Source organism: Lygodium microphyllum, chromosome 15 (genome assembly GCF_053477565.2).
Source record: "Lygodium microphyllum isolate KBCC chromosome 15, Lygodium_microphyllum_v1.1.10, whole genome shotgun sequence".
Classification (NCBI taxonomy): domain Eukaryota; kingdom Viridiplantae; phylum Streptophyta; class Polypodiopsida; order Schizaeales; family Lygodiaceae; genus Lygodium; species Lygodium microphyllum.
In genome coordinates this window covers 16,685,834-16,746,880 of record NC_141149.1, presented here as the reverse complement: position 1 = coordinate 16,746,880, position 61,047 = coordinate 16,685,834, and the positions used below count along the sequence as shown (strand labels likewise).

The following is a 61,047-nucleotide window of genomic DNA, read 5'->3' as shown; positions in this document are numbered from 1 at the left end:
CCCAAAATCACCCCATTTTTCAAAAAACCCCCCCAAGGTAGTGTTCACCGCAAAACCCCCGTGCTATCGTTGGAAAAATACACATGCTTTTGCCACACGCCATTCGAAAAAAGGTTCTTCAACCAAGCCATTATCATCGTGGTCTCACACCTCTCCATTTTTGGAAGGTGTTTTATTATTTTTCAAATGGAGGGGGGACTTTTGAAAACACAAACGGGAATAGGATTGAAAACGAGAAACTTGTTTTCTGTTGGAAAATGGTTTCAGGCTCAAAACTCCTGGTGAAGAGCTCCCGTGTCTTCCGAACACCATTGAGAAAGCGTTCTCTATGATTTCTTGAGGGCTGGAGAAGTTATGATATGGGGATGGTGAAGTGTTATGATGGAGGCATGCATCACACGCGTGCAAACTTTCTCTATGATTTCTTGAGGGCTGGAGAACTTACGATATGGGGATGGTGAAGCGGTATGATGGAGGCATGCATCACGCGTGTGAATAGGGGCCTAGGACGCGCTATATGTGGACAGTGGACTATTTCATTTTTTGTTTTCAAGGGACTATTTCGTTTGACCTTAGCCGACTATTATAAAGGCATGCATAACAATAATAATAATAATGATAATAGTTTGCCTAAATCGTGAAAAACTCAGTAAATATGACGTCTTCCTCTTCCGTGTGTCGTACCCCCGTCCTTCCCTCGTTTCTTTATCCTTCTCTTTGTTCTCTCTTGCGAGAGCTCTCTCCGGGTTTTTGACCCTTGCAGGTGTCTTTTTACCCGCATGTAGTCCTACGATAAAGAACCCTGGCAGTGGACCGTACCCGCAAGGCCTCCATAGCTCCTCAGGGCATGCTCATTGATGGATTTTTATGCAACCTCGCACCAGCTTCCTCCGTCCTCTCCGAGCTCAAGCGCCCTCCCTCCCGCTGGACAGAATGATCGCGGCCAGCCTTCGCAGCCGCACGGAGAAACCGGACTCGAAGGTATTTGCCCTTGACGATCGTTGTAAAGCTTTGCGTTTTCATGCATGAATGTGATGCTTCAAGCAATGCATTAGCTGCATTGTTTCGTATCCTCCGTAGATGCGTGGGTGAAACTGGACTTGCAGGTCCCCCTTCCTGTGATCATTGTTGAGTTTTGTTTGGTTTTCTATGCACGGCAGTCTTGCATAAAAATGCATCAGCTGTATTGTTCAGTGTCCTTCTTGCATACATCAGACAGACTTGAATTTGTAATCATCCAACAATTTTTCTAAGTTGAAGACTCGGCATGCAGGAAGCCTGCTCCGGATGAGGATTCAGAGTTCTCAGAAGCATGCTGTGGCAATAGGACCTTACCCTGTGCGACCAGGTCAGCCAGATTGTGCTTATTACTTGCGAAATGGCACTTGTGGCTTAGGTGCAAACTGCCACTTCAACCATCCTCCTCCTAAGCCGGTAAGGAGCTAGTTAACTGCAAGATGTACTCCTGCAGGCAAATGCTGGAACACAAAGTGGTTATAAAGGCTGTTTTGAATGTATCGAACAGGAAATGCTGGCATCTGCCCGTCAAAAAGAACCAGGAAGGCAAAAGGAGGATCTTCCTGAGAGGCCTGGTCAGTCTGAATGCCCGGTATGTCATACTTGATGTTACTGATCATGAAAGTAGCTGTCTTTTAATTAGGATTGCATTGCTGTACTACTCTGTCTTCCTACAGCATTTTTCATTGGATTCAAATACCTCATTCAAAAGAGTGAGTTAGCTACTTCACCTGCCAGTTGAGCCAACCAGCTGGGTATGTTTTTACTATAAAGAATCTGTTTCCACAAGCGATCAGATGTTCAAGAGGCTTATGGATTCTCTTCTGCATCTGTTTGATTTTCAGTCCCAATGTTACTCTTTAAGATGTTTCAGTCCACTTTCACAAATAGCTGTGTGTGACTTCTTGTTACAATCATCATCTTGCATGCCTGGCCAGCCAGTTTCAGAATAGCATGTAAGCATATACACCTGGTGAGAAGTTGCTCCCAGATGCAAACTGATGTAAGGAAAGTGTGCAGCAGTGGAAGCAAAGAGACACTGCTGTAATAGATTGCATGAACACAAAGATTAGAGAAGAACACTGCAAGCACACAAGAACTCAAAGAGAATATGATCAGGAAATGGAATCCATATACCAAGGCACGAGATCAGTACAAAGGCTCGGGCACCGAGTTAGAGTAGTATGCACCAGTTTCCCTCTCTCTGCCTGGAAGTTATCATGCCGAAGGATTAGTATTTGAGTCAGCAAGTGACAGTGGGAGAGGGGCAGCCTATAAATAGGCAATAAAGTGATGCTAGAAAATACCATTTGGCCAGCCATCAGAGCACCCAAAAATATGGGTCAGCCAGCCACAAAAATACCTGGCGTAAACCACTGAAATGCACATAAGTGTCCAAACTCACACATCCATGAGATGTACTCTACTAACACCTATCTCAAATCATGCTTGGTCACTATAATAAAATATGGGTTGATAATGCCTCATCATAGTAGATACAACAATGATGATTAGATAGGTCCATGGATACCCAAGCAATGGATGATCAAGCCACCACCAAGGTGACAGAAGTGGAGCAGCAATGGAAGCGTAAACAGATGTTGTAATAAATTGCTGAAACACAAGACAAATGAGAAAGGGAAAGAAAGAACACAATACAGATGAGAACTTAGATGTATGCTCGGGAAATGGAATCCATATATCAGACACGAGACTGTTGCATATAACAGTGAGTCATTGGCTGTGTGGTCATTGGTACCGGCTCCTCTCTCCATGGGACCTCTAGGCGGTGAACTAAATTGACTGAGGAGGAGAAGCCCAAAATATATATAGGCATGAATAAAGCCATAAAATATGTCAGGTCGGCCAGCATTTAATGCTGGCCGATTGACAGCAATAAATGCCCCAAAGCATAAAATGCTACACAATAAAAATGCCCAAAATATCTACCTAATGTGCTCAACCATAAAACATGCTTAGACTCACACATGAGCTGACATATTTGCTAACACCCTCTCTCAGATCATGGGTGATTTGATACAATACAATGATATAATGATAAATGACTCATTATAGTCCATACAACATAGAACCACCAAATAGAACCATGGATACCTAGGCAATGGGTGATCAAGCCACCACCAAGGTGCCTCAGAGAGAACTTGATGTCGATGTTGATCGTATCAACTCTTAAAAATAGAGAAGATCATAGCAACTCTCAATGTCTGTCAACAATGTCTCTAATGTAGCATACGTGACCATCCTGCCACCAATGCCGCAATGCATAAATGACTAGGGATCCCCCATCTTTGGCTAGACCGCCAAAGTGTCCCCTCATGTGAGCTCCAGACGAAAGCCACCGCTTTGTCTCAAGTAACTAGCCCATCATGAACCTGGATGTTAATCCTAGCTCCAGCATTTGAATATGCCAAACGTTGGTTGATGCGTCAGGGACGTCCCTCTTTGGATCTTGTGCATCTGTATAGAAATATAGATGAGGTACGGCTGTCCCATCTCACCACCCTCTCACACTCCCTCTTTGGCACTGGAGAGTTGTGAGGGATAACCTCATCACCACCACTAGAAAGCAGATGAGGAAGGGGCCACCAAGCTCTTTCCACAATCCAAAGAAGAGGAGCCCTTGTGCGCCTTGGACTTCACCTTGGCCGGAGGATGTGAGTCGGAATTTGAGGTAAATGATGACCCATTGGAGGAGTCCGCATCCTGCTTTGTCTTCTGCTCGGTTTTTTTCTTAGAAGCCGCTAACTCTTTGTAGTCCTTCCACAAATGGCCCTTCTTGCCACATTGGTAACATTGGGCCTTCAACTTTTTCGTCTTCGAATCCCTTTCTGAAGCTGCAAGAGCCTCACTTGAACCTCCATAATGTGACGGAAGCCATTCCTGTAGTTGCAAAGTCGCCTCATGCTCAAGCAGCATCAAGGACATATGAAGAAAATTGATAGGAGTCGTAGATGTCTGCGCTCGTAAAGCATTCGCCACTCCATCAAACTCCGGAGGAAGCTTGTGGAGTACCATACTAACAAGATGTGCCTCTGATAGGGCAGATTGCATAGTTCAAAGTTGGTCCTGGATATGGGTAACTTGAAGTAGGAATGATTGGATCGTATCTTTGGTTTCAAACTTCAGTTTTGCTGGAGTTGGCCATAGAGAGTAATGGCCCTCGTGGTGAAAGGAGCCTCGTACATCAATTGCAACTTCGACCATACGTCTGAAGCTATCTTGCAAGAGGTGACCGCCGGTAGTACTTCTTTGGAAATACACCGAAGTAAGGCCAAGTAAGCACGGGCATCATCTGAATCCCATGTAAGCACTACTTCCTTATGGTTGTCTTCATCAAAATCAGGTGGAACAGGAGAAGGCCATTGAGGATGTGCAATAGCTCTGCCAACCACGTACATAACCGCTTTTGGATAAACCGGGCCTTCATCACCGCACTCCAAGTGTAATAATTAGGTCCATGGAGCTTGTCATTAGTGGATGTGCACGGAGGAGCCATCTTTAGAGGATTTAGAAGAGGAGTAGAGAAAAGAAGGTATTTGGAGAGGGAACATAGCCAAAACATGAGCATAGATTGCAAAAAACAAGAGTTCACATATAGTATAACCCAAAATCTGACCAAAAGAAGACAAAAGTGTCAGAAGTGGAGCAGCGGTGGAAGCATAAACATGTGCTGAAATAAACTGCTGAAACACAAGACAAAAAGAGAAAAGAAAAGAACACGATACAGATGAGAACTCAGATGTATGCACGGAAAATGGAATCCATATATCTGAACACGAGACAGTCGCATACAACAGTGAGTCACTGGCTGCGTGGGCACTGGCACTGGCTCCTCTCTCCACAGAGTCTGCAGATGGTGAAAATGAAGTGACTGACTGAGGAGGAGCCACGGAGTATAAATAGGCTGAAAAAGTGGGGAGCAATAATGCTGGTCGGACAGCATTAAAGCTGGCCGACTAGTACATAAAAATGCCCCACTGGCATAAAATGCCACACTAGAAAAATACCTAATAAAAATGCCCAGCCCAGATCAAGCTCAGACTCACACATGAGCTGACAAATACTCTGCTAACACCCTCTCTCAGATCATGAGTGATCTGATACAATACAATAGTACAATGAAAAGGGATCAGAAACTATACAACATAGAACCACCAAGTAGAACCATGGATACCCAAGCAGTGGGTGATCAAGCCACCACCAAGGTGCCTCGGAGAGAACCTGATGTCGATGTCGATCGTACCAAACACCTGAAAATAGAGAAGATCATAGCATGTCTCTGTGTCCATCACCAATGTCTCGCAGTAGCATACAAGACCAGCCTGTCAAAAATGCCTCTGAACATAGGTGACCATGGAGTCCCTGCCTTTGGCCAGACCGCCAAAGTGTCCCCTCATATGAGCTCCAGACGAAAGCCTCCCGCTCTCTGTCAGATAACCAGCTCAGCATGAACCTGGATGTCAATCCCAGCTCCAGGATTTGATTCCGCCAGACTGAAGTCGATGCGTCAGGGACGTCCCTCTCTGGAACCTGTGCACCTGTATAAAAGTATAGATGAGGCGTGGCTGCCCCATCTGAACACCCGCTCACACTCCCTCTCTGGCACAAGAGAGTCGTGAGGGATGACCTCATCACCACCACTAGAAAGCAGCCGAGGAAGGGGCCACCAAGCCCTTCCCGCGATCCGAAGAAGAGGATCCCTTCCGCACCTTGGACTTCACCTTGGTCGGAGGATCAGAGTCGGAGTCTGATGAAGGAGAGGACTCATCGGTAGAGTCAACATCCCGCTTCGTCTTCTGCTCCTTCTTCCTGGAAGCCGCTAACTTCTTGCAGTCCTTCCGCAAATGTCCCTTCTTGCCACAGTGGTAACACTGGGCCTTCGACTTCTTCTTCCCAAAACCCCTCTCTGAAGCTATATAAGCCTCGCCTCCATAATGTGCCGGAAGCCGCCCCTGTAATCTCAAGGATGTCTCATGCTCAAGAAGCATCAAGGTCATATGTAACGTAGCATCAGTGGAAGTGCACGGAGGAGCCATATGGAGAGGATAAGAAGAGAAGTAGAGAAGAGATGGAATTTAGAGAGGAAACACAGCCAAAACACAAGCACAGACTACAGAAAATGAGAGTTCACATGCAATAGAACCCAAAATCTGATCAATAGAAGACAAAATCTGCTGCAGAAAGTCAAAAAATCAGTTAAAAACTGCCAAAAACAGAGAAAATGGCCTGAAGTAATAGTCACCCAGCCACGAGAGATGCTGAATCAGCAAAACGCAGACTGTAAACTGGAGAAAAACAGGTAGAAAACTGTCGCCAGCAGCTGTAGATGAAAAACGCAGGCAGCAGAGGGTGCGTAGGCAGCAGAGGGTGCGGAGGCAGCAGGCGATGGCAAAACTGCAAAAAACGCAGGCTGAAAACAGCCCCAAAACAGGTCGCCTGGCTGCGACAGCAGTCGTCTGATCAGCAGGGGTATAAAACAGTCCTGAAATCAGCAAGAAAACACAGCAGAAACACAAATCCTGAAAACTGATACCATGTCAGAAGTGGAGCAGCGGTGGAAGCATAAACATGTGCTGAAATAAACTGCTGAAACACAAGACAAAAAGAGAAAAGAAAAGAACACGATACAGATGAGAACTCAGATGTATGCACGGGAAATGGAATCCATATATCTGAACACGAGACAGTCGCATACAACAGTGAGTCACTGGCTGCGTGGGCATTGGCACTGGCTCCTCTCTCCACAGAGTCTGTAGATGGTGAAAATGAAGTGACTGACTGAGGAGGAGCCACTGAGTATAAATAGGCTGAAAAAGTGGGGAGCAATAATGCTGGTCGGACAGCATTAAAGCTGGCCGACTAGTGCATAAAAATGCCCCACTGGCATAAAATGCCACACTAGAAAAATACCTAAAATACCTAATAAAAATGCCCAGCCCAGATCAAGCTCAGACTCACACATGAGCTGACAAATACTCTGCTAACAAAAAGCTACTACAAAAAAGCAACAAATCAGTAAAAAACTGCCAAAAACAGCAAAAACGGACTGAAGGTATAGTCGCCCTCCTAGGAAGGAGTTAGGAACACCTAAATGCAGATTGAGTACTGCCATGCCACAAATAGGCTAAAAAATTGTCGCAGCAGCCTGAAAACTGAAAATGTAGGCAGTCGAGGGGCTGTAGACAGTAGGTGATGGCAAATTTGCAGAAAACGCAGGCAAAACAGGTCGCTAGTATGGAGCAGTAGTCACTCGATCAGCAAGGGTGAAAACAGTCCTGAAAGCAGCAAGAAAATACAACAGGAGTAATATCCTGAAATCTGATACCTTGATAGAAGTGGAGCAACATTGGAAGCGTAAATATATGCTGTAATAAAGTGCTGAAACACAAGACAAAAGAGAAAGGGAAAGAAAGAACACAATACAGATGAGAACTCAAATGTATGCTCGGGAAATGGAATCCATGTATCAGACATGAGACTGTTGCATACAATAGTGAGTCGCTAGCTGCGTGGGCACTAGCACCCGCTCCTCTCTCCACGGGACCTCTAGGTGGTGAACTAAACTGATTGAGGAGGAGGAGCCTTGAATAATGCCATAAAATATGTCAGGTCGGCCAGCATTTAATGCTGGCCGATTGGCAGCAATAAATGCCCCAAAGCATAAAATGCTACACAATAAAAATGCCCAAAATATCTACCTAATGTGCCCAACCATAAAACATACTCAGACTCACACATGAGCTGATATATCTGCTAACACAAGGTGCCTCAAAAAGACTGATATTGACATTGATCGCACAAATCCTTGATTGCAGAAAGTAACAATAATTGGAGCTCAATGCTCGTTACTAATGCTCTATAGTAGCATTCATGACCATGGATTCTTGGATTCTTGGATTCCCATCCTTCGGCCACATTGCCAAAGTATCCCCTCATATGATCTTATTACTTAGACTAGGAGCAAAAACATTCTATGTCGTGCAAAATAGCCAATCACGAACTTGGATGTTGATCCTAGCTCTAGGATTTCAAAACTTGCTAGACTTGAAAAATGTGCGTATGAAGCCACTCTTTGGGTCCATTGCACATGCATGTTGATGAAGCTAGGATGCCCTATCATTACCATTGCCACCCTCTCACACTCCCTCTTTAGCATTGGAGAGTCGTGAGGGATGCTAGCATGCAAGGGCTAGAAGGTAGAAGAGGCGGCCTTTATAGACTTTGTCTTCATGGTAGAAGAGGATCCCTTTGTAGTTATGGCCTTTGCCTTGGTTGGAGGGTGTGAGTTGGAGTTGGAAGACAATGAGGATGATGACTCATGGGAGGAGTTTTTACCCTTCTTCTTTTCCGTCTCCTTTCGTAATGACATTAGTTCTACATGAATGATCGTAATCGAATCATGACGTCTCAGACACCTTCTTTTCCGGAACCCATGATGTCTTATCGGACTTTTCCATCATTGGAGGCCCTAAGGAGGCATCATGGACTTGGCAAGGAAGACGACACTCCACCTTCACCTTCACGTTCACCTTCTTTGTTTTCTTCCATTCTAGATTTCAGTCTCATGACAGAGGAGGAGTTTGAAGAGTGCTTGCACATCATGTGTAGTCAAGCTTACACCCCTCCTACCAGCTTTGCTACACCATCTAGACCGATTGATGAGGTTGGCTACCTCTTCGAACTTGGAGGATATATGACATTTGGGACGATTGGTGACCCATCTTTTTTATCTTAGCTAGGCCCAGTGTTAGGTTTGTACAAACCCTTTGAGTAGAATCCAAACCTTCTCTTGTTTCTCCTTTTGGTGTGCAAGATCTAGATGATTGTTAGTATGTAAATTTTAATAGAGGGGGCTCTCGAAGAAGACATTCTTTATTAGGTATATCTACATCTTCTGTTTCATTTGAACATGTAAACCACTCTTTTCAAATCCCTCTTATCCCGCCCACTTATTATCCACACCTTGGTCTCCTCTCCTCTTCATTCCTTTCATTCCAAAACCTTGAATTGCACTCCACTTCGGCATCCAACACATTGGGAGTTGGATCCTCCATCTCTGCTCAAAGCACTTTCTCTTTCTCCACACCATCTTCTACCCTCACTCACTTCACTACCCTTTTGCACCATGGTATATCGTTAGGGGGAATGCCACCTCATACCCACAAGTGAGCACTTCGTTTCACCTTGGGATGACTGTGATGGGCATCCCCCACATTACTTGGACACTCACATCCCCATTCATTTGTTAGAAGTGAATGCAACAATGGAACCATAAACAAATATTTTTGAAGTGTTGAACACAAGGACAAAAGAGAAAAACACAAAAGAACATTGCAAAGAAGAGAACTCAAAAGGATGCTTGGGAAATGGAATCCATATACCAAACATGAGAACAATGCATATGAGAATGAGTCACTAACTTGTAGGCACTAGCACTAGCTCCCTCTCTCCACAAAACTTGTAGGTGATGATGTGTTTGAATAAGGGAGCCCGGTATAAATAGGAGAAAACAACGCCAAAATAGGAGGAGGTCGCCTATCATAAAATGCCCTAGATAAGCATCATAAATGCCCCCAAAATGCCTAGCCATGCTTAGCATACCTTAGACCCAAGCATGAGTTGTCTAGACTGTTGATATCCTCTCTCAGACCATGGGTGATTTGATACAAAATTCTAATCATAGTTCACACAAGAAAGAATCACCGGGCTAAAACCATGGATACCCAAGTAGTGGATGATCAAGCGACCACCAACATGCCTTGAAAAGAATTTGATGTTGATGTTGATTGTACTAGCTCTTGAAAACTAGAGAAGAGTCATAACAGAGTTCTATGTTTGTCAACAATGGCTCGCAGTAGTATACAAGACCATCTTGTTAAGAATTTTGTTGAACATGGATATCCATGGATTTCCTCACCTTTGGCCGAACCGCCAAAGTGTCCCCCTCACGTGAGCTCGGACTAGGAGCCTATCCTGCTTTCTATCACGTAACAATCCATTATCAATGTGGATGACAATCCCAGCTCTAGGATTTGAACTTGTCAAATTTTGGTCAATGCGTTAGGGAAGTTCCTCTTTGGAACTTGTGCACCTATATACCTATATAGATGAGGCTCAGTTGCCTCATCTCACTACCCTCTCACACTCTCTCTGGTACTAAAAGAGTCGCGAGGGATGATTGCATGTATTAGAGAGTCGTGAGGGATGACTGCATTATGTGGAAGCTCAAATCCTTCCCACGCAGTAAAGCATTAGCTGTAGCAGCAGTCTCTATGAGTTGAGACATGCTTGAGCATTCAAAAATTGGATAAATTGAGGATCCTTTGCCAATTCAGCAAAGAGATCTGTTGCTGTTCTCATTCGATTCTTGAACTGGTCAAAGGTTCACTTAGGACCTTTAAGGGGGAGGTTGTTGGGTATAAAGGCCCTTTACACTCTCCCGTGTATATATTACTTCACACACCTGAACTCACCCTAGTAAGTGTAGTGTACCGTACCCTAAGTATAAATAAATTCTTTTATTCTTTGTATACCACACTGGTACACACCTATTGGTCGACTCACTCTCACTCTCTCTCGCTGTTCACCACCTCGATTGATGTGCGTGCTCTCTCTGCTTCCGTTCGTCCTCATCATGCACTCACTCTCTCTCAATGTGCGAATCACAACATCGAGTGTCTCGATCCTCACGCACTCCACTGACAGCTATTGCGACTAAGTTGTTATCAAGGAATTACCACCCGTCCACAGCACGAAGGCTAGTTTCATGATTCCATTGCCAGGATACCACTCAATCCCTTGATTTGGTGGACTTGAGGCACTTGATTGCAAGCCAAAGCTTTGTGCTGGTGCTAATTTTCACTCTCAACTGAGAAATTACAACAATATGTCTTCATACAGTGAGATGGACTCAAGCAGTGATGATATCTCTCAGTATGAACATTCACATAAGAATGAAGGAAATGCAATGCGTGACCTTGGACAAGGCTCAAACCATGGACAGCAAGCTGAAAATGTTGCCATTGGGCAAGATGCACAGCCTTCAAGACATAAGGAGACTGATGACCAGCAAAGTGAAGAGGAATTTAATCCCACAAGTCTAATGCAATGCTCATGTTGAGCCTTTGCAAGACTTTTAGTGAGAATGTCTGCAGGGTTATCCTGTGATTTGATCTTAGTCAGGGTGACTAGACCATCATCCAAAACTTGTTTGATAAAATGATACTGACCATCAATATGTTTGGTACGTGCATGAAACATGGCATTCCTAGCTAGGCATACAACGCTCTAGCTATCACATCCAAGTAATAGGTGTTTTGGTGGGCAGCCCAAAATCCTTGACCAAACGACCAAGCCAAACTGCTTCTTTTGAAGCTTCAGTGGCTGAAATATATTCAGCCTTAGTGGTAGAGAGTGCTACTATCTTTTGCAATCTAGATCACCAAGAAACCACCCCACTAGTCAAGGTAAAGATGTACTTGCTAGTAGACTTACGAGTATCCAAGTCACTTGCCATATTTGCATCACAATACCCTTGCAGATCTAATGTACCCTTGCCATAGCAAATACATTTTCTTTGTGTGCCCTTAAGGTACCGTAAGATACATTTCACTGCTTCCCAATGTGCTTTGCCAAGATTTGACATAAACCTACTTACAACTCCCACTACATAAGCAATGTCAGGTCTAGTGGCAACCATAGCATACATGAGTGAGCCACAAGTTGAAGTATAAGGAACACCCTTCATAGAGCTAGCTGCCTTATCATCTTTTGGGCAATCTACCTTGCTAAGCTTAAGACAAGGTGGAAAAGGTACACCAAGAGGCTTAGCATCAGCCATAGAAAAATGATCAAGTACTTTGCTGATGTACTTTTCTTGTGAGAGAAATAAGAGTTGTTGTTCTCTTATCTTGTGTTACATGCATTCCCAAAATATGTTCAGCTGCACCCAAATTCTTCATGGAAAAGGCTGAATTCAGCTGTCTTTTCAATGCATTGATATGGCTTTTATGCTTACCAGTAACAAGCATATCATCCACATAAAGCACAAGTATAATAAGTCTTCCATCATCAGTCTTCTTAATATATAAGCAGTGATTTGCACTACTTCTTTTAAATCCACGTGAGAGCATGAAGGCATTAAACTTTTTATATGAGTGTCTAGGAGCCTATTTCAAACCATACAAGCTTCTCTTAAGCTTGCTCCTTTTCTTATATAACAAAACCTTCAGGTTGTTTCATGTATAGCTCTTCTTCCAGATCACCATGCAGTAATGCAAGTCTAACATCCATATGATCAAGTTCAAGATCCATAGATGCTACAATGGCAAATAACACTTGAAGAGTGGTCATTTTGGCAACAGGAAAAAACACTTCCTGAAAATCAATGCCCTCCTTTTGTGTATAGCCCTTAGCCACAAGTCTAGCTTTGTATTTGGGTTTGCCGTCCATGCATTTGATTTTGTAGACCCATTTGTTAGGAATGTCTTTCCTATCCTTGGGCAATGTAACCAAATCCCAAGTATCATTCTGATACAATGACTTCATTTCTTCCTGCATAGCTAGCTCCCACTTTTCCTTCAATTCACATGATAAAGCCTCTTTATATGTAAGAGGCTCAACTTTATCTATGAGCAAAATGCAGTCCAAAGAAGGATCAAATCTTTGTATAGGTCTTTTGACACGTGTAGACCTTCTTACCCAATGATTTGTGTTATCAGCTAATGGATCCACATCCAAGGGAATGTCAATGACCTCATTGTTTGGCTGCTGAACTGCATGTTCAAGTTGCTGTAATACAATTTCAGGCTGCTGTAATTCATTCTCAGCATGCTGATTTTGGTGCTCAAGCTGATGTTTAGCATCCCCTTTCTGCCCATTTTCATCAGGCTCAATAATAATAGGCTGATTGTCATAATCGGCATCGAAAGGAACTGAATTTTCAGTGGGTGATGGCTGCTTAAGTGATTGATCATACTGAAATTTAACTTTCTTTTTGTTTGAGTTATTAGATGTGACATTTTTCAACAGCTTTGACTCATTAAATACCACATTCCAGTTGCGTAGCACCTTTTTCATGCTTGGAACCCAAACTCTATAGCCCATTTCACCTTCATCTCCATAACCTATGAAGATGTCTGTATGAGATTTCATGTCAAGTTTGGTTTTGCTATATCAACAGGTACATGTACATAGCATTCGCAACCAAAGACCCTTAAGTGGTCATATGAAGCAGGTTTGCTAGACCAAACCTCTTCAGGGATGCCACTTTCAAGTGTATGGTGTGGAGATTGGTTGCAAATATGCACCGCGGTTTTAAGTGCCTTCTCCCAAAATGATTGCGAGAGATTAACTGTGGACAGCATGCACCAAAGCTTCTCATATAACATGCAATTCATTCGCTCAGCCACACCATTGGATGACAGATTATAAGGAGCTGTAAGCTCCCGTTTAATCCCATTGACATCACAAAACTTATTGAATTCTTTAGATACATACTCTCCCTCGTTATCTGTTCTTATACATTTTAATTTTAAACCCTTTTGAGTACTAACCAATGTATACAACTTTTTAAAGGCATCCAATGCCTTACTTTTATGCTTAAGTAAGTAAACCCATAGCTTTCTAGAATGGTCATCAATAAGAGACACAAAATAACAAAAACCACTGAGTTTTTATTGGCATGGTGCATACATCAAAATGGACTAAATCCAAGATACATGTCTTCCTAGAGGCTCCATGAGAGTATGGACTCTTTACATGTTTACCAAGAACACAGTCATCACAAAAGTTAAGCTTTGAGTTTTTCATATCTACTCTTCTAAGTGAAGAAAGTGCGTACAAACCCTTTTGGCTCATATGTCCAAGACGCTTGTGCCATAACTCCATGTGTGACTATACTTCAGCAATTGCAACAAACTTTTCAAGAAGTGCCTTGTAATAGAGATAATGTAGAGTCCCATTTTTGCCACCTCTAGTGACTAGCATAGACCCTTTTTGTATTTTCCATATTCCACCACCAAAAGTAGTGAAGTAACCTTTGCTGTCCAGTTGTCCAACAGAAAGCAAGCTCTTCTTGATGCCAAGTACATACCTAACATCATGGAGGATCAATTCCTAACCATTTTCAAGAGCCAGATGTATGGTGCCCATTCCTTCAATATCACATGCATGATTGTTACCAAGGTAGAATTTTCCAAGTTTACCTTGTGTATAAGAAGAAAAACACTCCAAAGATGGAGTTACATCAAATGCAGCACTGTTGTCAACAATCCACGATTGTGACAAACCATCATGAGCCGACAACAAAGCATCTATCACATCTGTTTTGGTGATATACATGTCCTGCACTGTCATAGCATGTGGATCTGAAAATGCAACCAGCAAATCAGCTTCTTTATTCTCTTCTATTTTCTTAATAACAACACTAGATACCACATTTACTTTTTTTTGTCTCTTTAGAGGTAGAGCTGCTATCCTTGTCATTCTTTTTGCCTTTTGCATTAGCCTGCTTCTTGCGTTTTTATTCCTTTTTAAAGTACCTATAATCAGGCTTTTTATGCCCTTTGCGACCACATTGATAACAAGTTACATCTTGCTGTTTTTCCTTGTTTTTGCTGCGATTTTTGTTCTTATTTGCAACATTAGATCTTTTTTCACTTCTTTCTCTGACGTTGTAGGCTGATCCTCTATTTTCCCCACTTTCCCTGCATCTAATCTCTTCATTGAGAATAGAACCACACACACCATCAAATGTTAAGTTAGGGTTATTGCTCAATGACACAACCAATGCTTCCCATGAATCAAGCAAGGTCATGAGCAAGAAGATAGCCCTCAAATTAGGATCAAAAGCTAGCAAGCCTGCATCCTATTAACTGACTCAAAATACCAGTGAAAGCATTCAAATGCTCTGAGGCAGGTTTGGACTCATCAAGCTTCAAGTTGACCAACTTTCGCATGAGATTGTACCTGATTGACAGGAGTTGTATTCTCATAAGTAGTCTTGAGTTTCTCCCAAACTACGTAGGCAGTATCAAGCCCTTTTATATCAACCAAGTGATCATCTGTGACGGCCATTTTAATGTAAGTAATGGCCTTTTTATTCATTTTAGCCCAATCCTCATGTGACAAGGCAACATGCTTATGTTTTGTTAAAGCATCATCACAATCCTTTAGAAAGAGTATACCTTGCATATGATCTTTCCAAAGATCAAAACCATTGCCATCGAATTTACGAATCTCAAAGAGATTCTTTGTGTCAGATGTAGATGCACTGTCAGCCATCTTCAGCAATACACAATTGCAATAAAGAGCTGAATGCTTTCAGCCAATAGCAAGGTTGCTGAATGTAACAGCGAGTACACTGTCTTGTACTTCCACGCTGTCCAAGAAGCAGATATTTAGCTGCAATTTCAGTCTCAAGTACTGATTACAGCATATACATGAATTAAATCTGATACATTTGTCAAAAGATGACGTACCGGCGAGATAGTAGGGTTTGCGGGGAGGAACACGAAGTGAACTCGGCAAACATGGAGAAGAGAAGAAAAGAGAGAAGAAACTCTAATGAATGGAATGATGAAGTTTTGAATCATTGAGTGAATATGATACAAGGGACCAAGGGTGTAGTAGCATAAGGAAGATGATGAAGACAGCCATGAACCACGAGCCGCAATGTCCTCTTGAAGGGGTGGGAGGGTAGTGGAGAGACAGGAGAGAAGAGGTGATGGATGGAATGAATCAGCCGTGAGGAATGAATGAGAGAGTGGCCTATAAATAGGTACATTCAATCTAGGATGGCAACCCTTTTTGGGGCTGCAAACCCTAAACGCAAACCCTAAGCGCAAAACGCAGAAACGCAAACTGTAGGTGAAGGGTTTCTCAACACCCCCTCTCAGGCCCAAAAAGGGGAACGAGAAGAGTGAGGCGGAGATGCAATGCTACATGTGGAAGAATGCTCATGCAGCTGGTGCCACTTGAATAGTATCCCCTCGTGGGGAAATTATTCACTTGCTCAAGCGCCCTAGTACAAAGATGATGAAAACATGCAATGCGTAGGAGGAATGTAGGACTTCGTATGGTGTCGAGAACCATAAGGATATGCCCGTACTTGATCTTGAGAGGTGGCTCCATGCTGACCAAGTGACCAGATGTAGAGGATCCCTAAGATCCAAGATTTCCATCGGAAAGGGAACCTGCAGTAAAGACCAATAGAGAGAGTGAACTGGAGAACCCGAAACACAACCTCGGGAGAGAAGCCACTTGATCCGTGCATCCATGTTGGAAGGAATACGAAGGTCTCGTCACCAAGTCGCGGCTGAACCTTTGAGGTCTCGATCTAGGTGGTACCTGAAGATCTTGGGTATCAGTAGAATAGATGATTGATCGAAGCTAGCCACCCCAAGAAAGTAGAGGATGGGTGAAGAACTTCATGTGGAGTAGGTTCCCCCTCTGTGGTGGGAGGTGGAGGGGCCCCCGTTGAAGTCAAAAGTAGATGCCCCCTCTGAGGGCAAAGAAATAATACCCCCCTCTAAATCCCCCTTTGAAGTAGATAGGGAATCCAAAAACTCATGGATCATGGACTCTGAAATGTCTAATGACGAAGGAAGTGCCGCCGGTCGTGTTGAAGAAGGTATCTGGGGTGCTGAAGAGCTCCGAGAGGTAGCCTCTTGAACTTGAGTAGTCGAGGGTGGGAAAGAGTAGGGCTCAAAATGAGCAAGAGGTGGGCAATAGTCGCTGTCTCTCAGTGGAGCGGACTTGGTAGCCGAAGAAGAGGAAGGAGTTGAGCAGCCTCTGTCTCTTGAAGGAGTAGACTGACGAGGAGACGGTATCAAACAATCACTCTCTCTCGATGGAGCGGAGTGCATATCCGTAGGTTGTGGTGTTAGCATTTGAGTCATCCCCATGACAGGTTGTGTTAGGGTTTCTGCATAGTTAGGGTTTGGTAGAACGGACAGATTACAAAGCCACGTCAGCAGATCAACAGATAGAGTACAGTGCCACATCAGCAGACTGCGCAGGTGCCACGTGGCAGCCTGCAGTGCAATCGAACAATCTTTTTGGCATTATTTTATTGCAGTCGGCTGCATTTAATGCAGCCGACTTGTTTATTTTGTGCCTTTTATTTCTGCTTTATATAGCAATCCTCCAGCACATTGTTGGCACATTATTCAGTGATTTCAAATTCTGATCTTGAGATCTTTTGGTTGAGACAAATTGTGCTCGGGCTGACGGAGATCGAGGTCATCAAGTCGGAGACATACGCATATATTTCCTCTGCCCTTGTGTATTTTTACACTCTTATACAGCATACTACACCGCAGATTTTTTGCATTTATACACTCTCCTTTTCTCTCTCTCTCTCTTCTCTCTGTGTTCACTCTCTCTCAGTCTTTGTTCCACGCTTCCGCATCGGTGCACTCTAACATGGTATCAAAGTAGTGAAGATGGACTGACTGAGGGCTGGACCTATCTGAAGAGGAGATTTCAGCGCGACACAAGGTTGCGTTTCCAGGATTCAAGGGCGAGCAGGAGGGTTGCGCATCGGATCAAGGCTGAAGCGAGCGTGGGCGTGCGAGAAAGAAGTCTAATCGGTGAATTTGCTGCAGGTTATTGCTGTTCTAAGGGGAGAAAGGCTGCGTTTAAGGCCTTCCATTGCAGATTTTACCTTTTCATCGCCTCAGGCGGGTGAAGAAGGTTTGGGCATTGGAGGAATCAGTCCTAGAAGGCTGCATTTTCATAGCCAGAGGGGGCTGCTTTTGCGTTTGTGCAGATATTGCAGGTTAACGTGTCTACAGAGACTGATTTGGAGTTCTAGGCGATCATGGACAGGAAGGTGCTTGTCGTACGGGTTCTTCCAACGGATTAAAAGCTTGATGGTGACGATTATTGCATCTGGCGAGTGATGATGTTGGCCATTTTAGAGTCTTATGATTTGGCAGAACTGGTGATGGAGGACATTAACAGGCCCTCGGTGAGGGATGAGTCCAAACTCTCTTCCAATGCTCGTGCAGAGTTGACCAAGGCTCAGTCTCATTGGGATAAATTGAATGTCAAGATTCGATCTTTTCTATTTCTGTCTTGCACCACAGCCGTGATAGCTCACATCGAGCACTTAACGGTGGCTCGTGAGATATGGCTGGAGCTCGACCAGATGTACAATCGGATGACCCTGATAAAGAGGGTTTCTTTGGAGGTGTAGATGTGGACTTTGTCCGTGAATAAGTCTTCTTCGCTTCGAGAACACATCAACAAGCTTTGGCAGCTTCAAATGCAAGTTTAAAATGCGGGGAAATCTATTTTCTCCGAAGACATGGCGATCACTTTACTATCCCAGTTGCCGCCACGATTCGGTACTTTTTATTCCGCTCTTATTGCTTCAGGGCGGGAGTCGACTCTTCGGTGGGAAGAGTTGGTTCCTATGGTCTTGGTCCAGGACGAATAATTGAAGGGACAAAATGCTTCCAAATCGGAGGCATTGGTTGGTCAAGCCTCTCAGAAGAAGGGGAAGGACCAAAAGAAGATGAAGGAGGACAACAAATCCAAGAAGAACAAGGAGAAGAAATCAACTTGCCATATTTGTGGAAAGACCGGTCACTGGAAGAAGGATTGTCCCGACAAAGACAAGAAGGATATCAATAAGAAGGACACGAAGGACTCTGGAGCGGTGGCTACACCCTCATCAGTTGCTTTTCTACACTTAGCAGTCATTGAGGACTCTACACCAAAGACTTTTGATGCTGCGATGACAACTCTCCAGGCTCGAGAGTGGATTGTGGACAGTGGTGCCTCATGGCACATGACTCCTTCCATTGGTGTTGCCCATTTGCGACCTTCGTGTGGGCATATTCTCATTGGAGACAACTCTTTTGTGTCTATTGTTGCGCGGGGTGAGATGCAACTTATTCCAGATGGCTGTGGTGGTACCCATACCTCTGAGGTGTTGCATGTGCCAGGATTGGGGTATCATTTATTTTCGGTTCATAAGATTTGTGCCCTTAGCCTCTTGGTAGAGTTTGACAATGATACTGTTCGAGTCCTTGGTTCTCTCTGCAGGGTACGAGGAGAATGGAGTCTACAAGCTCTTCTCTTCTTCTTACTTCTCAGACACAGTCCGAGCTATGGCATACTCGGTTTGGCCACCTGAACTACAAGTATCTTCAAAAGGCGTCGCAAGGGTCGTTTGTCTGAGGCTTGCCGGACAGAGTGGTGAGTTATCAGCCATGTGTCTCTTGCATTCGTGGGAAATTGCATCGGGATGCGATTCCCAAGTCCCTGAAGGGGAGCTTGTACTTCATGTTGATCGTAGATGACTACAACAGGATGACTTGGGCCTATTTCTTGACTTTGAAGTCGGAGGCATTCTCTGATTTCAAGGATTGGTTTCTCTTTGAGGAGAACCGTTTTGGCCGGTGACTGAAGACCTTGCGTTCAGACAAGGGAGGTGAATTTATGTCTAATGAGTTTGCTCGTTTTTGTGCAGATAGGGGCATTCACCAGGAGTTTGCTAACACCAACACTCCCCAAGAGAATGGCATTTTGGAGCGGAAGAACCGAAGTGTGATCGAGATGGCACGCACCATGATGGAGCATCGATAGACACCTCAGTTTTTGTGGGCTGAGGCAATGGCTACCGCAGTTCATATCCTTAATCAATCTCCCACTTCAGCTGTTGATAGGATGACACCTTTTGAGGCTTACTTCGGGACTAAGCTTGATGTCTCTTATTTCAGAATCTTTGGGTGTGACGCTTATGTGCACATTCCGAAGACGCAGCGTGATAAGTTCGAGGTGGCTTCTCGACGACAAGTTTTTGTTGGCTATAGCTCACAATCCCAAGGTTATCGTTTGTTTGATCTCGTTAAGTGGGATGTCTACACGAGTTGAGATGTGCGGTTCTTGGAAGTACCGGCTACAGAGGGGGGTGAGGAGCACCCCATCCTTGGAGATACAGGGGAGAGTTGGGTTCTCGAGACAATTTTTTTTAGAGCCAGAGCCTCTTGATGGTGATTTTTCTTCGGATTCAAAGTCTTCTCTTCCACCGGCCACCCCTGAGGAGCTTCCATCGGTGGATGTTCATGAGCCTTCAACAGATGGAGAGCAACGAGGAGAGGTTCGTCCTCCTCTGGGGCCCTTGAGAAGTGGGAACCGCAGGATGGACCGCGGAGGTCATGGAGGAACCGGACACATTCTTCGGAGCTTGTCTGCTCCAACTATTGTTTACTGACCCATGTTATGTAGGATCGAGAGCCCACTTCAGTGAAGGAGGCTTTGCAGTCTGATCATTGGTGGAAGGCCATGGAAGTCGAGTTGGAGGCTATTGAGAGGAATGACACTTGGTCTCTTGTGTCTCGTTCCTCTCACAAGAAGGTGATTGGTGTCAAGTGGGTCTTTAAGACCAAGTACCTTAGCGATGGTTCTTTGGACAAGCACAAGGCTCGGCTTGTTGCTAAAGGTTTTGCTCAACGCCCAGGCATTGATTTCCATGATACTTTTGCCCCCACTGCTCGTATGGCGACTATTCGAGCTGTTCTTGCCTTGGCTGGCCATAGTAGATAGCCTGTTTATCAGTTGGATGTGAAGTTGGCCTTTTTTAATGGTGACTTGCAGGAGGAGATCTATGTTGAGCAGCCTCCTGGCTTTGGATTCTCAGATGGGAAAGTTTACAGGTTGAAGAAGGCCTTGTATGGCCTCAAGCAGGCTCCGCGTGCATGGAACGAGAAGATTGACTCGTTTCTTCAGTCGAAGTTGGGATATCGGCACTCCAAGGCCGATCCACAGCTTTATGTGCACACTTCCAAGGTTGGTCGTGTGTTTGTGTTATATGTTGATGATTTGATTTTGACAGGGGATCATGTACAGAAGGTCCGAGAGACTAAGACCGCTTTACAATCAGACATTTGAGATGACGGATTTGGGGCTTCTTAATTTCTTCTTGGGTCACGAGATTTATTAGTCTTAAGAGGGGGATTTTCATCTCTCAGTAGAGGTACATTCAGGAGCTCTTGGTGACTTTTGAGATGGAGACTTGTCGGCCCATTACTACTCCTATGGATCCGAATTGGAAGGCCACTTCACACTCAGATTCTCTTGTGACGGATACTTCACGCTATCGTCAATTGATTGGATCCTTGATTTGGCTTCTCAACACCCGTGTTGATCTGTGTTTTGCTGTGGGTCTTTTGGCAGGGTTTATGACGGCACCCAAACAGGTGCATTGATAGGCTGCCTTGAGGATTCTTCGGTATTTGAGGGAGACATTTGACTTAGGGATTTCTTATCATGCAGGTACAGATGCTTCAGATCTGGTTCTTGTAGGTTGGAGTGACTCGGATTGGGTTGGCGATGTGGACCACCGACGGTCTACTACAGGCTACTGTTTTATCTTGGGTAGAGGTGCTATCTATTGGAGTAGCAAGAAGCAGCCCATGGTAGCCCTTTCTTCTACTGAGGCGGAGTATCGGGCCGTGTCTTCCACCACATGTGAGGTTCTGTGGCTTCGGAGATTGTTGGAGGAGCTTGGTTGCCCCCAGACTCATCCTACTCTTCTGCGGTGCGACAATGAGAGTTGCATTGCCTTGGTACAGAATCTTGTATTCCATGCCCGGACGAAGCACATTGAGATCCAGTATCACTTCATTCGGGAGAAGTTTTTGGATGGGACCATTGATGTGAAGTATTGCAAGACAGAGGATAATCTTGCAGATTTGTTTACGAAGGCGCTTTCCCAGGCTCTTCTTCGTCAGCATTCCAGACCCCTGAGTCTGATGCCTCGTCCAGGATCTGAGAAGGGGTGTCAGCATTTGAGTCATTCCTTGGACAGGCTGTGTTAGCATTTGAGTCATCCCTTGGACAGGCTATGTTAGGGTTTCTGCACAATTAGGGTTTGGTACAGTAGACAGATTACAGAGCCACGTCAGCAACAGACAGAGTACATTGCGACCTCAGCAGCCAGCCACGTTAGCAGACTGCGCAGGTGCCGCGTGGCAGCTTGCAATGCAGTTGGACAGTCTTTTTGGCATTATTTTATTGTAGTCGACTGCATTTAATGCAACCGACCTGTTTGTTTTATGCCTTTTATTTTTGCTTTATATAGCAGTCCTCGAGCACATTGTTGGCACATTATTTAGTAATTTCAGATTCTGATCTTGAGATCTGTTGGCTGAGACAGGCTCGGGCTGACGGAGATCGAGGCCATCAAGTCGGAGACATACGTAGATATTTCCTCTGCCCTCGTGTATTTCTGCACTCTTATACAACATACTACACCGAAGATTTTCTGCGTTTACACAGTCTCCTTTTCTCTCTCTCTCTCTTCTCTTTGTGTTCACTCTCTCTTAGTCTTTGTCCTACGCTTTCGCATCGTTGCACTCTGACACGTGGAAGCCATTGTACCTGAAAATAAGTGGGAGAAGATTGCCGTTGGCATTGCGACGATCTCCAGGAGGTCGTAGTGCCAATTGATCCTCCATGTGCTCGAAAGGACTTAGTGCGCATCGGATGCGTCTTATTGCCTTGAGCATAGTACTCTGATAGCCGATGCAAAACAATCTCTGTGGCCTAGAAAGGAGAGGTTGCACAAGGAGTGCTTGGTGGAAGACGCATATACTCGGGGGGGGGGGGGGTGGGGAGCAAGGGTCTAAGTCGGCAACTTGCAAGCATCGGTGGTGTGTTCGGTGATGCCACAATAGGAGCACTCAATAGTCTGGTCATCTATTGGTAAAGAAGCCATGGATACCAGTGTGCCTTGCCAAAGAAGGAAGAGGTGGGAGAGGTCAGCCACGAACCATGAACCGCAATATTCGTCTCAAGGGGTGTGAGGGCAATGCAAAGCACAAACCGCAATGTTCGCCTCAAGGGGTGGGAGAGTAGTGGAAGGGTTGAAAGTGAGCTGCGAGTGGGAGGAGGATGCGACCAATAGTAAGAGGTTGCAACCAATAGAAAAACGCAGGTGAGGAGAGAGAAGGACTAAAAACGCAGGCAACAAGAGAGAGAGACTAAAAACGCAGGTAGAACATCGTACAGGAGAGAGAAAGACTAAAAATGCAGGAAGGACAGCGTGCAGGAGAGGAAAAATGCAGCGATTGCAGCAGGAGAGAGAAAACTGTTAGGGCAGCAGCTGGGGCCTGCAAATGCCGCAGTTTGCTGACGTGGCAGGCTATATGACAGTAGTGCAGATGATCAGCAGTCAGTCGCTAGGCAGAAACAACAACAATCAGCGTGTGGAGGGCCTGGAAATAGGCGCTAAATTGTAGCGAATAGTGATGGACAGCAAGGGGTGAGATGTCCTCCACGAACGGGGTGTGGGCAACAAGCTGATAACACGTGAAACTTGCAAAAAGAGATTTTGATGCAGCCGAAGAAGAAGAGAAGTGGATGCCGAACCCACCACCGGTCTTTGCCTTCACTGGAGTGGAGGATCTTCGTTGCTAGGTGAGTAGATCTAGCTTTGATACCATGCCAAAAGATGACGTACCATCGAGGCAATAGGGTTTGCGGGGAGAAACACGGAGTGAACTCGGCAAACATGGAGAAGAGAAGAAAAGAGAGAACAAACTTTGATGAATGGAATAACGAAGTTTTGAATCATGGAGTGAATATGATACAAGGGACCAAGGGTGCCGTAGCACAAGGAAGATGATGAAGATAGTCACAAACCACGAACCGCAATGTCCTCCTGAAGGGGTGTGAGGGTAGTGGAGAGGTTGGAGAGAAGAGGTGACGGACTAAATGAATTAGCCGTGAGGAATGAATGAGAGAGGGGCCTATAAATAGGCATAGTCAATCTCGGATGGTGCCCCTTTTTGGGGCTGCAAACCCTAAGCGCAAAACGTAGAAACGCAAACTGTAGGTGAAGGGTTTCTCAACAACATTTGAATTAAAGACAGCTCCCACTTCAGTAATACATTATCATAATGCCCAAATGCTGTATTTACCACTCTTTCATTGCATAGTGAGTATTCAGCAATACATATACCAAGAGAAGCTGCCCTTTTTCAACATTTGAAGCATCAAAAGCTCAAAAAACTCCCACTCAGTAGTGAATCTGCTGCAAATTTCACTGTCCAGTCTCAAATCAACTCAAAATACATCACAATGTGGAAAGCCCCAAAATTTTTGCAGTGAATCTGGCCCAATTGCATCAATACATCTTCATAAGCATCAAGTGCGGGCAAATGTTGCAGAAGTTTCACGAATTCTGGAAGAGCCCCAAATTTTGGGGTCCAAGAGTGCACAAATTTCTATGAAATTGGCTCAACCAAGCAAAAATTTCACTTGTATCTGAAAATCCCCAAAATTTTTGAGGCTTGTGCACTCATTGTCTGCAATTTATGGTTCAAAGGTCACTAAAACATGTGTCTGGCACCGAATTTGGGTGCTTGCTTGTGTGAACACCCGGAAGAAAAGGAATATAACAAACTGAAAAATCTGATAATAAAAAAAAAAGGGGGCCGTTGACCTGCCAATCTTGCTTTGGCTTTTGTCAATCTGTCCAGCCCCTCGTCACATGCCAATTGTGCGACCTTCAGCCGTCGCATGGCCTGAAACTCCGTTGGTGCTTGTTGACGCTGCATGCGTCTGACGCACTGTGCTGGTTACATTGCGTGCTGGTCTTGGGCGCTGGTTGGCGCTGGTCCGTCTGACCTGTCATCTAGGTCTGTCCGTTCGCTTGTCGACTGCCCGGTTGCGTGCTACTATAGATTGCACCTGTTGACTGTGCCTGTTACCTGCTACAACCCACCAGTCTGTTACGCCTGTAGCAGACATTAACTCAGCTATTGCCTATTGGTCCCAATGATGACGATTGCACTGTTTGCAATGACTATTGTCTTGCACCCTCGTGCTCTGATACTAGTTTGATGAGGACGAGTGGAAGCAGAGAGAGCACACATATCAATTGAGGTGCTGAATAGTGCTAAACAATGTGAGTTAGTCAAACGATAGGTGTGTACCAGTGTGGTACACACAAAGAATAAAAGAATGTATGTATACTTAGGGTATGTTACACTTACACCTGCTAGGGTGAGTTCACGTGTGAAGTAATATATACACGGGAGAGCGCAAAGGGTCTTTACACCCAACAATGCACAGAGAGAGAGAGAGAGAGAGAGAGAGAGAGAGAGAGAGAGAGAGAGCACAACCGCCTTGGGGCTCCACGCTAAAGCCTAGCCTTTGTGCATCGTCTGTGCCTTCCATCATGTGCGCTTGAATTTTCGTCTCCAGTTTGATGCAACCCACGCTCGACGGCGATGTGCTCTTCGTCTCACCTCTTGCTTTTGTCGTTCCACCTCGACTTGCTCTTCCTGCACAGTCAGAACATGGTACCGTGGTTCCCTGTTTTGTGTGCATCTGCCTGTAAGGAGAGAGAGAGAGAGAGAGAGAGAGAGAGAGAGAGAGAGTATGCCTGTGTGTGTGTGAGTTGCAGCCTTCCACGAGCCCTCCCTCTGCATGCTTGTAATCTGCTCTGCGACCTGTGGTTCGTGTGGCGCCCTGATCTGCTCCTGCTAAACAGATGTTGCATATAGAGAAGGAACAGCTCTGCCCTGCCTCTGCATGGACAGCTTTCACGCACCTAGGCAGAAACAGACCTGGTGTCCGGGCAGTCTTCAGCGCACTCTCTAAGTGCCCTTATTCTGCTATGGCAAATTTGTAGGAATCTAATGGTATAGATATGGCCTTTCTTGATCAGCAGATTGGGCAAGGCAATGACAAAGTCTTGGCCGACTTGGATGGTGATTTGTTGGCTGATGAACTCGGGCCGTTGCTGGATAGTGAAGAGATGGGCAAATGTCGTAGGATGTTGGTCGAAGAACCGGTCTTTGGCCCAAATTTGCCTCAGCCGGAGGTTCATGTTTTGTGTTCACAACCTGATGGGTCCTTACAGTTCATGCTGGCCATTGCCAATCATCTTATGTCGGATTATGTCCATTGTAATGAGGATAAAGCTAATGCATTACCGGATGGGGATCAAGTAGTTGCAGTCATGGGAACCGACATGGTCTTACAACAGATAGCTGCTTTCCATGAGAGGGCAGTCATATTTTATTTTACCGGAAGGACCCCTTTGATCACTAGAATTCATGCTTGGCTACAGTCCATGCTTGTTAGTTTTGAACAAGGCTCAAAGGATGCTTTAGGCCGTATGTAGGTTCCCCTAGTTGAAGAGATTTATGATGGCCCGAAGTGGTTCTTTGAGGTTCTTTTTCGTTCTGCGGAAGTACGGGCTCTTATTAGGCAACACATTCCTTTGTTTATGGATGGGCAGCTAGTTCATGTGGTCCCTTGGAAGCCCATGGCTGAGTTTCAGGAGGTGCTGAGATAGGCATGCCCAATTTGAGTAGAGGTGGTGGATTTCCCTACGCATCTCTAGAGACTCCTCCCTCTAGTTTTGAGAACCCTTGGGGAGGTCTTAGTGGAACCTTGGCTGGCTTCCCGTAATCGGAATAGGGCATGTATGCTTTGAGATACAGGGAAACCTCGCTTGACAAAGATCTGTTTTGAGGTTCTAGGGTTACAAATGTTGGTATATGAGTTGAAATGGGGTACTTTTGCAAGACACTGTTTCAAATGTGGCCAGTTAGGCCATTTCATTTTGGAATGCGACAAAAATATGGAGGTAGGGCAATGCCCTATGGATCCAGACATGGAAATGCAAGACCACCTCCCTCAACGGATGATTCAGAACCACGGTGGTGGGGAGCGTGCTTCGCTTGCGGGTGGGTGGAATTTGTCTCTTCAGGAGGATTCGTGGGTCCATCACCAAAATGGTCTCCAATGGTTGGGAAATGGCCCCAAAAGCTGGCAGCATCAGTCCAACACTTCTTTCCAACAGCTCCAAAATGAAAAAACGAGATTTCTCTCTCCCTTCAGCCCTATTTAGCCTTTTCCCCACTTGCATGGGAAAGTTTTGCCAAGTGGTAGCTTTCTTAATCCATTTTCAGCCATTTTCAGCTATTTAATTAAATTTTAGAATTAATTAATTCTGAAAATTAATTCAGCCTTAATCCATGCCCAGAAAATTGACCTTGCCCATCCAAAAATTAATTGGCTAGGCCATCTGCAACTCAAAGTGGTCCCATGCATTGATTGACCCTTGGACAAGCATTAATCCATTAATTAATGCCTAGTCCCTAGTGTCACCACTGATACTTAATGGCCAATTAATGGTCCTAGGGGCAAACTGAGACCAAAATTCACCTAGAATCTAACAAGTGTAACTTGTTACAACTTTTGCCTTTGACACCTATCTTTTTCACAGGGTCCTTGGGCCTTCAACTGTGAAAAAGTAGCTTGCACCTCACATATGCAACACATGTGCATCTTTTAATTGCATATTTGATTAATCCTTTAATCAAATGTCAATTAAACATAAGCAAAGCATCAAATTTTCACATTGTCGTGACACTTGTGCCTCCTCGGGATGTTTTCTGCTCCCAGCAACAACAGTTCCCTTCTTGTGCTTCAATTGCGGGTTTACTGAGGGCAGATCTTGTTGATGTTATCCGAGGTGAAATTGAGAGATCACAGGCTGCCAAGGCTATTGATATAAAAGGGAAAGGGAAAGCAGCGGTTTTGTAGTTTTGCTTATTTGTGATTGATCATGAAAATTGCTCTATGGAATGTGAAAGGTATTTCTTCCGGCAGCAAGCAGTATCGGTTGTGGAAAGTTGTGCTAGCTAGAAAATGGGATGTTTTTTGTGTTGTGGAGCATAAACAACACGCTTTGGCTGGATCTTCCTATGTATATAAGGATTATGGGTTTTTTTTTAGTGGTCGACCTTCGCACAGATCAGGAGTTATGTTGGCTGTCAAATCCTCCCTACAACCATTGTTGGTCTCTCAAGACCCTCCTGGCCGATTTTTGATTCTTGAAATAATTTATGACGGAGAGGTTCTATGGCTTGTAGGCATGTATGCTCCTTCTAATGCAAGGGAACGTCGTCAGCTTTGGGATGACCTGCACTGCCTTGCCATGGCTCGTCAAGGTTTTGTTATGGGTGATTTTAATGCTTGTATTTCTACAGATTAGGTGACCTCTCAGCATTCTGTTATGGATGGTCCTGAGCGACAGGCTTGGGATGCTCTTGCTGCGGCATCTTTGAAACAGGACATGTGGTCCTGGATGTATCCATCACAAGCTGGATATACTTATCATTCTTTTTAGCATCCGAATACTTGGGCTAGACTGGATAGGATCTACATCTACCAGAGTGACTCTTTTCTTCCTGCAGTCATTGATATGTGGATGGAAAGACAACATATTTTGTCAGATCATTACCCTTTGGTCCTGGAAATGAGCCACAGACCGGTTCATGCATTTAAGGCTCTCCTTGCCCATTTGCCTCTTTGGTTTAATCAATCTTTTATGCAACAAAATCAGTTTTTGAAAGGTGTTCAGCAATTGATAGCTTCTTTTAGCTTGAAGGTCCTATCTAGAGGGATGGAAGCATGGGCGGTTTTTAGGGATAATGCATGAGCGTTATCCCGACAATATGGTATTCAGCATGCTTCCTTGTTTCGAGCTGAATTGCACCATGCTCAATCTTTACTAGCTCATTCCTTGTCTCTATGTCAGATTGGGGATTCCAATGATGACTTGCTCACATGCATTGAATAGTTGAAAGGTAGGGTTTAATCTCTTTAGGAAGAGGAATATGCAAAATACAAATTGTTGGCCAAAGCTGAAGCTTTACATGATAACAACTGTCAAACTCATCAATTTTTTGCTCGTTTGCATCAGAAATATACCCAAGAAAATATTGTATTCTTAAAGGATGGGCAAGGTGATATGGTGACTGATATTGCCTCCATTATTCGGATGACTGTGGACTTTATAGGTCCTTGTTGGGTCTGCAAGAGATTCTTTCCGATGCTATTCTCTCTACTCGAACATATATTTGTGACCTGGTTAGTAATCATGTCAAACCATAATGGGTGAATTTAATGGAGGCTGATATTTCAAAAGATGGAGTGGAAGAAGTACTGTCTCACTTGCCTCGAAGGAAAAGTCCAAGCTGGGATGGGTTTCCTAATGAGTTGTTTTCAACCCATGTGCAACTGCTTAAGGACCCATTAACTCGCTTGTGTCAGCAGGTATGGAACTCTAGTATGATGCCTTTGGATTGGAAGATTGCTATCATCAGGTTGTTGCCCAAGGCTCCTTCTCCAACCTCTTTGAAACAATGGAGACCCATTTCAGTTATGGGGTCGTTATATAAAATCTTCTCCAAAATTATTGCCAATAGATTGCAAAAAGTATTTCCGCACCTCATTCATCCACATCAATAAGTATTTCCGTACCGCGTTCATCCACGTCAATATGGTTTCATTAAAGGTCAGAATATAATGCACAACATTTTGAATGTTATTGGGAATTGATTTTGCCAAAGCTTCTAGCCAGCAGGTTGTTATGCTTCAACTGGATATTGAGAAGGCATTTGATCATGTTAGCTTGTCATTTTTGCGGCAATTAATGTCTACAATGGGTTTTGGGCCTCGTATGATTTCTATTGCTCTTAATAGAGGGATTATGGAGGAAATTGCCTTATATTGGTCTCTTCGGCAAGGCTGTCCTCTTAGCCCTTTGCTGTTTGCTTTGGTAACTCACCTGATGCTCTCATTATTGGATAAGTTGGCAGCTCAAGGTGAGATAGTTGGCTTAACTCTTCCCTCTGGTGACCAGCTTGTGGGTCAATTTTTGGAGATGATTCTTTTATGTTCATTAAGGCGGATCGCACTAATGTTAATCCGGCAATGGTGGCCTAGAATATTTTTACTTTGGTATTGGGTCTTCACATTAATACTCAGAAATCTACCCTTCTCTCCTGTACGGAGAATGATCTGCGGACCTTGGGCTGGAATGGAATTGTGATCCCAAGGGGCAATATAACCAGACACTTGGGATATCCTATTGGTGTGGAGGTTGCTCCCCGTGATTTGTTGGATTGGATGGCCTCTCGAATTCATCATAGGTTCATGTATTGGAAATCTCAGAGTTGGCCTGTACATATCAGACAAAAAGTGGCTCAATGCATTATGATTAGTATGATTTTGCTCTTTTTTCCATTGCTTCCTTGGACTAAGAAGTCCCTTTTGGATTTGGTCCAACCTATCAGATTTATGCTGTGGAAAAAGGCAAGGCAATCATTTGGGTTAGGTATGGATCTCCTGGCAACATGTGACTACTCCGAAAAGGATGAGGGGTGCAGCTTTGTTCGATGTTAATTTGCATATGGCCGCTTTGAGGCTATCCCTTTTGCAAAGTCTATGTATTCAGTGTCATCCTTGGTCAGATATTGCTAAATTTTTCATAGAAAAGACTGGCCGCTCTCATGGTAGCACGGTTATTCATGCTTCCTGGTGGCATGTGCTTAATTTTACGAGGCCTATTAAGGTCTTTCAGTCTTTTCTCCTTTCTCATTTGATTGCCTTCTGGCAGGAGATGCTTCGTTTTGTGGTTTGGCGTCCTCTCAATATTCGTAAGGAGGAAAATTCGTTGCAAGGAGAAATATTGGCTTCCTCAAGGTTGTTGGATTGGCCACAAAAAGATTTTCATTGAGACAAGTTTAATCTGATGGCTAGGTTGGGGTTGAAGACAGTCCGTGATGGGGTTATTGCTAGGCAGCCACATCTTTATTCTTTCAGGCGTATTCGTCAGTACTTTAGGGTGCCTCGTGGATATAGTGACATTTGGTCATCCATACAAGATAGTCTTCAGAGGTTCTCTCCTTTGCTCGCATTATAGCCTTTGGATCCATGGCATGACTGGATGTTGTTCAAAGAGTAGAGAGAGAGAAAGGAAAAGACTCCATATCCATGAGCCTTCAGGCTCTCAAGCTCATTCCTTCATTTCCACACACTCTACTGAAAAGCACACACTCACTACAAGATAAAGTGACCTAGTGTAAATGTAGACTAGACTGACTAACTCTAGTCAGGTCACTGATTGACTACTAACCCGACTTATTTAATGTAGTCACATGTAGACAGCTGTACACACTAGCTGTCATAGATGTCGGTCATAGATGAAGACACACTGATGGTGAGCTTGATTTCTAACACTCCCCCTCAAGCTCAAAAACAAAACTCAAATCATCTGCATCACTCCAAGTAGCTGTCTAAAGTGAATGAACTTATCTTTACTAAGTGATTTGGTAAAGATGTCTGCTACTTGGTCTTCAGTCTTTACATGCTCCAAGTCAATCTGATTTGCTAAAACCATTTCCCTGATGAAATGGTAGTGAACCTCAATGTGTTTTGATCTTGCATGATAAACAGGATTGCTTGCTAACATAACACTGCTCAAATTGTCACAGTACAGCTTGACTTTGCTGTCCAAATGTACTCCCAAGTCATTCAGTAACTTCTGTAACCACTTAGCTTCACAGGCCGCTAAGGCCGCACCACGATACTCTGCTTCCGTACTAGACAATGCAACTGTAGGCTGTTTCTTACTCTGCCAACTGATCATGCTACTACCCAATCCAAATGCATAGCCACTGGTTGACCTCCTATCATATGTGCAACCAGCCCAGTCAGCATCAGTGTACCCCATCAAGTCAAGGGTTTTCCCATATGCATAAAACAGCCCATGATCTGTGGTACTCTTTACATATCTCAGAATTCTTCTGATTGCATCGAAGTGTGGTTTGCGAGGCTTCTGCATGAACTGACTGATCAGCCCCACAACATAACTCAAGTCAGGTCTAGTGATCGTGAGATAGATCAAGCTGCCTACCATCTGTCTGTACATAGTAACATTCTCAATCTCTGTCCCAACATCAATCTGCAACGTGACATTCTGCTCCAAAGGCGTATCCATAGGCTTGCAATCAGCCATACCATATTTCTGTAACATGTCATGAGCATACTACTTCTGTAGCAGCCATATGCCTTGAGGTGTAGAAACAACCTCAATCCCCAAAAAGTATTTCAGCTCTCCAAGATCCTTGACCTTAAACTCAGCCTGTAAACATGTCTTTATTTCTGCAATCCCATTTTCATCATCTCCTGTAATGATTAAGTCATCAACATAGACAACTAGAAAAACATAGCCAGTATCTGTCTTTTTCACAAATAGACTATGATCAGCATCTCCCAATCAGAAACCATGTTGCTGTAAATAACTGCTGATGCGAGCATTCTATGCTCTGGGTACTTGTTTCAACCCATATAATGCCTTTTTCAGCCGATATACATGTGCTGGAAATTCTGGATGTATATAGCCTTCAGGCTGTTCCATGTAAACCTCTTCCTGTAATTCTCCATTGAGAAATGCATTCTTTACATCCATTTGCCATAGTTTCTAGCCTCTAGCTGCTGCCAAAACAATCACAGTTCTAACTGTAGCCATCTTTGCTACAGGGCTGAAAGTCTCCTCATAATCAAGACCATACTGCTGCGCATATCCTTTTGCAACCAGCCTGGCCTTATATCTTTCCAATGATCCATCTGATTTACATTTTACCTTATATACCCACTTGCATCCAATAGGTGTTTTGCCCTCAGGCAACTGTACCAAATCCCATGTACAATTTTCAGCCAAAGCTGAATATTCCTCATCCATAGCAGCACGCCAATTCTCATCTGAAACTGCCTCATCAAACTTACTTGGTTCTCTAAAACCTGTTACTTTCGTCATATAAGCATAATGACGGGCTGAATATCCAGTGTAAGTATACCTGTCAACAGGTCGTCTGACCCTCTTTGATCTCCTGAGCTGTGGCTCACTGTGAGCTTGCCTCTCATGAGGCGGCACATAACGGCTCTGTCTAGCACCTGGCGTCATAACAGATGGAATCCCCAATTCACTATCTAAGCTGTTACTGCTAGATGAATCATAACCTGCAGTGAGTGGACCTGTTACATATTCAAAAACCTTTTCTTTTTCCTTATTTGTTCTCCCCCTCACTGACATATCCGTGTCAGTGGATGCAGTAGTGCGACTCCGTAATCGTCCTGTCCAAGGACTCACTGTAGATGATACATCACCTGTCGGACCAGTCATGGAAGTACTCTCTGCAGGAGTACTTTCAGCATGACTCATAGTGGGTGAGCCATCAGTAGGCACTGCAACAGGATTCTCATACCAAGATGCTAACTCATCAAATACCACATCTCTGCTTATGAGTGTCTCATGCGTAGAAGGTACATAACACTTATAAGCTTTCCGTTCCTGTGCATATCCAATAAACACACTTTTCACTGCCTTAGGATCCAATTTCTTCCTCTTCTCATCCGGTATATGCACATATGCAATTCTGCCAAATACCTTCAAGTGTGAAATATCAGGTTTATGACTATACACCCGTTCATACGGAGTGACATCATGAATCCCTGCTGTAGGGGTTCGATTCAGCACATATACAGCAGTCACCACTGCTTCAGCCCAATAACCATTTGGCAGACATTTTTCATTCAACATAGCTCTAGCTGACTCCATCAAAATCCTGTTTTTCCTCTCTGCAACACCGTTTTGCTGCGGTGTATAACTGCATGTGAGCTGTCTTTTGATCCCATGTTTAGCAAGATACCTGTCAAAGTAGTTTGAGACATATTCACCTCCTCCATCTGATCTCAAACATGATATGTAATAGCCCAATTCATTTTCAGCATGTTTCTTGAAGTCTTTGAATGCATCAAACACATCATCCTTATGTTTCAAGATATAAAGCCAAGTGTACCTGTTGAAATCATCAATAAATGAGACATAATATCGTGCACCGCCAAAAGAAGCATTATGTGAAGGACCCCGGACATTAGAGTGTACCAACTGTAAAGGCCTAATGCTGTTTTTTACATGTCTCATAAAAGGAAACCGTGCTTGCTTCCCAAACTGACATGCAGGGCATACATGACCAAAATCATTATACTTGAATTTAGGTAATCCAAGTACTACTTCTTTCTGCTGCATAGATTTCAGCTTTTGTACATTGACATGTCCGATTCTCTTGTGCCAGATCTCTACATCTCTGATGGCACTCTCATCATGAGCAAACATAGCTGCTTTAAGTTCAGGAATGGTCGCTTCCAAAGTAAACATCCTGCCATCCCTTCTGTCCTTGACAATTAGCTTGCAGCTATTTCCATACTCCTCAATGATACCATCCTTGTTAAACCTCACTTGCAGATTCTGTTCTGCCATTTGACCCACAGACAATAAATTCTTTGTTATGGTTGGTACATGTAAGACATCATGCAGGCCTTTCTTCTTACCATTAGGCATCATCAATGGAACAATCCCTTTATGCTTTATGTCATGTTGGGTATCATCCCCAGTACATACATGACCACGTGTACCTGCAACCATCTCATCAAACCACTCTCCATGCGGGGTCATGTGGTTTGACGCTCCAGAGTCAATGTACCACCTGTCATCTCTGTTCTGCCTTGACGCAGTCTTGGACATATGCTGCATGGCAAATAGTCTATCAACTGACTCATCATGAGCACCACTGGAAGATGCATAGGACCCATGCTCTCTGCCCTTTGCCTTCATATCTCCTTGCTTCTTGTAATAATCCTTTGCAATATGCCCATACCGGCCACAATAATGACAGTCCTTGTCCTTGTTGGACTGATCAGTAGACTGCCATGAACCAGAACCACCACCTCTACCTCGGGGTGATCTCCCCCTGCCTCTAAACCCACCAGATCCACGCTAGCCTTGTGTATTTGCCCCATGCCAATTACTCTGCTGCTGCTGCTGTCCATAAGTATTACGAGTGTTACCACGACCTCGAAATGAACCACGACCTCTAGATCCTCTGCCATGCTGGCTAGAGTACAACACAGTGTCTCTACTCTGAGATGCACTAGAACCTGTATTCAAACCAAGTTTGACTTCTTCATGCAGCAACAAAGCAACTAGCTCTTCCTAGCTAGGGGGCTTTTCTCTGACAGAAATAGAAGTGTCAAAAGCTTTGTACTCTTTGCCTAAGCCATTCAAAGCAACAGCAATCATATCATCTTTTGATACACTTGAGCCAATAGTAGCAAGTTGATCAGCTATGGTCTTAATCTCCGTGGTATACGTTTGGATGCTCTTGCCATTCCTAGACATGTTGTTGAACTGCTGTTTCAACTGGATCTTTCTTGCATGTGTCATGGTTCCATAATTTTTCATCAGTATATCCCAAGCATCCTTCGGAGTCTCACATCCAGTGATTTGAATTACCATAGCATCAGATATACATAAGGAAAACCAATGCAGCACCTTGCATGCTCTTTCATTCCATAGCCTGTAGGCTCTTTTCTGTTCATTTGTTGGATTGTGTGCAGGCAACTCAGGAGCAACTTCATCTCCTGTATATAAATCCCAATAACCTCTGCCAACCAGAAAGGTTTTCATTCTGAATTTCCATAATGTAAAGTTCTTATTATCCAACTTCTCTCCAACTATCTGAGTGATATTGTCAGTCCCATGTGCATTAGCCATGATGCAATAGACTGTCTATCAGTGCATGACTCCCTGCAGTCCAATAAGTATGACCGACTAAGTTCAGTCCGTAACAGTTTATGACAGTTTTCTGCACTAAATTGCAGAAAAAAACAGGGTATTTCAGCCCACTGACAACCCAAAACAACCCTCAAGCAAGTGGTCTCAACTGTAGATATAACTGTCAATACATAAGCTATGTGTTTGCTTCAGCTTAAGCTTATGTAACCTCACTGCCAGGGTACATACATGCAGTCTGAAAACTGTAAATTGTGAGTAACCAGCAGCAATTTCAAGTCCAAAACTAAGTGTGTCAACAAATTCAGTTTCAGGTTGCAGTCAACCAGAATTCAGCATACCAAGCTCCAAGCAGCTCCAAAATGTCTTTTGACCATGTCGTACATTTACTTTGTAGTGGCAAGTTCAATACATAAGCATCTGAGTAGGCATAGACAACCTGCCTTCATTGACCAATGGCATAAACCTCATGAGCTGTTTGTAATTAACCAGGACAGTGTAACTGCATTTATTTCAGCTTCAAAATTTAGTTTTCAATGATGCTCATTGCTTGCTTCAATTCTCCATGCATTCAGCATGTATAGGCCAGTTCACATAGATGATGGAACCCCCAAGATGACCTGTATTGATTCAGTAATGCATAGTACTTGTCATTGACTGTGTATGACAGTTTTCAGCCTGTCATTGATTTTCAGATCTGAGTATTCTGACATATACACAGTTTTCAGCTTGTCTTTGATTTTCAGATCTGAGTATTCTGACATTGACTGTGTATGACAGTTTTCAGCCAATCATTGATTTTCAGATCTGAGTATTCTGAGCAAGAGATCTCAGCTCCAAGACATTTGATCCAATGTATACATGCTTTGACACATTCTTGTGCTCCAAAGATGCCTTCTGAGTGTAGTACAAGGCTCATGTATGTCAGTAATGACTGAATGCATGCTGTCCATTCATGTTTACAGTAGTTCAGAAATGATTACAGGTCTATGTCTGTCACTCCAGCTCATAATAGAGCTCCCACACAAGCATTTACTTCTTGCACACTTCAAATACCTTCAATAGTGAGCATACATGCTCTATGAACCTTGTCCAGGTGCCCCACTGAAGATTGACAGGTTGCTGTCCACTCAGATCAGTAGGCGCACATTTTCAGATACAGGTTGCTGTCCATTTAGATCAGCAGGCGCAGATTTTCAGATACAGGTTGCTGTCCATTCAGATCAGCAGGAGCAGATTTTCAGATACAGGTTGCTGTTTTTCAGGAGGCAGTCCACGATTTTCAAACACAGGTTTTAGGAGGCAGTCCACGATTTTCAGAATTCCTTACTTCCATCTCCTTTGCACTGCAAGTTGTCATGCCCATTCTCCCACAGCCTCATGGATGAAGCTCTGATACCATGTTCAAAGAGTAGAGAGAGAGAAAGGGAAAGACTCCATATCCATGAGCCTTCAGGCTCTCAAGCTCATTCCTTCATTTCCACACACTCTACTGAAAAGCACACACTCACTACAAGATAAAGTGACCTAGTGTAAATGTAGACTAGACTGACTAACTCTAGTCAGGTCACTGACTGACTACTAACCCGACTTATTTAATGTAGTCACATGTAGACAGCTGTACACACTAGCTGTCATAGATGTCGGTCATAGATGAAGACATACTGACGGTGAGCTTGATTTCTAACAGATGTTTGTGCTTCTTGATGATTTTGAGAAAAGGTTAGCTAATTAGATATATCATCAGATGGTGGAAGCTAAGAGATGGGTCATCGGGAAAGTTAATAAGTTATGGCATCTTAATAAGCTAAGAGATGGGTCACCGGGAAAGTTAATAAGTTAATAAGCTAAGAGATGGGTCAGCATTCATTACAATTAGTGCAGATTTTCTTCCTTCATTTTCTGCTTTCTCTCTCTCTCTCTCTCTCTCTCTCTCTCCCCCCCTGTGTTTGTGTTTCTTTTTCCGTTGTGCACTCTCACATGGTATCAGAGCCTAATTGAGAGCACAGAGGAGAGCTTCCATTGTAGAGGAGGACACCATCAAGTGCAGCCTTTCTTCCCTCCTTTCCAGCCCTTGGCGGTGCTGTCCAGGCTGAAACGTAGCCAACAGGAGGTGGTCAACATCAACAGAGGAGAAGGCGTCATCATCTGGAGGATAGGCCGCAGTTTTTCTCTCCAGGCGGCAGCTTTTTCTCTCTCCTCTTGCAGGCGACAGCATCTTCTGGGTCTTTTTTGACATAGGCGGCTCCATCTTGACTATCTGTTGGTTGCAGATTGTTTGGTGATTGCAGATATATATGAAGATGTCTTATCACCAGTTCTTTGCTGATTCAGAGGATGTGGTCTCTATTACTTCCTTTGAGAGACGGGGAGAGACTTTCGTGCTAGTTCATGCGACGACCGGAGGTTGCCTAGCCCATTTGACCGAGATCCCTCTATTCCCCGTTCTCTCCATGTTTCACAGAAGGCTCGTTCTGTTGGCCTTCATATGCTTTCCATGGCACCCTCTATAGAGGTGCGTGTATTCCCTTCTTTGCCCAAAGAAGACCGGCTTGATGGTTCCAACTACTCGCTTTGGTCGTGTAAGGTTTTAGATTTCTCTGCTGTAAACCCTAATATGCAGTAGAAATTAGGGTTTAGCAGCAGCCTCGAGAATTATGCCAGAAATTGGAAGCTCCAAGACTTGGATTGGAGAGGTTAGAAGCTGTTTTTAGCCTATTCAAGTGGAGGGACCAGCAAATAATTGAATTTGGGGCATTTTCCATTTGCATCAAAGCAGGTGAAGGCCAATTGATTACTTGAAACAAGGAACAAATTGGATTAAAGACTTGTTGGTGATTCATCACAGCAAGGGGAGTTGGAATACCTAAAGGGATTGGGAGAATCCCCTTGTCATCAACTTATTCTTCAATAAAGCTCAAGAAATACCAAAAGGGACACCAATTTTGGGGCCAATCAAGTGTGCATTGTCCAAGATCAATAGGTAAATTTGTATTTTCAGATTTGCATTAGTTGTTTGCTGCTGTAATTTAGTTCTAATCATGGATTTACCACCCATCCATGGAAGGAAGACTGGTTACACTTGCAATTTGACATGCATAGTTATTCCCCAAGTGGACAATGCCACATGCACCACCATTGCAGTAAAAAAATCACTCATGATGTGGTGTGACATGAAAAGACACACCTGAATCAAGTATCCAAGTGTGCATGTCATTATCAGAATTTGCAATCAATGCATGTGCACTCAAAAAGAAGAAGCAAGGAGTACATCACTGTCATTGTCATTCTCATGAGTGACTACATTTACCTCCTCTATCTTCACACTGCTTTTCTTTTCTTTATAGGTTGGCTGTCCTTTTTCTCAGCCTTGTTGGCTTTAGTGTTTTTGCTTTTGCCTTTTTCTTCAATTGAAACCAGTCCCGTTTGTAGTACCCTTTCTTGCCACAATGATGACAGTCCACATTTTTGCTACGAGACTTGCTACGTGCTCTATTTTTAGAATTGCCCTTTTGTTGAAATCTGCCCCTAGTGTGCAATGTATCATAAGACTTGTTTGCTGAATTATTTTGCGTGTTGAGTTTTTCCATCAGCAAAGAACTCTCCACATCAAAATATAACAGCTGAGCATTTGAGTTACTCAAAGCTGTCCTGAAAGTATCCCAACTTTCAGGCAAAGTTCATAGCAAGAAAGTAGCCTTGAAATCATCATCAATGTGGAAATCCAAAACAATCAGCTGACTGAAAATTGAGTTGAACTCATTCAAATGTATAGACATGGCTGCATCTTCCTTCATGCAAAGGTCCATTGACTTTTTCAGCCAATAAACCTTGCTGGTTGCACTTTTCTGAGCATACAATTCCTCAAGTCTTCGTCACATTTCAAATGCAGAATTCAGCTTCTCAATGTTAAAGAGAAAGTTGTCAGACACTGAGAACTCTATAGTAAAGCATGCAAGCTCATCCACATCATCCCACTCTTCTTGTCTCATACGTGCTGGTCTTATTTCCTTCGCTTTGATAGGCTTATATAAATTTTAGTGAACTTGACAAAATTTCACTAAAATGTGAAAAGCTTTAAATTTCCCGGACACATGTGCACTGAATTTGCAATTTTTGAATCAAATTGCCCTGTTTTGCATCAAAATCCTCAAATTCAAGAAAGCCCCATATTTTTAGCTCAAAATTTCACACTGTGCTTATGCATGCAAACACTTGTCAGTGGGCCAAAGGTTTAAATTTAGAAAACCTTTGAAATTCTGAAAAATAATGAAAAAATGTCCCGTTACCTTGATTGGACTGCTGCCTGCAGTTTGAGCTGTTTGACGGATTGTTAGACGACGTAGCTTGATGGACTGTTCTGACGCAAGCCTGACACAATTGCAACAACCTAAGCTCTGATACGGATTTGTTAGCGGAGTGTGCGAGGATCTAGACGCTGTTACGCAAGCAGTGATCGGGAGCAAGCCTTTCTCACAACCCAATAACAAGATATTAAGGAGTGCGGGTTAGGGTAATTGACTTTGTTGATCAACAATCCAAACACAAAAAAATGATAAAATTTTACAAAAACTACACAAGCCACACACAAAACCCAATGACCAACAATGTCTCTTGTAGCTCGAAAAGATAAAAAACACAAATTTGGTAGAGCATCACATACCTTGTGCAATGTTCGAAAACACAAACTTCGAAAACAAAATCAATTGTACTAAATTTTCGTACCTTGAAAAAAACCCTGATACAACACTTGGCACTTCAGCATCTAAATTTTCGTTTACTTCGAACAACACGTCAAAACTCCACACTTGTACATGCGACTCTCCACTCTCCTCACGCAAGTTTCAAATTGAATTCAAGAAGTAGGCCCCCTCTACAACTACTCCCTCTCACCTTTATATAGTTTTTTCTACCCTCACAATATGTTGTGTTAGGCTTTTTTAAAGTCTTTTGTGTTCTTTATCGTTTTAAAGCTTAATAAAGCTTAAATAGCTTTTCATTATAAAACAAAAAGCCTTGCATTGGTTCTAAATAAGCTTGTTTACTTTCCCTAAGATATTCGTCACCCATAATGAAATGGCATCGACTTCTCTGCTTCTGCTTATCTGCAATCTTTGTCGCCACGATCATCAGTATTTTTGTTAATGCTTTCGTCTTCATTTTTTGAAGCTTTTTATTAGTGAAAAATTTCCAAAAGGATCGTGTGTCTTCTCCTTCTCTGTCACCACATCTGTCGACAACCTTCTTTCACCTTCTTTATGGAGTCATTTGCAAACTCATGAACCACTGGGACACTACTTTTCGAGCTAATTGTTGAAGGTTTATAGAAGCTTCTCTATTGCCATTGCGTGCCTTGTCACTTTTGATGAGCACCTCTAGTATGGGTGCTAGGCTTAGCTGCTAAAGCTTTAGACTCTTCAGCCAGGTGGTAAGTATAATACTTGTAATGCAAACAATTGACATCGAAAAGGAATCAGAATGGGGTGTCCTCTAGATTCTTTTGGCAAGTCAAATTCTCAAACTGCCTGCCATTTTTAGCAACAAAATGTGGAAGTTTGTCTCCTATTTTTTTCACCTCGGGATCTTTAGGAGGAGGTGGTGCTGCATATCACCTTCTCAAGATTTGAATGTGTCCCATGAAACGGGAGGCTTAAAAATAGATCACCTCCAAGACATAATTACCACACAGCTTCATCTCCAGCTTGAGCATCATTCTATTAATCTTGCGAGCCCTCATTCGAAGTCATAATTATGATGATGTTTGTGAAACTATCTTTCCTTTAGAATCGGTGACCGTCCCTTCATCCACAATTATAGGAATGTATTAAAGACATTCAAGTGATTTTTTTCCGATTTCTTCAAAGAGAATCACTCTATAAGGCCTCCTTTGGACAGCTTCAATAAGTTGTTCACGTTCTTCAAACCCAACATATCCTGGAAAAACTCACCAGAGTGTCTTTCCATGTTCTCAATCATGTCAATGCTGATCAAAGCTTCCTCCGTGTTACAAAGATAAATTGCTGAGTGTTTGTGAGTTCTTAAGTTTGGCTTTTTTTGCAATTACTCTTTGCCAATAAGCTACTTCTTGTAGCCTATGAAATCCCTTAGAATAATGATGTACTTCAAACTCTTTGCTCTAGCGAACTTTTATGTTTCCAAATGCCTTTCTTTACTCCAAACTTATCTTTGACATATCTTCTGAAACCAGCCTTCCTTCTTGGAATGGTTGGTGATAACCTGATTTAAGAGTTAATTACAGCAATAAATAAATGCACATAAAATGAAATACACACTTTACCATAACATTCTTGGACAGTAGAGACGCTGTTGGCCCCAAAATTGGCGCCCCTTGCGGTATTTCTTTAGCTTCATTCAATTGGAAGGAGTACAACTTGAGATTCTTCAATCTCCTTCTGCTAACCAATTGCTCTTGCTGTCATAAATGTCCAGCAAGCCTTTTGGGTCATTTGCCCTTTGTTTCACCCAGGACTTTTTCTCCAATTTGACCCTTGGCTGGCCAAATGCTGCCCCAAATCAATTCGGGATGGGCTGGCTCTTGAAATCCCTTGATAATCTTAAATTATCCGTTGTTGATTTCAGTCCCTTGAGCTTTCAATCTTTGGCACGGATCCCAAGGTGTTTGCTAAACCCTAATTTCTGCTATGAATTAGGGTTTACTGCAGAAATTACAGATCAGTCCACCAAAAATGGCTGAGATCTCCTCTGAATGGCTGAGAATGGCTGGGCATAGGCTGAAGGAGATGAGAGGATGCTGTAGAGAGAGAAAATTTTGAGATTTGTCGTGAAGAACTGATCAAAATTAGCTGCTGCCCTGCTGTACCAACCCCAAACGGATGCACCAACAGCAATAGGAGTATTAGAGACTGTGATTTTCAGGAGAAAGTGCATCAGCAGCAATTGTCAGCTTCCCAAGGTCAAGAATATGCAATCTCCATCACCAAAATGGTCTCCAATGGCTGGGAATTGGCCCCAAAAGCTGGCAGCAACAGTCCAACACCTCTTTCCAACAGCTCTAAAATGAAAAAATGAGATTTCCCTCTCCCTCAGCCTTATTTAGCCTTTCCCCCACTTGCATGGGAAAGTTTTGCCAAGTGATAGCTTTCTTAATCCATTTTCAGCAATTTCCAGCCATTTAATTAATTTTCAGAATTAATTAATTCTGAAAATTAATTCAGCCCTTAATCCATGCCCAAAAATTGACCTTGCCCATCCAAAAATTAATTGGCTAGGCCATTTGTAACCCATAGTGATCCCATGCATTAATTGACCCTTGAACAAGCATTAATCCATTAATTAATGCCTAGTCCCTAGTGTCACCACTGAAGCTTAATGGCCAATTAATGGTCCTAGGGGCAAACTGAGACCAAAATTCACCTAGAATCTAACAAGTGTAAATTGTTATAACTTTTGCCTTTGACACCCATCTTTTTCATAGGGTCCTTTGGTCTTCAACTGTGAGAAAGTAGCTTGCACCTCACATGTGCATCTTTTAATTGCACATTTGATTAATCCTTTAATCAAATGTCAATTAAACATAAGCAAAGCATGAAATTTTCACGTCCTCGTGACATCCTCCAATGTTTTGGTTTTCTTCATAATATCTACAATTGCCTTTTCGATGATGACCTGCTTTTGTCCTTTTCAAATTTCCATTGCAATGTGACCTCTCAACACTCAGTGAAAAAATGTCGTAGTCCGCTCCACCCACCCAGAATCTCTCTGTCGCTTAGAAAAATGATGATCCTCAAGATGTTGACCAAGAAAACAACCCTTTTCACAACTGGCGGTGCCCTTCAGGACCCTTAAAGTCACCCAAATGCCGTTCTGACTCAACTAGAGATTTCTAACTTGGTGATGAAAATCCCAAATCTTGTGCGTGTAGGAAACAGTGCGTGCTCTTTGAAGGTGCTCTCAAGTGCGTGTGCAACAAAGATTTATTGCATATAGTTGCAGCAAGTCTCATGCCGTGGTAGTGCTCAACAATGGTGCAAAACATGCATAAACCCAACCCATGTCATGGAATGAGTTCTTGTGAACCTATAATCCCTTTGATGTGCAAGAGTCTTGATACGAAAACATACATGTTTCATGATGTTTGGCAGCTACTGGCAGACCCTAGCTCCAACCTATCCAAAAAATACCAATCTCGACCAGGGCTATCAAGTTTCCATACTAAAAAAATCAAGCAAAATAACAAAAACAAATCCTAAGCTAGACAAACACAGAAAATTCAACTATGTAACGAGAAACCAAACAATGACGCAAACAATCAAGCTAAGAAAATTCCAACCTTTCTACTTTTTTACAAGGGGTTTTTAGTTTAAAAAAAAAAGCTTGATAATGTGATGTTGTGATTCGCATAGTGAGAGAGAGTAACTGCAGAGGGGAGAGAGAGAGAGAGAGAGAGAGAGAGAGAGAGAGAGAGAGAGAGAGAGAGAGAGAGAGAGAGTGTGTGTGTGTGTGTGTGAGTGCAGAGGAGAGAGTGAGAGAGAGAGCACAAGACTCGATGTGGTTACAATCTCAAGGTACCCTTTAGGTTTTTGGTTATATATATATAGTATATGTGTAAGGGTGCATACACATCCTAACACCGTAAAAGGCAGGGTGACCCTTTATTTTCAACAATAACAACATTTATTACGAAACTCAGAAATGTAAAATAACTTACAATATTGGACAATGGACACCTTGTTGGTCCCAAACTAGCGTTCCGTTCGATACTTCTTTAACCTAATTGAAGAAGTTGACATACAATAGGATTCTCCCAATCCCTTTCGGTACTCCAACTCCCCTTGCTGTCCAAAATGACCAGCAAGTCTTCAATATGATTTACCCCTTGATTTGGGTAATCAATTGGCCTTCACCTGCTTTGATAGAGATGGAAAATTCCCCAAATTCATTGATTTGCTGGTCCATCCACTTGAATTTGATTGAAACAGCTTCAGCCCTGTTGAATCCAAGCCTTGGAGCTTCCAATTTTTGGCACGTTGCCCAAGGCTGTTGCTAATCCCTAATATTTGCTGTAGATTAGGGTTTATAGCAAAGAAATCTGAAATTTCTTGGTCTTTGGTGATCTCAATGTTGTAATCTTCGGAGCAAGGTTGGGAGATGAGAGAGAATGTTGAGGAAGGAGAAAATTCAGACTTTCTTCACGAAGAATTGAAGAAAATCGGTCATTTACTGCTGTTGCCCTATGTCTCAACAGCTTGTAGATGCAAAGAACAGAGGAAAATCAGTTATTTACTGTTGCTGCCCTGTCTCAATAGCTTGTAGATGCTATTACCTGCTATTGATTGGTCTTCTCCTCCCTTGGCTACTTTAGAAAGGTCCTCCAATGGTTGCAAATCAGACCAGCAGCATCTCCTCCCTCTCTCTTGCAGGTTAAATGCACTAAAATGCCTCTCTCCAGGCTCCAAGGACGTCTTTTAGTCATTCATGGGCATTTTTGGTAAGTGATAGCCTTCCCAAATGGTTTTTTCAGCATTATCTATAATTAAATATTAATTTTTAGTTTGAAAATATTGAAAATTAAGCTAATAATTATTTTAGTGTCCAGAAAAATAATATGATGAGTAAATAATTGAATTGGCTAGGTAACTTCCATTCTCAAGTGTCTTTGTGCCATCTTTGACCATTTGATTGGCGTTAGATACCTTTAAATGTCACTTCTCTCGTGCTACCAACTAACACTTATGACCAAATGAATGACCTAGGCCAAAAAATGGCACCAAGTATCACCAAATACCTTTGCAGCATAACTTATAGCAACTTTTGCCTTTGACATCTTGTGATTTCCTCGGGTCTCGGGCTCGTAAATTTACTCTAATCCCAGTTACACCTCACATGTGCAACATTTACTTTAACCCTATGATTAAAAATTAATCCGCATGTTAAGTGAGGCTTCAAAGATACATGTCCTCATGAATCCAGACTTGAAAATAACAATTAAATGTAGTAGGTAGCAACAGAACCAAGTGGAATAGGCCCTAATACCATGTCAAAAAGTTTGCAGCAATAGTGGCAAGGAGACATTACTGTAGTAGATTTCAGGAGCCCAAAGAATAGAAAAGAACATTGCAAGAGCACAAGAACTCAAAGAGAATATACTCAGGAAATGAAATCCATGTATACCAAGTCACAATAACATTACAAAGGCTTAGGCTCTGAGTTAGTGGCAATATGCACGAGTCTTCCTCTCTTTGCCTCTAAGGAATTGTGTTGAAGGATTAAAATCCAGGTTAGTGATAGATAGTGGGAGAGGGGCAGCCTATAAATAGGCAATAAAATGATAGTAGAAAGTATCAATCGGCGAGTTATTAGGGTGCCCAAAAAAAAAAAGGGTCAGCCAAGGATAAAAACATTTGGCATATACCATTGGAATGCATACAAGTGCCCCGACTCACGCACCCATGAGATGTGCTTTGCTAACAATTGAAGTTATCCTTCTGAAGAGAAGGTTTTGAATCTTACTTCATAGAGGCATTGATGATAGACACAGAGAGGTTCTATGATTCTTCTCTATTTTTAGGTTTCGATACAATGGGCATTGACAATTAGGTTCTCTCCAAGGTAGCTCGGTGGTGGCTTGATCACCCATTGCTTGGGTATCCATGGTCTTGTTCTAGTGGTCTTTTGTTGTATGGACTACAATGAGTCATTATCATTGTATCCTTGTATTGTATCAGATCACTCATGATCTGAGAGAGGGTGTTAGCGATCTAGTTAGCTCATGTGTGAGTTTGGGCATGTGTCCTAGTGGACTAGACATTTTAGTGATATTTATGGCTTTTCTTATTGGTCATTTTGATGGTGATTTATGCATTTATCGCTGGCCGACCAACATTTAATACTGGCCGACTTGATGCATTTATTATCTTATTCTTGGCCTATTTATTTAGGCTCCTCCACATTCATTCATTCATTCACTACTTGCAGATCCAATGCTTGCTCTATGGAGAGAGGGAGCTAGTGCCAAAGCCCACGCAACCAACGACTCATTGTTTCATGCAACTGTCTCGTGTTTGATGCATGGATTCCATTTCTTGAGCACATCTTTGAGTTCTTTTTTTTAGTGTTCTTATGTTTTCTCTTTTCTCTCTCTTCTATCTTGTGTTCAATACTCTATTTCAGCATTTTGTCATGCTTTCATTGCTGCATCCACTTCTGACAGTACCACTGGTAAGATACCTTGGGAAAGAAATTGGAAATAGCTGATCTCGTTGCCTAGCATGAATAGCTTGGTAGAAAGCGTGTCCTGACCATGGATTTCTAGCCAATCTATTGAAGGGGTCTTGCATGTGAGAACACACTAGAAGTAGTCAATAGTTGTTGTCAAGCCATCCCATCATAGACGTGAAGGCACACTTATTAGTAGATTAGTCAGCACTTGAGTAAGTTTGTGTGTGTGTATTTGTGGGTTCGGCACCATAGATTTTTTTTTGTGCATTTTTTGGTGCTTATTTTTGTGGTTTCTAGCATTATTATATGGCCGACCAGCAATTTATGATTATTTTATTACTAGCCAACCTGATGCATTGTGGGGATTATTTTATGCCTATTTATTCGGGCTCCCTTTTCCTCAACGATTCATTCACTTGCAGTTTTCCAAAGCAAGTCTTGTTTGAGAGAGGGAGCTTGTGCCAATGGCCACATAGTGAGTGACTCACAAAGCAGGTCCTGATTGAGAGAGGGAGCTTGTGCCAATGGCCATACAGCTAGTGACTCACTATTGTACACAACTGTCTTGTGTTTGGTATATGGATTCCATTTCTAGAGCATTTTTTTGAGTTCTCTCTATGCAGTTTTCCTTTGTTCTTGTGTTTTCTCCTCTCTCTTGTTTTGTGTAGTCTATTACAACAGTCTTCTATGCTTCCATAGCTGCACCCACTTTTGACAACACCAACTTGAAGATTTGGATTGCAAGACTTCATTGATGCATGTAGAAAGTGACTTTTAGGGGTCCATTGGTCCTAGATATGGATGGGGTTGTCGAGCCCCACTACCACCACCCTCTTGCTATTTGTTTCTAGATCAGAAATTCATGAGGGATAATAGCTTCACTAGGGCTGAAAGACTTATTGTGGGTCACCACGGCTAAGACCGTAGGATTGGAATTAGAGTTAGAGTTTGAGGAGGATAAGAGTTGGAGTCATCCTTGCTTGCCTTTAGCATTGCACATATCTTTGGTTGTAGAGCTCATAGTTAAGGGGCATTTCTGAGGATGGAATATTCAAAGAAGAGGGTAGATGGGTGGCTCTTGAATATTTAGATAATGCATCAAAAGAAAACTAATTGGAAAAAGTTGGTAAATTGAGGAGTAACTCTTCTTCTAGCTCTAGAGGCATTGGAAGCCTGCACATCACTGGAGTAACAAAGGAAGGACTAGCAAAATATGCAACATGCATATGTGATAGCAACTGTGGCAGATATGAAGAAATAAGATAGGTCAAGGTGCCTCTATCAATGTTCCCTGCACTTAGTAGCCCCCACCATTGTGCACCTCCCTCCAGTTTGAAGTACTGCATGGGATGATTATGGCAAAGATGGCAGAGTAAGACAAGGAGAACTAGGTGGGGAGGAGTGCTGCTTTGCCTGCTCTAGGACCTAGGTACCTTTCAAATCTCAGGGCGTCCATGAATTCTTCTTGGGTTAAAGAGTAGAAGCTCTTTAAAGAATCTTCTTCCCGTTAAATGCTATATAATCGCTGTTGTTTTGTTTTGCTGTATGAAAGTGATGAAATAAAGGCCAGATCTATAGATCAAATTCTCTCTTCATTGAGAAAACAAAAAATGCAAGGGCATAGCAAAGACTTACTTAGGCTCTGCAGTCTGTTATTTGCCATGGAGAGTACCACTTCTTCAAAGCCTGTAATGATGGAGAAAGAGGTTCAAGGGAGGAGAGCCTCTGAGGCGGGCTGTTTTTGTGATATGGGATGTGTGTTTGTGAAGGTGTTTTGGTGTGCTCTGGCTGCCAAGCTTTCCAAATCAAGGCTGAGTTGTCAATGCAGAGCACCCAGTTTTGATACCATGTGAGGAAGCAACATGGCAGACAGAGAAAGCACATACTGTACATCAACACATAGAAACACTATGCACATTCTGATGAATGCTCAAGGAAAGAGGGGTGTATAGAAACGAATAATTTGTAGAAAGAAGACACTAGCTTTTGTGTTTGGAGGACTGGGGCTGGTGAAGGAGCTGTTGAAGACACCAAGGGGAGCTGCGAGAGTGATCATACTCATGATGGATCTGACCCTGAATGTGGCATGGCAGCTTGTGAAGGGCAGCAAGGATGGTAGCATTCTTCCAGGATGAAAACACAGGCTCTAGGGGTGGTGAAACAGCAGCTCATCAGTATGGAGAGCAGGCGTGAGCAATAGACCAGAAAAACACTGGTGAAGGAGGATGACGAGCAGCAGCACGGGAACAGCATTGTTTAGATCAGCAATGTCATGGACAGTAGTCGTCTCTCTTTGGTGGTGTGGATGATGGTGATGATAAGAGCAGTTTATTTGATGTAGGCTCAGACTGAAAGTGCAGCAGGGGGGGAGTGACGGCAATGGAGAGCTGAGCAAATGAGGGTTTAAAATATGGAGTGTCTTGTATTGTTGTTTCTGCTTAATCTATCATTCTTATCATTATTTCAGAGCTTCTTGAGTGCGTGACATTATGATCAGTTGACCTGGTGGATTTATGTGACTGTTGTTGCGAGGGTGATGGCAATGGAGACCTGAGCACAATGAGGGTGTTGAAAGTCTGGAATGTGTTGCGCACTGTTGTCAGTTTAATCTATCAGTCTATCATTATAACAGAGCTGCATGAGATTATGATCAGTTTTCTTGGTGGACTTATGCGACTGCTGTTGCAAGGGTTATGTGGTTCACTGAAAAGCCTCTTGGAGTTGTTTCTTTTTGTTTGCCCTGGTGTTCAAAAAGATCAATAGTTGGCAAAGCAACCTTCATTCTGAATGCAATTGGCAGTCAATGGTTACTTCTTTAGCGGCTCAAGGCACCTCTGCTTGTGTACTGTTCAGTCTGATGCAGATTAAGTCTTGCCTGAAAATAAACGTTGCAGGTTGCTGGTGTGATTTGTAGACCTTGGATAATATGTTGAAGCTCTGTCTTTGATTTAAAAAACAACACATAATGAGTTTCACAGTGTAAGCCTTGTCTGGATATAAACTTTGGCAGTTTAATCCTGTCTCTTTGTATTTCGTGTGGATTAACATATGTTAAGATGTTGAATTTGACAGAAGCATTTGACTATTTTGAATCTTATGTAAAGCTTGTAGTATTTGCTTTTGTTGACATGTGGCTATTCTGCGCCTTTATATGTTTCGACAAGCATTTTTCAAGTTTGGGGCTGCACATAAACTTCAAAGTTTTGTGTTATTATTCTGTATGCCGAGAGCAAATGGAGATCTTAATGCTTGAGCTTCATTGTTACAGTTGGCTGAGTGTTTATTTTCCTTGACATGAGGCTCTTGTGCAGTTTTACTTGAAAACAGGAAGTTGCAAGTTTGGGGCAGCATGTAAATTTCATCATACCCCCAGAAAAAGCCCTCCAGCCAGTGGACAACTGCAGTTCAATTTTCTTGGGCTTCCTCTAAGACCGGTATATAAAATAGCCTTATGCCTTCAATCTTATGGCACATGATTAAGAAGGCTTAAGTTACACTGGGAAGTTTGTCACAAGGAGCTTATGAAGAAGGTGTTATCTTCTTTGGGAAAAAGACTTATTGTTGAGGCAAATGTCTATCTATTGCCCTTAATGGCATCTTTCTGAGGATGTAAAAGTCGTAATTGCTCAGTTCTGTTTTCTCTCTACAGGGGGAGAAGGATTGTGCTTACTTTGTGCAGACAGGATCTTGCAAGTTTGGTGCTGCTTGCAAATATCATCATCCGCAGCCTTCTGCTACTGGATCTGTTCCCTCCCCTGTCAGCTCTCCTCTGCACTCTACAAGCAGGCCAATCTCACCTGTTCCTGTGCCTGTTCCCGTTCCTGTGCCTGTGGCTTATCAAGCTGGAGTACCTTCATGGCCAGTGGCAAGGGCTCCTTTTGTACCTGCAGGCTCACCAATGTCAGGGTCATTGGGTTATATGCCAGTGCTTGTATCTTCTCCTCAAAACATGTCAGTACCCGGGTGGAATGGATATAATGTAAGAGCCTTTTTCTCCTTATTTTTGTGAATGTAAATGTCTTTAAAGTCTAGGGTTATTGTACATTGAGGTTTGAAAGGTTGTTATTGTGATAGTTGGTCCACAAACTGTGGAAAAATTTTCATAGATGACTTTCTACGTTGAGCACATGCTAATAAATTGGGTTATTATTGTAGGAATTTGGAAACAAACTCTGTTGATCCTTGCATGGTTCAGTATTTGCTGCTTCAGCCTCCATCTCAGCTTATTTGCAGGAGTCTAATTTGAAGTAATTAAATTTATTTGCTCTTATGATGGTCAGTGCCTCTTGATTGGAAGGGCCCTTATTTACTTGTATCATAGAACCTTGCTATAGTGTTGCAGGGCGGGATAAGTGATGGATCTTTGCTGAAGAAACAACAGTAGGTTGATTTTTTAATGCCACATTTACGCAGAGAAGGCTGAAACCCTCGAAGGTCCTTAATAACATAGGTTCTTGTGAATGCACCAATCCTACGTGAGCTAGGTCAGACAAGATGCTTTTCACTGCTGGGCCTCGAGAAAACTCAAAGATTGTACGTTTACACTGCCATAAGTTACATTGGTTTAATGCCAAATTGCCAACAAAGCATGCGTTGAAGGGAGAGTGAGTGGAAGGACATGAGTTGACTTATCAGAAGCAATACATGAGAACCATTGACAGTGTGGCTTTTTGTAAGGGTGTATAAAGGAGATTGGTCCACATTTGGGGGTGATATGGTCCAAACAAGGAACTGGACAGATAGATGAGCACTAGGACTGCCTATATATGAGAGAATGTATGAACACAGCTAATTGATGTTCCCAATGTGGCCACCCGTGACCCCTCCACTTTTCCAGCCTAAGTACAAGACTATGCAGATTTTTGCTGATCTTTTAATTCCTTGCTTTTTAGCCAGTTGCCCATAAAATGCTTTCTTCAGCTCGTGCACATAATCTAAAAACTCAAGGGGCACAAAACCTTCTCCATATATGCTCCATCTAGACCCAGAATTTGGAGAGTCATATCCAGGTTGATGGTATTTCTTTGAACTCTTTCTTATCCTAGTATTTCCCTCTCTCATACTCCTAGTGTCACTGGATACTCACCCTGGTCGAATAAAGGATACATGATTAGGCTGCCACCCATCTACCCATGTCATTTCTGGATGCAATCAATCAAACACCACAATATTAGCTTCAAAGCCCACAAATACGTTGCTGATGTAATCACCCGTATGTGTTGAGATTATGTGCCCAATTCCATATTAAGGCAGGCTGCTCATGTGTATTGAAGACCTATTATTACGTCCTACCGGTTGGCTAGATCACTCACTTGCTCATTCACTTGCTCTCATTCACTTGCTCATTATCACTTGCTCATTATCACTTGCTCTCATTCACTTGCTCATTATCACACTCATCACTCATTGTACACCTGCTTATTTCCTGTACACACTTGATTCGTGTTCCTTTTTACTATACATGCCTCTCTTCCCTTTTGCATCTTCTTCTTCTATCTTGGATTCATAGTTTTCATTCACGGTATCAAAGCGCAGAAATGGAGCTGATCGCAATTGAGTGCGAGGATGGTAGTGTTCATGTTTGGTGCAAGCCTTGCAGTCCAAGGCTTAGAAGATGGGAGCATGTAGCAAGCGGCCCCTCTCTTGTGTGGATGTAGGTGTGTTTGATCAAACACAAGGCATGTAGGAGAGATGGCAAGGGCAAGAAGGTGAAGATTGAGCTGCTGATGATGTGGCATTTTAGAAGATGAAGGTAGGTTGATTTCATAGATGATGCAAATGCGAAGTTGATAGGTAAACTTACCAGCCCTCGAAATGCAAGGTGAAGTAGACATGTGTGGATTTATAATGTAGGGTGTAGGACTGACATGGTTTGCAAATCATCATGGTGCAGTCCTTCGGGCCTTGACAATCAACTCTGACATCAAGCAGGACATGTGGCAAACATGTGAAGCAAATGTGTTGACAACATGGTGGTCTAGTTACTAGTTTGATGAGGTGAGCATAGTTGCCAAGGGTTTCTGAAACGGGAGGTATGAAACGGGTTTCATAGGTTTTAAACAAGTTTCGTAAAATGTTAGAAACAAGCTTCATTTGAGATATTAAAAAGTATAAAAGCTTTATATACATATACTATATGACTCATGTGATATAGAAAATACAAATTGACATTATTCATTATTCTATACAATGCAAGTGTGCATTTGACATAGCATCAATATTTACATGCATCATGGTTCACTGTCTATGCCCAATGCCAACTTTTTTTGTAAAAGGAGCCATCAATATATGCAATCAACATAGATAACAACTCAAAACAAAACTTTGGCAATCAATACCAATATCCATGTCAATATGTTAAGTAAATCCATGATAAATGATGATTATAAAAGTCCCAAGACATTTGAGTATGGCATTTATGAAAGTTTCAAATAGGTGTTTCATACGTTTATGAAACACCTAGGTATGAAACAGGTTTCCTAATCTTATGAAATGGGTTTCTTGGCAACTATGGAAGGGAGATTATTTAAATGCATGCCAATCATCGTATGCCAATCACACAACTATGGCTAGTCCATGCAACACCAATTATTCTCCTAAAATGAAAGTTTTTTTTAGTATCCCCCTCTTTTCTTTTTTCAATTTCATTTTCAAGTTAAGCCTTTCTTTCATTGCAAGACAAATAATGTGTGATTGGCTTGATTGTCTTAGTTTGCCCACTTACATGACTTATATGACTTACATGAAGTATGATCAGCATGACTTATGCGAGTTGGGACCAAGGCATAGTCACAAGTGATGGTCATTTTTAGACTTCAGGATTGAAGGGATGATAGCTTCTTTCCGTCTCACATCCCATTCCATGTGACTATATAGTCACAAGTGATGACAAATTCTCCTTGTCCCCCATCCTCCTAATATTTTGCGTCCCTTATGACTATGGACCAAGGTGACTTATGTGATAAGTGCAACTTACGCCCCTTAGCCAAGATTGAAGGTGGCAATTCAATTTTTGGTATCCATTGGCCCATTTTCAGTCTATTTCTTAGAGTTTTTTCCTCGACTTCGTTTGTTTCAACTTGTGTGCCAAAAAGACTTCGGTTGTGACAAGATGCACGTTAGCAAGATTGTTAGCTCAGGTGTGAGTCTGTGCATGCTTGTCAGGGCTGGGTACATCGTCATTATTTTAGGCATTATTGTTGTGATTTATTAGTGGCATTTAAGGCATTTTTTGCTAGTAGTGATTGATGGTCGTGCATCACTGTTTCGGCCATTGTCAACACTCAGAGTTGCTGTGTCATCAGATTCTTCGTTAAATCGAATAAATTTGGCATTGTCATAAAAAAATTTGGGGGTTTTCACCAAATTGGTCAAATTTTTCCCAAATTTCATTGAAAAACTTGGGGCTTTTTTGGAATTTGGCATTCTTCATTGACATTGAGGGAGAATTCATCATTGGGCGTGACATTCGACTTCATTCAAGCCAAATTTTTGAAAAAATTACCAAATTTCTTTTCAATTTCCCCATAAAATTTGGGGCTCTTCGACATTCGAGCCCAATTTCATGCCAATTTCTTCAAAAAATTTGGAGCTTTTGTTAGATTCATCAAAATTCATCAATATTGAGGCTTGATTTACCTTCTTATGTGGAATTCGACAATAATTGGGTAAAAATTTTACCCAATTTGTTCAATTTCACCACCAAGATGCCCAAAATTTGGGGCTTTTGCCTAATTCATTTTCTTGGCCCTCGACATGCTCCAAAATTATATTATTGGGCTGCTGGCCCTGTTCTTTCCTGACATTGACGACAAATTTGATTATTTTGGTGTATTATTGGGTAAGTTTTCAGTATATTCTGTTGTCTGCATTATTGGAGCATTTCTAGCCATTAATCTCTGATTTCAGCATATTGCTGATCATTGCCTTGATCGGGTAATATTTATATTCGAAAATAATTATTTTTTACATGTTTTTCTCTCTCCTTAGCAAAAAAACAAGAGAAATTATTATTCTCCATATTATTCGACTTCATTGAGGCAGACAACAATTCTTCTATTAGTAACTTATTATTAATTGCAATTTGCTTTATCTATGACGAGAGTCATTATTCCTCACATTTGATTATGCAAGACATCCAAAGAAGCATTGGATAAGCTTGCATTGCTTACTTACGTAAGTAACTGGAAGATGTTTGCAGGGAAGGAGGTAATATGGATGCCTATCTCACCACCATTAAAGATCTTATTGAGCAATTATTCAATATTGAAGAAGAAGTTTATGATAATCAACTTGTTTCCATCGCTCTTAATGGTGTATTGGAGTCATATCAAGGTTTTGCTACTATGCTGCAATTGGTAACTATGGGCAACCAAGTTAGCTACAACTTCGACCAGCTTGTGTCTTTTTTGTTACATGAGGAGCAAAGCCGTCTCAATTGCAATGCTACCATGGCAACCGAATAGGCCTTTTCCACCCATCATCGTGGAAAAACCAAAGCCAAGCTAAAAAACAAGGTTGTTGGTCCAAAAACAATAAACTTTCACGTTGGTCATCCTTCTTCCTCCACTCCCTCTACATCGAAGACACCTTTCCATGCAAGTCCAACCATCCTCTTCCAATTAGTGTGAAGGGTCCGAATGCGAAAGCCTCTTTGGTTTTCCATCATAGCAATAAAAGTCTTGAAGCACGAGAAGACTTCACACCTAGATTTCAACCCATATACCCAAGTAAATCGGGATTTGTCATCTATGAATGTGACAAAATATAAAAATCCACCAATGGATTTGGTCCACATAGAACCATGAACATCATTGTGAAGGAGATGAAAAATAGATGGCGAATGAGCATGAGAATCCTTAGGAAAGGAGAATCGATGCATCTTACTAAGTAAACAACCTTCACAATGTGATTTGATGGCAAGTGAATTTTTGGAAGATCTTTGATCATATCCTTTTACTGGAGCTCCTTCAATGCTCGATAGTTTGTGACCAAGCCTTTGATGCCATAAATGTGTATCATGAAAAGATTCCTTTGCTAATAAGGCACTATCAATAGGATTTTCGGCCAGTTGTTGATCACAAGTATCAAGATAGTATCTTGCATCGTAAGGAATTCATCATCAATGCATTGTTCCTTACTCCCCACAGCAAAATGGAGCAGCGGAGCGGAAGAATAGGTCATGGAGATGGTAAGATGCATGTTGAAGAGTAAGAGTTTACCTAGTTCCTTTTGGTTTGATGCTATTCTATGTGCAGCCTATGTTTTGAACAGGTGTCCCAAAAGAGCTTTACACACCATTACTCCTTATAAGGCATAGACTGGCTCCAAGCCTTCTCTTTTTCAAATGAGGACTTTCGGATTATTGGCGTATGCTCATGTGCCTTCTTAGAAAAGGCATAAGCTGGATGATAGGGCTGTTCACTGCATATTTATCGGATATAGTCCTGAAAGTAAAGGGTACTGCCTTTATCAACCCTCTGCAAGCAATGTTATTGTCGGCAGAGATGTTTTCTTTGCTGAAAATGCTTCTCACCCCTTGTTGGACTGTAAAAAACAGCTTACCATTGATGCTTCAGACATCTTTGACAACCTACTACCACTTTTCCATAATGGTTCCATGGCTGATCCTTCTTCTCAACCTTCATTTCCACCATCTATAGATACATTACAGCAGTTTATTCAGCCTGATTTACAGCCACAACAGCATCATGATACATTTTTGAATAGCAGTCCCCTATTTTGGATCAATTAGAGCATACAAGGGCTGAAATTCAGCAGCCTAAAAGAGTTCCTCGCTGGCTGTTAGACACTCATTGGGACAACAAACAACCTCTTCCTTTGGTTGCTCACACACGAGCCTATGCTCTTAAGGATCAAGGTAATATTCTTGCGTGTGCATTGGTGGCTACAGCATGCAATGGAGAACCTCTATGTTATAAAGATGCTTTTTCATACGATCGTTGGGTGGAAGCAACGAAGGCAGAGATTTATTTCATCCATTAGAATATTGATAGGTACAAAGCCCATCTTGTTGCCAAGGGCTGTGCCCAACAACAAGGAATTGACTTTGAGGAGACTTTTTCCCCTACATCTTGCATTACTACCATTAGTAGTATTATTAACCTTGTTGCGCACTTCATTGGGAGGTGCATTAGTTGGACATCAAGACGGCATTTCTCCGTGGATATCTCATTGAAGAGGTATATGTTTCTAAACCTCGAAGATTTGCAGTTAAGGCTCTGAGCACAAAGTCTATTGTCTCAAGAAGGCTTTGTATGGCTTAAAGCAAGTTCCATGGGCTTGGTACGTCCGCATATATTCCCTACCGAGGCTACTTTTTACATTCAACATTAGGGATATGATTTTATTATTCTTGTGATTTATGTTGGTGACATGCTTCTTGCTTGGACCAATGCTAGTCAAATTGCAGCATTTAACTCTGATTTACAGCAAACATTTGCCATGACAGATATTTGGGTATCCAATTTGCCACCATTGAGGGGGGCATCATTATGACACAATCCGAGAATATTGGGCAGCTTCTTCAGTGTTTTCAGTTTGAGGATTGTAAGCCCATGTCTACTCCCTTGGATCTTGGTTTTAGATTCACTTTTGATGATGGTAGCGGATCCTTTGATATTATTTTATATTAGCAAGCTATTGGATGCTTGATTTATCTATGTCACACAAGGCCTGATCTTCAGTTTGCTATGTCCCAGTTGAGTAGATATATGCACAATCCTTAAGCACTTCATTGATAGGCAGTGAACCGTGCCCTTTTCTACAAGGTTGATTCTTCACTCTCTTTGCTTGGATATTTTGATAGTGATGGGGTTGGATGTTCAGATTCTTGTCTCTCTCATAGTGGCAATTCCTTCTTCTTGGATATATCTCTTGTAACAAACTACGGTTGCTACTTCTGGAAGCTGAGTACATAGCAACATTCATAGCCATAATGGAGTGTGTTTGGCTTTGCAAGTTACTTGTAGATCTTCATGTGTACCAGATGGCTCCAACAGTTATCTACATTGACAGCTAGAGTGCTTTGGCCATTGTGCAGAACCTAGTGTTCCATGCCCGCACAAAGCATATAGAAGTTCATTATCATTATGTTCATGAGCGGATGTGAACTAGAGAAATAGAGTTGTCTTACATACCCACTGAAGGCAACTTGGCAGATATTTTCACGAAGGCTCTTCCTTGACCAAAGTTCCATGCTTTTCGGCAAGCCTTGAACTTAATTCCATTTGTTTCATGATTTCTCATACTTTGTATTGTCATAGGTTTCTATATCCACTTGGATGAACTTGTGCAACCATGACCTTATATTTTCTTTTATTTTCCAAGATTTTGCTATTTTCCATAGATCAGTCCGCCCATTTCATGGAGGGGGCTTTGTAGGCCATCTTGTGGGCTATGCATTGATGCCCTTTGATCCATGATCGGGGCTCCCTAGGCATTTAAACTATTATTAAATGCAGTTATTGCCCCTAGTGTCACTTAGTGCATTAGGACACTAGGGTTGGGGTTTATTTTAGGGTTTCCTATGATGGTTAAGCCATTAGGGTTTCATATTTTGTTATTTAAATACACTTCGTGCCTCATTTTGCCCAATTGTGTGGCATTGTTCAGTGTGATCACCTACAGCGTTGTACTCTCTCTCTCATTAATTCTTTACTTATTTGTGATCGAGTATTGATGTGCATCGAACCTTAATGAGAGCTACAGTGTGCCCTCAGGATAGAAAAAAGCAAGGATATTAGATTATGCGTCTACAGATAGAAGTTGATTATATTTTGGTTTTTGTAGTATTCAACTGGTGTGCTGGTTTCACAGTTTACTTTTACGTGCAATCAACTCTTTCAAGTCGAATTTCCACCAAAATTTTAAGCTGTCTTATTTAACCTAGAGACATGATGAGTTGATCTCGGTACTTGGTTACAAGTTATTGAAATCTGAATTTTTCATGCTGAAGCTTATTGTGGAGCAAAAGTCTCCTTAACTGTATCTTCCATGTCCAAAATAAGAAGTTTGCTCAACTTGGTTAGAATATGAAGGCCATTGTCATCTGTATTTTTCCATGATTGAAGCTTCTTTTCAGGAGCCAGCAAGTACACTTAATGTATGATCTTTTGCTGACAGAATCCAGAAGCCTTTTACATCAGCTTGAAAATGAATAGCAGTAGTGAAGCTTATGTAGGAACAAGGTTACAGTGCTTTGCATACTCACACTAGGCTTTGAATTAAGCTTCTTTATTTCATAGATTCTCTTTCAATTTCAGTTGTCATTAAGAATAGATGAGGAAGCCCATATGAGTTGTTATTAATATCTAGAAAATGTTTCTGTAGCAGCAGGCACCACTCACTCAGACAATGCCTTCATCTGATACTTGGCAACAGATGACACCAAAAGGTGTTGTTCAGGGTGCAACACAACAAGCAGATGCTCGTGTAGGTCTCCCAGGATCTGGCAGTACCATTCCACTGCCAAAGCCTGTGGTACCTCAAAATGAGCCAAGCTTTCCAATAAGGGACTGCCACCACTTCCTGAGGACTGGAGACTGCAAGTTTGGTGCCAACTGCAAATATAATCACCCTAAAGATAGGGTGTCTTCACTGTCCTCTGGTTTGAACCCACTGGGTCTTCCTCTGCGTCCGGTGAGTTTGGCTATGATAGCCACAATTGTGCCTTCTTGGTTTAAAGCATGTGCTGCTGTAAGAGAAGAGTAACAAGCTGCTGCTGCATTTTTTGATACTGCTTTATCATTTTTGTTGCTACCAGGGTCAACCATCATGTACATTTTACATCAAACATGGCATTTGTAAATTTGGGCCTGTGTGCAAGTATGATCATCCAGTGGGTGGCCTTAAACATAATCCTTCTGCTTCCTCCCTCTACGAGACACCTGCCGTCCCTTATTCATCTGGATCTTCTCCAACTAGTGTCACAGCCTCATCTCAGAGGTTCTTTGAAGCTACAAAAGTGGAGCAACCCATGCAGTCAATAACAAGCAAACCAGGTGTTCAATCTGGTGAAATTCGGGAGTCTGACCAGGGAAAGCCAGCAGAAGCCCCTTATGGGCACTGAAGTGAGCTTTTACTGTCCATGGTTTTTCATTGCAAATGCTAAGCAAACAAATTTCTCCCTAGAAATTTTCCCTTTCTTACGGAATACCAGACTTTGAACCAAGGTCTTTCAAAGTCCAATTTTGCTTCTTGAGGCTGTGTTAATAAGGGGCCAAAGTCTTGGGGTGCCTTTTGTAAATGTTGGGTCCATTAAACCCTTGACTTGCAAAGCCATGCTACATGGAACTTCAGCCCGAATGCCACCTCAGCAATTTTTCTTCTCAATACATATTTCAAATAAATGATGACTTGTAAAACCTTCTCTGCAACTTGCTGTTTCCTTTTTAATTTCTCCTTGGATATCCTTTATTTATTTGAAACTTATCAGGTCCTAAAGCTCTAAAATCTGAGTTGTGAGGCATTTGAATTTAGCACTTACATCTTAAATTTGAAAATTTTAGGTACGAGGCCCTGGCTTTAATCAACTATTGACAGAGCATATCTGCCACACCTCACTTTATCTACAAGTAAACACAAATGCAACCATTGTAACACTAGTGGCTTTGATGCAGATCAAGCACATTGCGAGTGCAGGGTCTAATTGTACAGGTTTCAAGTAGTTGTGCTCTTTACATGCCTGGCCTGTAAAAGTAGTTATACAAGCTCCTCAATGAAGTACACCTGGGTATAGGACTACAAAGTATTTACTCAATGCTTGTGTGCTTAGAATGCTGTAACCCTCTAATGCAAGCTTTCATTTCTTTCTTGTCTTCCATGGTCGAGTGCAGATTTCTGTTTTTGGCTCGTGGGTACGGTATGTTCTGATTAACCAACCACATTTTGAAGCATCAGGATATTGCAGTAGCTTTTTGGCTTGTTGGTCCAGGATACTAGATAGTATGGGCTTTTTGTATGCTTAGGCTCTGAAAATCCCAATGCAAGGTCATGTTCTTACTCGTTTTTGCTTGTTATGAAGCACAGTAGAAACATGTGCTAGGTGCCAGAAATTTATGGGTTTGTGAATGTGTCCTGATCTACTAATCAGGCACAAGCATTTTGTACATCTCTAAAAAGCGTGGCTTAGTCCCTTAAATCTAAACCCTAGGTCCCTTTACAAATTATCAAGCCACTTTTTGAACCCATCATGTGCTTTGAACATACCTCCTACTGCTATTCCCCAAATGCAACTTCTTGCAAGTCATGTGGGTGCATCTTCATGCTCGTTATGCTTTTACCAACACTCCCTAACCTTGATTTGTTAGCCTTGCCCATCAGGGTATGCAGTCACA

At 42.5% G+C, this 61,047-nt stretch overlaps 1 protein-coding gene across 2 annotated transcripts; it reads left to right on the top strand.

The window, feature by feature from the left end:
• Positions 1-681: 681 nt before the first annotated feature.
• On the top strand, positions 682-60,128 carry LOC148024294 (zinc finger CCCH domain-containing protein 32-like). Of its 2 annotated transcripts, none has more exons than XM_087693918.1 (7): positions 682-981; positions 1,274-1,434; positions 1,526-1,609; positions 50,002-50,124; positions 50,340-50,669; positions 59,045-59,350; positions 59,475-60,128. In XM_087693918.1, exons 1-7 carry the CDS (start codon positions 858-860, stop codon positions 59,778-59,780), a joined length of 1,434 nt encoding a protein of 477 aa, XP_087550044.1. In that variant the 5' UTR covers positions 682-857; the 3' UTR covers positions 59,781-60,128. The 2 variants fall into 2 exon arrangements, with proteins under 2 accessions (XP_087550044.1, XP_087550043.1); XM_087693917.1 differs by having other exon boundaries at positions 683-981; positions 59,042-59,350; positions 59,475-60,127.
• The last annotated feature ends 919 nt before the right edge of the window (positions 60,129-61,047 follow it).

Bases quoted from the DNA above. Each gene is read 5' to 3' on its own strand.
- LOC148024294 (XM_087693917.1), top strand. From the start codon at position 858: ATGGATTTTTATGCAACCTCGCACCAGCTTCCTCCGTCCTCTCCGAGC. The intron at 50,670-59,041 runs GTAAGAGCCTTT...ATGTTTCTGTAG, and splicing joins CCGGGTGGAATGGATATAAT to CAGCAGGCACCACTCACTCA. The intron at 59,351-59,474 runs GTGAGTTTGGCT...TGTTGCTACCAG, and splicing joins TGGGTCTTCCTCTGCGTCCG to GGTCAACCATCATGTACATT.